At 46.4% G+C, this 71,580-nt stretch overlaps 4 protein-coding genes and 1 long non-coding RNA gene across 5 annotated transcripts; 1 reads left to right on the top strand and 4 right to left on the bottom strand.

Annotated features, from left to right (window-relative positions):
* The first annotated feature begins 25,270 nt into the window (after nt 1-25,270).
* Nucleotides 25,271-26,602, top strand: LOC127335614 (uncharacterized). The gene is made up of 3 exons (XR_007872907.2): nt 25,271-25,660; nt 25,779-26,326; nt 26,429-26,602. It is a non-coding gene; the product is annotated as an uncharacterized lncRNA (long non-coding RNA).
* Nucleotides 26,603-27,812: 1,210 nt separating this feature from the next.
* Nucleotides 27,813-30,438, bottom strand: LOC139829733 (phenylalanine ammonia-lyase-like). Its single transcript, XM_051362319.2, has 2 exons — nt 29,896-30,438; nt 27,813-29,803 (listed from the first exon to the last, which is right to left on the bottom strand). Exons 1-2 carry the CDS (start codon nt 30,288-30,290, stop codon nt 28,057-28,059), a joined length of 2,142 nt encoding a protein of 713 aa, XP_051218279.1. The 5' UTR covers nt 30,291-30,438; the 3' UTR covers nt 27,813-28,056.
* Nucleotides 30,439-32,369: 1,931 nt separating this feature from the next.
* Nucleotides 32,370-34,909, bottom strand: LOC127335611 (phenylalanine ammonia-lyase-like). The gene is made up of 2 exons (XM_051362320.2): nt 34,343-34,909; nt 32,370-34,256 (listed from the first exon to the last, which is right to left on the bottom strand). The coding sequence occupies exons 1-2, from the start codon at nt 34,735-34,737 to the stop codon at nt 32,510-32,512; spliced, it is 2,142 nt and encodes a 713-aa protein (XP_051218280.2). The 5' UTR covers nt 34,738-34,909; the 3' UTR covers nt 32,370-32,509.
* Nucleotides 34,910-36,627: 1,718 nt separating this feature from the next.
* Nucleotides 36,628-39,326, bottom strand: LOC139829915 (phenylalanine ammonia-lyase-like). The gene is made up of 2 exons (XM_071826634.1): nt 38,799-39,326; nt 36,628-38,715 (listed from the first exon to the last, which is right to left on the bottom strand). Exons 1-2 carry the CDS (start codon nt 39,182-39,184, stop codon nt 36,969-36,971), a joined length of 2,133 nt encoding a protein of 710 aa, XP_071682735.1. The 5' UTR covers nt 39,185-39,326; the 3' UTR covers nt 36,628-36,968.
* A 15,704-nt stretch (nt 39,327-55,030) lies between these two features.
* LOC127335616 (phenylalanine ammonia-lyase) lies at nt 55,031-57,627 on the bottom strand. The gene is made up of 2 exons (XM_051362331.2): nt 57,104-57,627; nt 55,031-57,012 (listed from the first exon to the last, which is right to left on the bottom strand). The coding sequence occupies exons 1-2, from the start codon at nt 57,496-57,498 to the stop codon at nt 55,266-55,268; spliced, it is 2,142 nt and encodes a 713-aa protein (XP_051218291.1). The 5' UTR covers nt 57,499-57,627; the 3' UTR covers nt 55,031-55,265.
* Between the last annotated feature and the right edge of the window lie 13,953 nt (nt 57,628-71,580).

Below are 71,580 nucleotides of genomic sequence, written 5' to 3' on the forward strand. Positions count from 1 at the left end.
GCTCAAGTTTCAGCATATGAGAGCACACAGCTCAAGTGTCTTTAGGCGAACAACGACAAGGCCATGCATCAGCTTAGTCACCAAAGCAAGCCAGGCTTGTGTGTCAATGCAAGGATAGAAGCAGGGTTCATATAAAAGGGACACAAACCCTAGAAACCATAACCAGTCAACCAGATAAGATTCACCAGGTAAGGGTGAAGCAAGAACAAGCTCAGTTCATCCAGTTCTTGAGCAAGAACAGAACCAACACACACACCCACTCAACCACCAGAAATCATGGTGACCTGAGAAGATCATCCAAGACACGGAGGTGAAGGGTGTGACACAAACCCAAGTCTGCATCAACAAAACATTTCTTTCTAGGAGCTGGAACAAGGTATACCTAGTTCTGGAAAAGATCCAAGGGATCTAATCCATAATATGCATGAAATAAGCATGGGATGAGCGGATGCTCATATGGGTAGATCATCACTTGGTTTTCACCAAGGATTCTTGCAGTCAAAAGCCACTAAGATAAAGATCATCTAGGTACAGATCTTGTACACAGAAACTAGCAAGATCTCATGCACAGATAGCACCAGTAGATGGCAAATATTAGCAGCTAAGACTACACAGTAAACCCTAAGCATACAACCATCAGAAACCCTAGATTTCTTCACAGGCAAGCATATTGGCATTCATAGTTACTATGATCCCCAAATATGCAAGCAAAGATGAGAAGCCAACAAGATCCAACCAATCATGTGAGCAACCAGTCAGTAGCAAGGCTACTGAGGTCACATCACACTTAGCACCAATTAAAAGAAAGCCAAATAGATCACATCACTATCCAGAAATGGATTCAGACTCTAATTGCTTGTAAAAGAATCATGAACAGGAAATTCATATACAAGCAAGTCATTTAAATCATCACTGCATAAGCAGTTCATCATAATTTAAGTAATACAAGCATGAATTTATCACAGATCCATGCTAAGCATGACAGTAGCATACTGTTAAGCAACACAATTTAATTCATAGCCACTAGAGCAAGTCTAGATATCTAAAAATAAGCAACAGCACAAGTAAGCAACAGCACAGTGATGCTTGAGCATCAGCATCACCAGATAATTGAATCATTTAGCCACAAAGATTAGCCAAGCTATCACTGACAATCAATTGATCAAATGGGTCAATTATAGCAAGCCAAGCTACACAGGGAGGTTAGCCAACAAGCAAGGAATGATCCAATGGATCATTGGCTTGCAGAGGTAGTACTGAAGCATATCACAGGCACCACTGGCACACACACAAGTGTCACAGATGCAACACAAGTACACCTAGACAAGAAAGCATGATAGTCCAGTAAGCATAAGCAAGTCATAACCAATCATAGCATGGCATAGTTAGCTCTTGAGCAAGCACAGTAGAGCATGGCAAGTGTAGAGCATGCTAGGAGCAGCAGAGAAGCAAGCACAGCATGAACAGCAAGCATAGCAGCATGTGCCAGTACCAGTAAATGGTAATTGGGCCATAAACTTGCAATTAACAGAAGCACAGGCAAATTGCGTAGGAATAGCATGGCTCTGTGTGATCACAGGATCACCAGAGAGCAGCAGAGCATGAGGAGGAAGAAGAACAGTAACGAGGGGAGGCGCACAGAAGAGAAGAGGGATGCACACTTACTTGCGCCTGGAAGCAGAGGCTAGGGCATGGCGAGGCAGTGCTCGCGCGGCCCTAACAGCTGCAAGTCCAGGGTAGGCGCCGACGTTACGCCGGCGAACCCAGACACGAAACAGCACCACCGTAGCAGCACCTGAGGCGACGGCACGAGTACTGCAAGCAGCACCCGCGCCAGGTCAACCCCAGGCACGTACCCATCGTCGGCGAGGACGAGATCTCGCCGGAGTTCGTCGAGGCAATTCTCCACGAGATCCAGATCGGAGGCGATTCGCCAGGAGAGGACGAGAAGGGAAAAACTGCGTGGACAGATCGACAGATCTGCTCGCGGCGGTTCAGGATTGGTAGGTGGCTACGGCGGAGGAGCACGGCGATGGCCGGAGCAGGGCGGCGGCCATGGCGGCGACGCCATCGCCACGGGAGTCGCCAGAGGTTAGGGTTAGGTCGAGTGAGTGAGAGGGCCGAGTGAGAGTGAGTGAGGTGGGCCGCTTCGGCGCCACCGAACCCAAAAGGGGGCCAGCCTTATTGGGCCGTCCCTGGGTTTAAGTTATTGGGCTGGGCCCAATATAGGTCCAGGGGGGTATTTTGGTCTTTTTACATTTAATATAAGACCAAAACTTTACCAAATTTTAATAAATCATCAACCACTCTAAAAATCCAATAAAAATTGGATTTATGAATGAAAAATAAATCTTAACAAGAATAAAATATGAAATGGAATTTATGAAACAAATTCAAAATTATGAATTTTCAGAATTTAAATAATAACTTGGAATTTTAAATTATTATTTCCTTGTATTTAAAATTCAAGGAAAAATCTCAAATAAGTTCAAATACTTATTTTCAAACTTTTCAAAATGAAATTCTATTATTCCAAGTCATTTCTTTTGAAAAAGGGTATTTTTCCCAGAAAAATACTATACTCCTTTTTATTCCAAAAACTATAGAGGGCACTCTATAATTTCAAATTATTTTTGGAATGACTAAGGTAATCATCAAGTAAAATCATTTTACTTTGAATTGTTATACTTTGTGTGAATTACAATGATTAATACTTTTAAATCAATTGTAAATTACCGTCAAAGACATAAATCTTAAATACAACCCTAAATTGTAATAACTCATTGGGGTAAAGGGATTGAACATAAAATAATCCATCCATGATTGCATTATTTGGATTTTACAACATTGTCCTTACCGGACAATGATGCTTCTCTGAGTAACCCGAGGTCCAGGTTCCATCAAGCGCATTGAATCGCACTATCTCGCAGTCCACGAGCAAGTTCACCCTTGCACATGTCAACTTGATTATTTTCTACTACTTTAATGCAAAGCTATATACTTATCATTCCTGCATCGCAAATGAAATGTTATTTTCCAACTATGAATATGACTATGTGGCTGGCAATGGAACCATGGTATGTGTTGATATGGTGGAGGTTCCATTGCAATGGGTTATATCACCCTAGGATTAAATTACCAATGCCGTCCAGTGATTCTAGCGCCGTACAAATCGCGTTGACCATGAGATCTATAATGGCTCTGGGGAAGCCAGTCGTATCTTTTCCCTTCTGCACGCCAACGGATTGGTAGAGCCGGCGGGGTGCTGGAGGCACTGCCGTAGGTTGGGATAGCCTTTTAAATCCCCATCCATTAGTGATGATGGCTCTATGATCTATGAAGGATTGCCCAAAGTACACCATGAGTAACGCCGTATTATCGGGGAAGTCTTTGGAGGTGTGCGGGTGGACAAAAGGGTGGGTTTGCGGTCGCGGAGAAGGCGGTGTGGGCTTGGATCTTTATACTGGCCTCACACCAAAGGAAGTGTGAACGGGGGCAAGTCCTGCGGATGGCAAAAAGGGTGAGATCTCTTGTGGGAAAAGTAACGCACCTCTGCAGAGTGTATCAAATTGTGGCTGTCACTCCTTGTTCGGGAAGGGAGCGCAAACGCGAGGAAAGGAACTCCACGAAGTTCTGGTCAACCTGTGAAGACTGACGGGCATAGTTTTCATAATAAAAGCAACCTTTTGAAGAAATGATTTCAAAAACATGCATTGACCTGCGATTTCCTGATCAATGGTCGTAGTTAGTGCATCAAACACCTTTTTACTCTTTTAGAACTTGCTGAGTACCTCTGTACTCACTTTCTTTCGACACCCTTGCTAGATCGTGATCAGGAAGTGGAGGCTATCAACGATGGAGCACGGAAGGAAGCTACGAGCTGGTCTACGAAGAACTGATCTTACCGGCGGAGTGGAAGGCGTAGACTATGGGATAGTCTACGGACCAGATGACACGGAGGTGGAGGAGTAGTGACATACCTTAGCATCATAGAGCCGAGCAACGTAGAACTTACCTAAATAAGTTGTTGAGCTCTTTATATTTGTTATGAGTTGTAATCGTACTTAAGTAGTATCTTAGGGTGTTCTCATAGGACCTGTGAGAATACCAACTTGTTAAGACAATGTTTGTAATAAAGTATGGAGTGTTATGACCTGCAATGTTTGTTGTACCACTGCGAGGGATATGGCAAATTGTGAAGAAGTCCCTTCGCAAAGATCATATCAACGACTTGTATACTACAACATGCGGTGGTATCTTTGGGTCACTGCAGCTGGTATCGAGAGCAAATGTTGCGACCTTAGGTTGGAAAAACCTAGTATAGGGAAGAAACCTGTAGGAGTCTAGTAGAAATAGTAAAGGATTCTCTAGAAGTATGGTGATTATTCACTTGAGAATAGCAAAACCATATATTTTAGTGCGATAATTCTTTATTATAGCTATTATGATGCATTATCACTACTAATATTCTGCTTTTGTATACAGCCATAATGGCGAACACTTTTCCTAAGAGGACTTTGAGGAAGGTTGAGGGTTGGCTCGGTGATTATGAGGGACCAATAACAGCTCTCTGTGTGGGATCTTTGAAGGAACTTCATTGTGATCCACGGATACACATTATCAAGTATACTTACTATGATGGGGAAATCCTAGCCAAGTGCGAGTATCGGTCCAACTACGGAAAAGCTGCTGATGAGTCGTATAATGCCATACGGAGAAGCCAAAACTATCACCACAGCCTACCATATGGGCCTATTCAAGGCAATCCTTGAGATAAGGCAGCACAAGTCAAGAGAACTGCTATGTTGAGTTTTCTCATATACCTCATGCCGAGGAAGATGAGGATCCCACTCTGAATCATTTGGTGTTAGCACACAGAAGTCCTGAAGCTGCAGCACAGCACATGGATAGCTGTAAGTCTTTATTGACCACGATGTACCTTTTACACATGAAGATGAGAGGTGAGATTGACCACATGCTAGCTGAGTTCACGGACCCTGATAAAGTCCAAACTTGGATGCGAGATTTGAGGGCACAACCACAACATACTACACCTTTCTTTAACCCAGACAGCGATGTAGATTTGAGCGACCAGTGGTCCAAGAGAAATCCACTTACAAGAGATCCACTTACACCTAACTTTGTCCCGCACTATCCACACGTGTCAGCATCGTATGATACTGGATATGGGGGAGACCATTCATGGAACATAAACTGCTCGGAGTCACCGATCGAGAACTCGACGGGTTGGCGTTTCGGGGAACCTTTCGGTGATGAGGAGGAGCCAATTCCATGTGATACGGGGAGATGAGAGTGATGCGGTTAACCGAATGTTAACCAAAGCTTTGAGCAGAAAGAGAAAGACACCAACTCCATTTCTTTAGATTTGGAGATGGGATTACCCAAAACATCCAGACGTCGTAGGTGAGAGTTGGAACAAAGAAAAAGAAGAAGAAGAAGATGAGGGGTCAAGTGAATAGGAATCCTCCATGGATGACCGGAGAAGAGGAGCTGTATTCCACTTTGGGATATGTATGAGTCTTTATCTAGTTACTTTGGTATGACAGATCTCTGTCTCGGCACTTCGTCCGATTCAGACTACATACCTACGGGAAGAACCTTCATTCCGGACGGTCTTCGGAGGACAGACCGCTGTACCGGATGGACCCCAGGGATGTACGCGGAGGCGAATGAAGACGATGAGGAGTAGAGCTCCAAGGAAGAATAAAGTAATCTAGGTGGTATTGTAATAGAACGTATTTTAAATTCCCGTTGGCTTGGGCTTTGAGCCAAATAAGTGGTTTATATATACCACATGTAATATAAGTTTGTGAGTGTGTTATGTATTATACGGTGTATATACATAATAAATGTTTGTTTTGGATTTGCTTCTTGATTTTATTGTGTGACTAGTTCTGGGCAATGAGTTGAGCTCAGAAAACATTCGCATGGTGTAATTATGAGTAATCGCTCTTTGTTACAGGACTAGGGGGAAATGGCGTTAGTAGAAACCGAAGAGGCTCGCAGAGAGCGGGAAGCAAGAGAGAAAGAGGAGGCAGATGCAGCAGCTAGAGCAGAAAACGCACCACCACCACCACACCCAATGTTGCACCCAGACTTCCAACAGTATATGAGGTCAATGGAGGAAGATCGGAGGCGTTACTAGGAAAGCCAGAGCAAGAACATGCAAGATTTCTTTACCCACATCATCAATGATAGGGGTAATGAAGGCAAGGGGGTAACTCTATCGGACTTCCAAAATGCAAGACCACTACCATTTACATCAGCTCCAGAACCAATGGACGCTGAAGATTGGTTCATGGATACGGAACGGAAGTTGAAGACCATTGGTTGCAACGATGAGGAGAAGATTAGATACACCACTTATCTGTTGTCAGGACCAGCAGCATCATGGTGGGAGAACCTTGTAGCAGTACACCCTCCAGATAAGGTATTCACCTGGGAGGAGTTCAAGAAGAAGTTTCGGGATGCTCATGTTCCGGACAGCGTGGTGGAGCTGAAGAAGAGGGAGTTTGAAGAACTAAGACAGAATACTGCACCAATCATGCAGTATGTTCGGGATTTCAATAGGTTATCCAGGTATGCACCTGAGGATGTAGATACAGAGGAGAAGCGGAAGAAGCGGTTCATGAAAGGCATGAATCCATACATGAAGATGCATGATACGTCTCCGACGTATCGATAATTTCTTATGTTCCATGCCACATTATTGATGTTATCTACATGTTTTATGCACACTTTATGTCATATTCGTGCATTTTCTGGAACTAACCTATTAACAAGATGCCGAAGTGCCGATTCTTTGTCTGCTATTTTGGTTTCAGAAATCCTAGTAAGGAAATATTCTCGGAATTGGACGAAATCAAAGCCAGGGCCTATTTTCTCACGAAGCTTCAGAAGTCCGAAGGAGAGACGAAGAGGGGCCACGGAGGGGCCACACTATAGGGCGCGCGGCCCCCCCCTTGGCCGCGCCGCCTGTAGTGTGGGGCCCCGTGCCGCCTCTTGACCTGCCCTTCCGCCTATAAAAAGTCTCCGTGACGAAACCCCGGTCACCGAGAACCACGATACGGAAAACCTTCCAGAGACGCCGCCGCCGCCGATCCCATCTCGGGGGATCCAGGAGATCGCCTCCGGCACCCTGCCGGAGAGGGGAATCATCTCCCGGAGGACTCTACGCCGCCATGGTCGCCTCCGGTGTGATGTGTGAGTAGTCTACCCCTGGACTATGGGTCCATAGCAGTAGCTAGATGGTTGTCTTCTCCCCATTGTGCTATCATTGTCGGATCTTGTGAGCTGCCTAACATGATCAAGATCATCTATCTGTAATTCTATATGTTGCGTTTGTTGGGATCCGATAAATAGAGAATACTTGTTATGTTGATTATCAAAGTTATGCTATGTGTTGTTTATGATCTTGCATGCTCTCCGTTACCAGTAGATGCTCTGGCCAAGTAGATGCTTGTAACTCCAAGAGGGAGTACTTATGCTCGATAGTGGGTTCATGCCTGCATTGACACAGGACGATGTGATGAAAGTTCTAAGGTTGTGTTGTGCTGTTGCCACTAGGGATAAAACATTAGTGCTATGTTCAAGGATGTAGTCACTAGTTACATTACGCACCATACTTAATGCAATTGTCTCGTTGTTAGCAACTTAATCTTTGGAAGGGGTTCGGATGATAACTTTGAAGGTGGACTTTTTAGGCATAGATGCAGTTGGATGACGGTCTATGTACTTTGTCGTAATGCCCAATTAAATCTCACTATACTCATCATGATATGTATGTGCATGGTCATGCTCTCTTTATTTGTCAATTGCCCAACTGTAATTTGTTCACCCAACATGTTGTTCGTCTTATGGGAGAGACACCTCTAGTGAACTGTGGACCCCGGTCCAATTCTCTTTCTTGAAATACAATCTCTTGCAATCTGTTTGTTTACTGTTTTTCTGCAAACAATCATCTTCCACACAATACGGTTAACTCTTTGTTACAGCAAGCCGGTGAGATTGACAACCTCACTGTTTCGTTGGGGCAAAGTACTTTGGTTGTGTTGTGCGGGTTCCACGTTGGCGCCGGAATCACCGGTGTTGCGCCGCACTACATCCCGCCGCCATCAACCTTCAACGTGCTTCTTGGCTCCTCCTGGTTCGATAAACCTTGGTTTCTTTACGAGGAAAACTTGCTGCTGTGCGCATCATACCTTCCTCTTGGGGTTGCCCAACGAACGTGTGAAATACACGCCATCAAGCTCTTTTTCTGGCGCCGTTGCCGGAGATCAAGACACGCTGCAAGGGAGTCTCCACTTCTCAATCTCTTTACTTTGTTTTTGTCTTGCTTAGTTTTATTTACTACTTTGTTTGCTGCACTAAATCAAAATACAAAAAAATTAGTTGCTAGTTTTACTTTACTTGCTATCTTGTTTGCTATATCAAAAACACAAAAATTAGTTTACTTGCATTTACTTTATCTAGTTTGCTTTATTTACTACTACTAAAATGAGTAATCCTGAAGTTGAAGTTCGCACGTTTAAGCAACGAGGGGAGAATGTTTGAGAGATGCTTGGTATAGAATTAGTGATGCCCATAATAGATGCACTAAGAAGCACTCCACCATTATTTTACTCAGGAATTTTTATGTTGGTATCTCTAGCTGGAATAGATATGTTCTTGATAGTCTCGCAAAAGGTGACTTCCTAAGTACTCCTGCATTAGAAGCTAGTTGCATTATTGAGAGCTTATTTGGAATACCCCTGTTGATAAAGTTAAAACTGAAATCTCTCTTGAAGATGTTATGAAAAAATTGGAAACCATAGAGAAAAATTTTCCAAGTATTGAAGCTAAATTGGAAATATTACTTGATAAAACTGATGAACTTGATAAATCCTTAGGAGGAATTGATGAAAGAATTAGTGTCCTAGGAACTAATGCTGTCCATGATGATCAAATCAATAGGATTGACGAACTTGAAAAAGCTATGGGAACCTTGGGTTCAACATTTTCTTCTCTTAAATATAAGGAGAAAGCTTATGTGGGTAAGGAGCAAAAGTTTATGTATGTCTCTAAAGTGCCTAGACCAAAGAAGTATTATTATAGGCCTAAAATTGACAAAGCCCTTAGTACCACTATGGATGGGGGAGCTCATGATAACGATGCACCATCTCTTAATAATACTTGATACACACTTTCTGCGCCTAGCTGAAAGGCGTTAAAGAAAAGCGCTTATGGGAGACAACCCATGTTTTTACCTACAGTACTTTGTTTTTATTTTGTGTCTTGGAAGTTGTTTACTACTGTAGCAACCTCTCCTTATCTTAGTTTTGTGTTTTGTTGTGCCAAGTTAAGCCGTTGATAGAAAAGTAAGTACTAGATTTGGATTACTGCACAGTTCCAGATTTCTTTGCTGTCACGAATCTGGGTCCACCTCCCTGTAGGTAGCTCAGAAAATTAAGCCAATTTACGTGCATGATCCTCAGATATGTACGCAACTTTCATTCAATTTGAGCATTTTCATTTGAGCAAGTATGGTGCCATTTTAAAATTCGTCAATACGAACTGTTCTGTTTTGACAGATTCTGCCTTTTATTTCGCATTGCCTCTCTTGCTATGTTGGATGAATTTCTTTGATCCACTAATGTCCAGTAGCATTATGCAATGTCCAGAAGTGTTAAAAATGATTGTGTCACCTCTGAATATGTCAAATTTATATTGTGCACTAACCCTCTAATGAGTTGTTTCGAGTTTGGTGTGGAGGAAGTTTTCAAGGATCAAGAGAGGAGTATGATGCAACATGATCAAGGAGAGTGAAAGCTCTAAGCTTGGGGATGCACCCGGTGGTTCACCCCTGCATATATCAAGAAGACTCAAGCGTCTAAGCTTGGGGATGCCCAAGGCATCCCCTTCTTCATCGACAACATTATCAGGTTCCTCCCCTGAAACTATATTTTTATTCCATCACATCTTATGTGCTTTTTCTTGGAGCGTCGGTTTGTTTTTGTTTTTTGTTTTGTTTGAATAAAATGGATCCTAGCATTCACTTTATGGGAGAGAGACACGCTCCGCTGTAGCATATGGACAAGTATGTCCTTGGTTTCTACTCATAGTATTCATGGCGAAGTTTCTCCTTCGTTAAATTGTTATATGGTTGGAATTGGAAAATGATACATGTAGTAATTGCTATAAATGTTTTGGGTAATGTGATACTTGGCAATTGTTGTGCTCATGTTTAAGCTCTTGCATCATATGCTTTGCACCCATTAATGAAGAAATACATAGAGCATGCTAAAATTTGGTTTGCATATTTGGTTTCTCTAAGGTCTAGATAATTTCTAGTTTTGAGTTTGAACAACAAGGAAGACGGTGTAGAGTCTTATAATGTTTTCAATATGTCTTTTATGTGAGTTTTGCTGTACCGGTTCATCCTTGTGTTTGTTTCAAATAAGCCTTGCTAGCCTAAACCTTGTATCGAGAGGGAATACTTCTCATGCATCCAAAATACTTGAGCCAACCACTATGCCATTTGTGTCCACCATACCTACCTATACTACATGGTATTTTCCGCCATTCCAAAGTAAATTGCTTGAGTGCTACCTTTAAAATTCCATCATTCACCTTTGCAATATATAGCTCATGGGACAAATAGCTTAAAAACTATTGTGGTATTGAATATGTAATTATGCACTTTATCTCTTATTAAGTTGCTTGTTGTGCGATAACCATGTTCACTGGGGACGCCATCAACTTTTCATTGTTGAATTTCATGTGAGTTGCTATGCATGTTCGTCTTGTCTGAAGCAAGAGAGATCTACCACCATATGGTTAAGCATGCATATGTTAGAGAAGAATATCGGGCCGCTAACTAAAGCCATGCTCCATGGTGGAAGTTTCAGTTTTGGACAACAATCCTCAAATCTCAAATGAGAAAATTATTAATTGTTGGTATATGCTTATGCATAAAAGAGGAGTCCATTATCTGTTGTCTATGTTGTCCCGGTATGGATGTCTAAGTTGAAGAATAATCAATAGCGAGAAATCCAATGCGAGCTTTCTCCTTAGACCTTTGTACAAAGCGGCATAGAGGTACCCCTTTGTGACACTTGGTAAAAACAATGCATTGTGATGATCCGGTAGTCCAAGCTAATTAGGACAAGGTGCGGGCACTATTAGTACGCTATGCATGAGGCTTGCAACTTATAAGATATAATTTACATGATGCATATGCTTTATTACTACCGTTGACAAAATTGTTTCATGTTTTCAAAATCAAAGCTCTAGCACAAATATAGCAATCGATGCTTTTCCTCTATGGAGGACCATTCTTTTACTTTCAATGTTGAGTCAGTTCACCTATTTCTCTCCACCTCAAGAAGCAAACACTTGTGTGAACTGTGCATTGATTCCTACATATTTGCTTATTGCACTTATTATATTACTCTATGTTGACAATATCCATGAGATATACATGTTACAAGTTGAAAGCAACCGCTGAAACTTAATCTTCTTTGTGTTGCTTCAATGCCTTTACTTTGAATTATTGCTTTATGAGTTAACTCTTATGCAAGACTTATTGATGCTTGTCTTGAAGTACTATTCATGAAAAGTCTTTGCTTTATGATTCACTTGTTTACTCATGTCATATACATTGTTTTGATCGCTGCATTCACTACATATGCTTTACAAATAGTATGATCAAGATTATGATGGCATGTCACTCCGTAAATTATACGTGTTATCGTTTTACCTCGCTCGGGACGAGCAGAACTAAGCTTGGGGATGCTTGATACGTCTCCGACGTATCGATAATTTCTTATGTTCCATGCCACATTATTGATGTTATCTACATGTTTTATGCACACTTTATGTCATATTCGTGCATTTTACGGAACTAACCTATTAACAAGATGCCGAAGTGCCGGTTCTCGTTTTCTCGCTGTTTTTGGTTTCAGAAATCCTAGTAAGGAAATATTCTCGGAATTGACGAAATCAAAGCCCGGGGGCCTATTTTCTCACGAAGCTTCCAGAAGTCCGAAGGAGAGACGAAGAGGGGCCACGGAGGGCCACACTATAGGGCGGCGCGGCCCCCTTGGCCGCGCCGGCCTGTAGTGTGGGGCCCCGTGCCGCCTCTTGACCTGCCCTTCCGCCTATAAAAAGTCTCCGTGACGAAACCCCGGCATCTGAGAACCACGATACGGAAAACCTTCCAGAGACGCCGCCGCCGCCGATCCCATCTCGGGGGATCCAGGAGATCACCTCCGACACCCTGCCGGAGAGGGGAATCATCTCCCGGAGGACTCTACGCCGCCATGGTCGCCTCCGGTGTGATGTGTGAGTAGTCTACCCCTGGACTATGGGTCCATAGCAGTAGCTAGATGGTTGTCTTCTCCCCATTGTGCTATCATTGTCGGATCTTGTGAGCTGCCTAACATGATCAAGATCATCTATCTGTAATTCTATATGTTGCGTTTGTTGGGATCCGATGAATAGAGAATACTTGTTATGTTGATTATCAAAGTTATGCTATGTGTTGTTTATGATCTTGCATGCTCTCCGTTACCAGTAGATGCTCTGGCCAAGTAGATGCTTGTAACTCCAAGAGGGAGTACTTATGCTCGATAGTGGGTTCATGCCTGCATTGACACAGGGGACAAAGGATGAAAGTTCTAAGGTTGTGTTGTGCTGTTGCCACTAGGGATAAAACATTAGTGCTATGTTCAAGGATGTAGTCACTAGTTACATTACGCACCATACTTAATGCAATTGTCTGTTGTTAGCAACTTAATACTGGAAGGGGTTCGGATGATAACCTGAAGGTGGACTTTTTAGGCATAGATGCAGTTGGATGACGGTCTATGTACTTTGTCGTAATGCCCAATTAAATCTCACTATACTCATCATGATATGTATGTGCATGGTCATGCTCTCTTTATTTGTCAATTGCCCAACTGTAATTTGTTCACCCAACATGCTGTTCGTCTTATGGGAGAGACACCTCTAGTGAACTGTGGACCCCGGTCCAATTCTCTTTACTGAAATACAATCTACTGCAATACTGTTTTCTGCAAACAATCATCTTCCACACAATACGGTTAACTCTTTGTTACAGCAAGCCGGTGAGATTGACAACCTCACTGTTTCGTTGGGGCAAAGTACTTTGGTTGTGTTGTGCAGGTTCCACGTTGGCGCCGGAATCACTGGTGTTGCGCCGCACTACATCCCGCCGCCATCAACCTTCAACGTGCTTCTTGGCTCCTCCTGGTTCGATAAACCTTGGTTTCTTTCTGAGGGAAAACTTGCTGCTGTGCGCATCATACCTTCCTCTTGGGGTTGCCCAACGAACGTGTGAAATACACGCCATCAATGCAACTGAGGTTGGCACGGACTGCCGAATTCCAGGAACTGATTGACTCGGCAATCACTTTCGAGGATGACTACAGGCAAGTCCAGGAGGACAGGAGGAAGAGGGCTCATATAGAGCCAAGGAAGTACCCAATCAGTAAACCAATACCTGATCGGAGTTTCAAACCCCGATACCGACCTACTACTGGTAATCAATACAACCGGGGAGGTCAGAGTCAGAACCCAATTAACCAGATCATCTGCAACAATTGTGGCCTAAAGGGTCATTTGCAGAAGGATTGTCAGAAACCCAGAATCATCTGCTATGGTTGTGGGAAGGAAGGACACATCAAGCCGGAGTGTCCAAACAAGTCATCCTGGAGCGGACAGAGCTCTGGAGGACGAGGTGGAAACAACAACAACAACAACCGCAACAACAACAACAACAACAACAACCGCAACTACAACAACAACAACAATAAGAGGGGAAAGCCTTATGGAAAGCTGAATTGCACATCTTTGGAACAAGCGGAAGAGTCGGATCAAACAGTCTTAGGTACGCTAAGCATTCTTACTCATCCTGGCAAAGTATTATTTGATACTGGAGCAACCACATCATTTCTTGCATTGGAATTTGTGGAAAAATTCGGGCTTAGATGTTCTAAGTTAGAAACCCCTATAACTGTTCTATCCGCGGGGGGAACGATCTTAGTAACCCACGTGAAAGAAGCACAAGTCCTAACCATATGTGACTGTGTGTATTTCGCGGACCTATTCATCATACCCATGAAGGACATATCAGTCATCCTAGGGATGGATTGGTTGACAGAAAATGGAGCGGTGATTAACTGTGGAGACAAAACAGTATCACTTCGCAACTCCATCGGAGGTCGAATAGTGTTCCAAGGAGATAAGTACAGTGAGTTGGAGATCGGATTGGAACTAAATAGCCTGAAGGAAGTGAGAATTGAAGATATTCCTGTAGTGAATGAGTTTAAGGATGTATTTCCTAAGGAACTACCGGGAATGCCACCCGATAGAGAGATAGAATTCACAATCGATCCGATTCCGTGCACAAGACCAATAGCACAACCACCATATAAGATGGGGCCAAAGGAGTTAGTGGAACTGAAAGCTCAGATAGATGAACTGGAACAGAAGGGATTTATTCAAGAAAGTGTGTCACCATGGGGTACACCAGTTATTTTTGTGGATAAAAGAGATGGAGGAAAGAGGATGTTTGGAGATTATAGAAATTTGAACAATGTAACTATCAAGAACAAGTATCCTTTACCTAGAATTCAAGATCTTTTTGATCAAGTCCAAGGAGCGGGAGTCTTCTCGAAGATAGATTTAAGGTCAGGATACCATCAAATCAAGATCAAGAAGGAAGATGTACCAAAAACAGCGTTTGTATCAAGGTATGGACACCATGTATACTTGGTTGTACCATTTGGACTAACAAATGCACCAGCAATTTTCATGAATTTGATGAACAAGATATTCATGAAGTACTTGGACAAGTTTGTGATAGTGTTCATAGATGATATTCTAATCTATTCCAAAGATAAAGAAGAACATGCCAAGCATTTGAAGATAGTTTTGCAAACTTTGAGGGAACATCAGCTATATGCGAAGTTCAGCAAGTGCAAATTTTGGTTAGAAAGTGTTGAATTTCTTGGACATGTCATAACCAAAGAAGGCATAGCGGTGAATCCAAGCAAGGTTCAGTCCGTATTGGAATGGAAATCACCTAAAAATGCTAAGGAGATACGAGGATTTCTTGGTATGGCAGGCTACTATCGGAGATTCATAGAGGGATTTTCGAAGATTGCAGGACCAATGACCAAGTTACTCAAGAAAAATACTCCATTTGTGTGGACAGATGAGTGTGAAGCCAGCTTCCAAACACTCAAAGATAAGTTAACCACAGCACCGGTATTAGCAGTTCCTGAACCTGGAAAGGATTACACGGTGTATTGTGATGCTTCCAAGAATGGACTTGGATGTGTTCTTATGCAAGATCGGAAGGTAATAGCTTATGGATCAAGACAGTTGAAACCACATGAACACAACTACCCAGTACATGATCTCGAGTTAGCGGCAGTTGTGTATGCTTTGAAGAGTTGGAGACAATTTCTATATGGATCCAAGTGTGAGTTATACACCGATCACAAAAGTTTGAAATACTTCTTCACTCAGAAAGAATTAAACATGAGACAGAAGAGATGGTTAGAGTTGATTAAGGATTACGATCTTAAGATCAACTATACACCAGGCAAAGCTAATGTAGTAGCAGATGCCCTAAGTAGGAAGAGTACGGAGAATCAACCTACGGAATGGGAAATTCCAAAGGAACTTCGGAAAGAGTTAGAGGATGCTCAGATTTTGTTTATTCAAGGTGATGAGAAGGGAAGTATAGCAACCATGAGGATTATGGATGAGATGTACTCAGACTTGAAATATGAGATTATCCGAAAGCAAGCGGATGATTTGTTCATCCAAGAGGAAATCAAAAGGATTGGCGAAGGAAGACCATCGGAATTCCATCTAGGGGATTTTGATTCATTATACTTCCAGAAAAGGATCTGTGTACCAGATGATCCAGAAGTGAAATCAATCATATTAAAGGAAGCACATGAAACCCCTTATTCAATACATCCGGGAAGTACTAAGATGTATATGGATTTGAAGGAGATGTTCTGGTGGAACAACATGAAAAGAGAAATAGCACAATATGTCTCGGAATGTCATACATGTCAACGAGTAAAGGCAGAGCATCAGAGTCCTGCGGGATTACTCAAACCACTAGAGATACCGGAATGGAAATGGGATGAAATAGAAATGGATTTTGTTACTGGTTTACCAATGACTAGTAAGAGGAAGGATATGATATGGGTAATAGTGGACAGACTTACCAAGAGTGCTCATTTCATAGCTGTAAACACAAAAGATACTGCAGAAAAGCTTGCGGATATATATGTGAAGGAGATTGTTAGCAAGCATGGAGTACCAAAGAAGATAGTCTCAGATAGAGGTTCAATTTTCACATCCGCATTCTGGAAACAACTACAAGAATCTTTGGGATCCAAGTTGGATTTCGATCTGACATATCATCCACAAACCGGAGGACAAACCGAAAGAACTAATCAGATACTTGAGGACATGCTTAGAGCTTGTGCTCTGAACTTTGGAGGCTCATGGGAGGACCATTTACCTTTAGCCGAGTTCTCATATAACAATAGTTATCAGAGTAGCATCCAGATGGCACCTTATGAAGCATTGTACGGAAGGAAGTGTAGATCACCAATTTGTTGGTTTGAAACCGGAGAGAACAAGGAATTTACACCGGACTACATCAAGGAGAGACAAGAAGTCATCGAGGTGATCCGGGATAGACTCAAGATAGCTCAGAGTCATCAAAAGAGTTATGCCGACTTGAAGAGGAGAGATTGGGAACCGAAAGTGGGAGACATGGTATATTTAAAGGTTAGCCCAATGAAAGGACTTAAGAGGTTCGGAGTAAAAGGAAAGTTAAGTCCTCGATATATCGGACCATTTAAGATAATCGATCGAATCGAGGAACAGCTTTTGAGTTGGAGTTACCGGCACAACTAAGTCAAGTTCATAATGTATTTCATGTATCACAACTCAGAAAGTGTTTGAAGGCACCGGATGATCCTATCACATATGAGGAAATAGAATTGCAATCTGACCTAACTTATGTGGAAAGACCGGAAAAGATTTTAGAAGTACAGTGGAAGAAGTTAAGGAACAGGGCAATCAAATACTGTAAAGTGCAATGGCAACATCATCCTGAGCGAGAAGCAACTTGGGAGACGGAAGAAGAATTAAGGAAGTCTTACCCCGAGATGTTCAGGTACCAATCTTAACCGGACGAAGTTTACATTAGAGGGGAGAGGCTGTAATAACACAGAACATAGGAACAACGAAGGGTAGATTTAGAAATGGGATGTGCATTTCATCGCAAAACGGGGGAAATTTTCGCGCCTTATTGCAACTAAACCTAAGAGGGATCGAGGTTCTCTCTCATTTTGCACTTAGGGTTAGGCAATGTGAGTTAGGGAAATTTCGACATGATCTCTTTTGTATCTTGTTGATTTGGGGAATTGATTTCATTTGACAAGTGTTAAAACATTTAACAATAAACATTGAACAATATAAAATGGAATTCATAATTTAAACACAACTTAGGAATTCAAACCACTTTGAATTTCAAAGTGAATCATAAATACAATGTTTATTCCAGAATATAAATATTACATAAATCAAAAGCTCATAAACAAAAACTTGGGCTTTATTGATATCACAACACAGATTACAAAGTCTTTACAATATTCTTGATACAAAAATTGATGAATAATAAATAGAAATGAAAATGAAGATTACAATATTATTCCTAAACTAAAACCTAGACTATATGACTTGAAGTATATCTTCTGGCCATGTCCATCTTCACAAACCTGCAATAATAAAACACCAACACTAGCCAGAATATAAGTGTTAACACAAGGTTCAGTTTGGACAGTTAGCAAATAACACAATATTCAGTTTGGACAGTGCAAACTGTCACAACACACTTGTGCTTGTCCAAAACCATGGACAACACAAGATAAGGGCAGCAGCAGACCAAACCTGAGCACCACCAGGGGGCTCAAGTTTCGGCATATGAGAGCACACAGCTCAAGTGTGCTGGGCAGCAACAGCAAGGCCATGCATCAGCTTAGTCACCAAAGCAAGCCAGGCTTGTGTGTCAATGCAAGGATAGAAGCAGGGTTCATATAAAAGGGACACAAACCCTAGAAACCATAACCAGTCGACCAGATAAGATTCACCAGGTAAGGGTGAAGCAAGAACAAGCTCAGTTCATCCAGTTCTTGAGCAAGAACAGAACCAACACACACACCCACTCAACCACCAGAAATCATGGTGACCTGAGAAGATCATCCAAGACCTGGAGGTGAAGGGCTGTGACACAAACCCAAGTCTGCATCAACAAAACATTTCTTTCTAGGAGCTGGAACAAGGTATACCTAGTTCCTGGAAAAGATCCAAGGGATCTAATCCATAATATGCATGAAATAAGCATGGGATGAGCAGATGCTCATATGGGTAGATCATCACTTGGTTTTCACCAAGGATTACTGCCAGTCAAAAAGCCACTAAGATAAAGATCATCCAGGTACAGATCTTGTACACAGAAACTAGCAAGATCTCATGCACAGATAGCACCAGTAGATGGCAAAGATTAGCAGCTAAGACTACACAGTAAACCCTAAGCATACAACCATCAGAAACCCTAGATTTCTTCACAGGCAAGCATATTGGCATTCATAGTTACTATGATCCCCAAATATGCAAGCAAAGATGAGAAGCCAACAAGATCCAACCAATCATGTGAGCAACTTGATCGGTAGCAAGGCCACGAGGTCACATCACACTTAGCACCAATTAAAAGAAAGCCAAATAGATCACATCACTATCCAGAAATGGATTCAGACTCTAATTGCTTGTAAAAGAATCATGAACATCAAATTCATATACAAGCAAGTCATTTAAATCATCACTGCATAAGCAGTTCATCATAATTTAAGTAATACAAGCATGAATTTATCACAGATCCATGCTAAGCATGATGATAGCATCTTTGTTAAGCAACACACCTTAATTCATAGCCACGAGAGCAAGTCTAGATAGCGAAAAATAAGCACCAGCACAAGTAAGCAACAGCACAGTGATGCGTGAGCATCAGCATCACCAGATAATTGAATCATTTAGCCACGTATGTGCTTGATAAGCTATCACTGACAATCAATTGATCAAATGGGTCAATTATAGCAAGCCAAGCTACACAGGGAGGTTAGCCAACAAGCAAGGAATGATCCAATGGATCATTGGCTTGCAGAGGTAGTACTGAAGCATATCACAGGCACCACTGGCACACACACAAGTGTCACAGATGCAACACAAGTACACCTAGACAAGCAAGCATGATAGTCCAGTAAGCATAAGCAAGTCATAACCAATCATAGCATGGCATAGTTAGCTCTTGAGCAAGCACAGTAGAGCATGGCAAGTGTAGAGCATGCTAGGAGCAGCAGAGAAGCAAGCACAGCATGAACAACAAGCATAGCAGCATGTGCCAGTACCAGTAAATGGTAATTGGGCCATAAACTTGCAATTAACAGAAGCACAGGCAAATTGCGTAGGAATAGCATGGCTCTGTGTGATCACAGGATCACCAGAGAGCAGCAGAGCATGAGGAGGAAGAAGAACAGTAACGAGGGGAGGCACACAGAAGAGAAGAGGGATGCACACTTACTTGCGCCTGGAAGCAGAGGCTAGGGCATGGCGAGGTAGTGCTCGCGCGGCCCTAACAGCTGCAAGTCCAGGGTAGGCGCCGACGTTACGCCGGCGAACCCAGACACGAACCAGCACCACCGTAGCAGCACCTGAGGCGACGACATGAGTACTGCAAGCAGCACCCGCGCCAGGTCAACCCCAGGCACGTACCCATCATCGGCGAGGACGAGATCTCGCCGGAGTTCGTCGAGGCGATTCTCCACGAGATCCAGATCGGAGGCGATTCGCCAGGAGAGGACGAGAAGGGAAAAACTGCGCGGACAGATCGATAGATCTGCTCGCGGCGGTTCAGGATCGGTAGGTGGCTACGGCGGAGGAGCACGGCGATGGCCGGAGCAGGGCGGCGGCCATGGCGGCGACGCCATCGCCACGGGAGTCGCCAGAGGTTAGGGTTAGGTCGAGTGAGTGAGAGGGCCGAGTGAGAGTGAGTGAGGTGGGCCGCTTCGGCGCCACCGAACCCAAAAGGGGGCCAGCCTTATTGGGCCGTCCCTGGGTTTAAGTTATTGGGCTGGGCCCAATATAGGTCCAGGGGGGTATTTTGGTCTTTTTACATTTAATATAAGACCAAAACTTTACCAAATTTTAATAAATCATCAACCACTCTAAAAATCCAATAAAAATTGGATTTATGAATGAAAAATAAATCTTAACAAGAATAAAATATGAAATGGAATTTATGAAACAAATTCAAAATTATGAATTTTCAGAATTTAAATAATAACTTGGAATTTTAAATTATTATTTCCTTGTATTTAAAATTCAAGGAAAAATCTCAAATAAGTTCAAATACTTATTTTCAAACTTTTCAAAATGAAATTCTATTATTCCAAGTCATTTCTTTTGAAAAAGGGTATTTTTCCCAGAAAAATACTATACTCCTTTTTATTCCAAAAACTATAGAGGGCACTCTATAATTTCAAATTATTTTTGGAATGACTAAGGTAATCATCAAGTAAAATCATTTTACTTTGAATTGTTATACTTTGTGTGAATTACAATGATTAATACTTTTAAATCAATTGTAAATTACCGTCAAAGACATAAATCTTAAATACAACCCTAAATTGTAATAACTCATTGGGGTAAAGGGATTGAACATAAAATAATCCATCCATGATTGCATTATTTGGATTTTACAACATTGTCCTTACAGGACAATGATGCTTCTTACAGAACCCGAGGTCCAGGTTCCATTAACTGCATTGAACTGCACTATCTCGCAGTCCACAGGCAAGTTCACCCTTGCTCATGTCAACTTGATTATTTTCTACTACTTTAATGCAAAGCTATATACTTATCATTCCTGCATCGCAAATGAAATGTTATTTTCCAACTATGAATATGACTATGTGGCTGGCAATGGAACCATGGTATGTGTTGATATGGTGGAGGTTCCATTGCAATGGGTTATATCACCCTAGGATTAAATTACCAATGCCGTCCAGTGATTCTAGCGCCGTACAAATCGCGTTGACCATGAGATCTATAATGGCTCTGGGGAAGCCAGTCATATCTTTTCCCTTCTGCACGCCAACGGATTGGTAGAGCCGGCGGGGTGCTGGAGGCACTGCCGTAGGTTGGGATAGCCTTTTAAATCCCCATCCATTAGTGATGATGGCTCTATGATCTATGAAGGATTGTCCAAAGTACACCATGAGTAAAGCCGTATTATCGGGGGAAGTCTACTGGAGGTGTGCGGGTGGACAAAAGGGTGGGTTTGCAGTCGCGGAGAAGGCGGTGTGGGCTTGGATCTTTATACCTGGCCTCACACCAAAGGAAGTGTGAACGGGGGCAAGTCCCTGCGGATGGCAAAAAGGGTGAGATCTCTTGTGGGAAAAGTAACGCACCTCTGCAGAGTGTATCAAATTGTGGCTGTCACTCCTTGTTCCGGGAAGGGAACTGCTAACGCGGCAAGAAAGGAACTCCACGAAGTTCTGGTCAACCTGTGAAGACTGACGGGCATAGTTTTCATAATAAAAGCAACCTTTTGAAGAAATGATTTCAAAAACATGCATTGACCTGCGATTTCCTGATCAATGGTCGTAGTTAGTGCATCAAACACCTTTTTACTCTTTTAGAACTTGCTGAGTACCTCTGTACTCACTTTCTTTCGACACCCTTGCTAGACTGTGATCCGGAAGTGGAGGCTATCAACGATGGAGCACCAGAAGGAAGCTACGAGCTGGTCTACGAAGAACCTGATCTTACCGGCGGAGTGGAAGGCGTAGACTATGGGATAGTCTACGGACCAGATGACACGGAGGTGGAGGAGTAGTGACATACCTTAGCATCATAGAGCCGAGCAACGTAGAACTTACCTAAATAAGTTGTTGAGCTCTTTATATTTGTTATGAGTTGTAATCGTACTTAAGTAGTATCTTAGGGTGTTCTCATAGGACCTGTGAGAATACCAACTTGTTAAGACAATGTTTGTAATAAAGTATGGAGTGTTATGACCTGCAATGTTTCTGTTGTACCACTCTGAGGGATATGGCAAATTGTGAAGAAGTCCCTTCGCAAAGATCATATCAACGACTTGTATACTACAACATGCAGTGGTATGCTGGGTCACCGCACTCAGCGCCTTCATGAGATCCTCTTTGGTGAAGCCAATCATGTCCATGACCGTCTGGTACATGTTAGGGTTCATGTATGTGGGCTTGTTGTCCTGGATGGCCTATGCGACGCCCTTCACAGAAACAATCATGTTGGTAAAGGCCGCCAGCTCATCGTCAGCGAAGGCACCTCTCTTCCTCCTGCCAAGGTTCACCTATTCAAGCGCGTCAGCAGCCCTCTCAGGTGGCCCATCGAGGATGACCATGTCAGACTCATGATTGTCAGCATCCTGAGCTGAAGGTGCAACTAGAGGCGTGCCCAGGGGCTCACTTGATCCCATGGAGAACTTGCCGGCGAAAGAAAATATGGCATGCATCTCATCGTAGTTTGCAATGGGTGAGTTTAGGAACTCCGCGTTTCTTGGGTGATCCTACCATATGAAGGGACGACAATGATGTTAGTTATGTACGTTTGTGATGAAAAGAGTTAGGGTGTGTTTGTTTGAGCATGAGCTCCATGGCTGCAGCTGCCACAACTGCTTGGGGGCGGGGGAATCTGAGCTGGGGCGGCAACAGATCAGGGAGCTCTAGTGTGACCGGCCGCGGACAGCGACGATTTGAGGTCGAGGACATGGTTTTAGGGGGAAGGGATTCCCGTTCCTACCCCCGTAGGAGTGCAGGGACGGCGGTCTCCGTAGATCATCTGATCTGCTTTGCTCGCTCGCTCAGGGAGATGAAAGAGATAGAGCCGAATAGGTACGAGGGCATTCCTGATGTTGTATGTGATTTGGTGGGAGGATATTCCGGTAAAAAGTAGAGATTGGAGCCGCTGCCGCTGGAAAAAGCACTGGAAAAATCACCGAAATCGTAGCTTCTCATATGTAGTGTAATTTTTGGAAGTGCTCCATAGAAGCCGCTGCGTGGAGCTGGACAAAAAAGTGGTGTTTGTTTTAGGCTTCGGCTTCCACAACTCAGAAGCTGTTGGAGTGGCTGGGAGGAGCCCAAACAAACACATACTTAGTGCGGTGGGAAGAGCGTGGTCACCGCTATATGCTCGTGGTAGTGCTCAACCTAAAAAATGATGCATTTGCTTTCGTCACACCACTGGGCTCCGCTTAGATCGCGGAACCTGCTAATGATGAACCACCTTTGCCGCCACTTCCTCAGGTGGTTATACACCTTAGTGGAGCTAACGTCCACACCACAATGTTCAAATAGGGCCTTCGCCATATCAGTCAAATGGATTTCCTTGAATCCTGGTCTTGATCAATGCGCACATCTTCTCCAAGACGAAGCTGGACATGAAGGGGAGCCATTTCATGGTCCCGTTCCCCTTCTTCGAGTCCTTCACGACCTTCTTCGTGTCAATGTGGTTCTTGGCATTGCCCCTCTTTGTGACGGTCATCCTCGCCGCCATCTCTGCCGCCACCTCAGCCATGAGATTAGCCACATGCGCATTACCAGCCGGCAAAGGGGTGGGTGGCTGACACCTTGGCCTTATAGATGGGTTGTGAATCGACAATTTGCGACGGGATCTGGGAGTCCCCAACGTAGACAAGGGCATGACTAAAATCATCACAAAAGGAGTCCTACACAGATCGTAGTACAAAGAACGTGAATATACTTGGGAACAAAGATATGGCTAACGTGGACAATACAAACCATAGCAATATCACGCTAAATCAGACAAGCAATACATGACAAATGTGGACAACACAAACCTAGCAATATCATGATAACTCAACCCATTTGAGACAAAGAAGGAATGACAAATGTGGCAAACACAAACCCTAGCAAGATCATGATAAATCGCCCATATTTAGGACTAACCTTACCAACAAGATTAAACCCTAGGCAGATCTGACAATTTCTAACCAAGATCTAACCATAACCGAGCAACCGGGGTGAGGGATTCCTTACAGTCATCACCAGAGGTGAAGAAATGCTTCAGGGGGAAGAAGATGAAACCGAGATGCAGTCGCCGCTGCCACTGACCGGAGATCTTTGTGCCGCTTACCTACTTATGAAGGGGAGGTGGAGCTCGAAATTTGGGGGAAGAGTGTCGGAGGGAGTAGAAACAGAGGAGGAGGCGCGGCAGGAGTTGACAGCATCCTTCCGGCCCCCCATTTTGATTTTCGCCACTGCGCGCCGCAGCTCGCGCCATCTCATTTTTTTTTTGACAATCAATACCACATATATTCATAGTAACAAATAGTATATGGTAGAGATACACGAGCTGACTCCAACGATTACAAAATAAAGTCTAAAAGATACTAACAATTCTTCAAGGTCTTCAAATTTTTCCTTCTTCCAGAATATAATCTTGTACTCTTCTGAAGGCAGCGAAGATAGAAAACGAACCATAGACCTGTAAATACCGACGAAGGTTCTCCCATAATTTTAATTTAAGCCGCAATGCCAAGGCTGCGTGCACGCACGCAACCATTAAAGCAGTCATTCAACATCGGCAAGAGTACCAACACCAGTATGTCAGGGAATAACAACCGACTAGCCTTGTCGATGTCGATGGAGAGCCGGGACAAAAACTGGGAGGATAATTCTCCTCGCGGCAACAACGATAGAAGATCCAAAATCGTTCTGGCAAAGCAAGATCTGAAGGACCATACCTAGAGGATTGTAATCTTTCAACACCACCATTGACGTCGGGACGGAGATCTCATCGTCGAACGAAAACCTGAAGATCATTTATTGCAGACGATGCCATCTCCATTAAAGGGATACCAACAAGAAGACGACTACCAAAATCCTAACATAATCAACTGAAAACACTACTTTTATTGGAAACTCCACGCATAGATCGGGTTCCCCATTCCTCCCGAGGTGAGCTCGCGCCATCTCCCTGCAATAAAAAAATCGTCTTTGCATCAGTTGGTGCGAGATCAACTAGGTCCAAGGGTGCTTTAAGAACCGGTTATGCAGAAATAAGCGTGAGCCGGTTCCTCCCGGCCAGGCCCAAGCTTCTCTCCCCATTGCCGCCGCACGCCCCCGCGCAGGCTGACACCCCGTTCCCCCCGCGCCGACACCCATTGCCGCCGCACGCCCCGCGCACGCCGACACCCCGCGCTGACCTGCATGTCGCCGCGCTTCCATCGCCCTGGCCTGCCCGACGCGATTTGGGCCGCCCCAATGGCTTAGGACGGTACGCCTGGACTCTGCCCAAGCGACCGCGCCGCCGCACTGCCCGACATGATTTGGGCAGCCCCACGCCGCCGCATTACACAGCGCTGACGCCGCAGCGCTGCACTAGCCGCCGAGTGCGCCGCGAGCGATACACTGTCGACGCTGCACTTGTTGTCCGTCTGCACCCAGCCCGACCGCGTCCTGATCACCCAAGACCAAATATGTAGGTACTCATTCTCTCTTAACCCCATGGTTGGGCTGATGTTTCCTATTTATTACATTTTGTCCATTTTCCAATTTTATGAACACATGTGTCTAGCCTGACGGCAGTACTATTTGTTTCAGGTCTGGCAAAGGATTTTGGCGGAGGCATTTTAGAGTTAGCCTCAAATCTTTGAGGAAGCCGATGCAAGATGAAATGGAGCATGATGGTGCTTTTTCTTATCAGAATATGTTCGTCCTTTCGATGCTATGTATATGCTTTTATCTAATCAATTGCTCCTGCAGCTCTGTAGGCTATGTAAACTGCTCTTTCTTAGTAGGATGTCAGATAGGTACACTTCCAGGCGCTTAAGCTGGAACACGTATGTAGTTTATGCACAATGAGTGTACATAATATCTCTATATGTATTTCCATAACAATAAAGCATATTGATTAATCTGAACCCTGCACTTTTTTGTTATCACCATTCTGGCTATTCTTGCTTGGTCTAAACATTGCTGCATAGAATCTGTTTACATTCTCAGTTATGACAAAATGGTTCGTTGTCTACCTGAGCAACAGGTTTGATGACACAAATGCAGATGCTGAAAAGAACTAATTATGTACATAGATCACATTTAGGACATAGTACAGCGCATGGGGTGGTAGCTCTTCAAAGATACATATACAGGTGATTATTTCCAAGCTTTATATGATCATGCAGTTGAGTTAATACAGAAAGGGTTGCCTATTTGGATCACTATCAGCTATTTCCTTTTTATCTCATATGCAGGCATTGAGGCAACTATAGCAGATGTGGAGTTCTAGGTTCGTTCTATATTTTTGGAGCACACATGTCCATGGAAGACCTATGATTATCTGATGTGAGCACATCTCTGAAGGTAATCTTCAACATGAATCGCATAGCCTCATTGGCTGTGATGTTTTGATATTCACATCCTGTGCTGAATCTGCAATAACAGTAGCGCTAGATTCTCTTTTCTGAAGACGCTACAACTTTGCTTAGACTCTTTATTTAATGATATTTGCATCCTTTTGTACTTCTGATTATTATGTTTGTTCCGTCAAAAAAAAATTATGGTTGAGATTTCCAGTAATGCACAGCTGAAACCTCTACCAGATATTATGAAACGTTCTCGTTTATCATGTTCTTAGTGATGAGATTTAAAAGAATTTCCTATTGTGATATACACATCTCAGCGAATTAGTGCCGAGAAGAAGAAATAAGGTATCGCAAGTTCATTAAGTCAGCTTCTGTGACAGTTTCCTGATGATCTATTTGCTTTGGTTAATTAAATGATATGCACGTATGAACTGTTGCTGGTAGTGGGTTATGTTTGACTGGGCAATAGCAGAAGCTTAGAATTTGTATGCTTTGGTCTAGGTTTTTCAAATTTATTTTCGATGTTCGTTTGGATCATAGTAAGCTTACATATTTGTATAACTTTCTGGCTCGGATCATCGCTGAGAATCCTCACCTGCCAACGCTGACCTTTTGACCCTTGCCTGACATTTTCCTCAATATTCCTTAACATCTCCATTCTGCAACATATTATTTAGCAAGTCTGTTTACCCGGACAATTTGTAATAGGATCATAGGCCCCCCAAGATCCACGTTTACAAATAAAGAAAAATAGTGAGCACACAGAAAAAACAAGAAGAGCCATGCACAGAGTGATTGATTGATGTTATAACAATGTATTCAAAATTTTGAAATTTACCTTAATGTTGTTGCAGTAATTTGTAGAATTTTTCTTAATGATTATGTATATACATCAATATTTATTAAATCGGACTAATTTTGGTGTATGTATTAGTCGACACGTGCATTGCGCGTGCAATATTACTAGTTCCAGACAGAAATGAGTAAGCATTGGACTACCGCTGTCCCTAATTATAAGACGTTTTGGTGATACTATAGAATTAGGGAATTAGATGCAAGATTGAGAATCGAGCGAAGCCCTTCCAGCTTGTACCATGTCGATAAAGCTACAGCGCCGAAGATTCCGCTCACTGCACAAGCACAACTTTCCCATTCTGAACTTTTGGCATGTCATGCCCATGCACTAACGCACCAAGTGTCATACCAATACTAGATTCTTTGAATCCTTCAAAGTTGCCTTAGGAGACAGAACATTGATATAAAAACAAAGGACTAGTGCAATAATTATGTATATTTATCGCTAAGTGTACCCTTTTACTAACTAACATCATAGAAAGTTTCTAGGCTAAACACCAGTACACCACTACCAAGTCATGCAATTATCTTTTCCAACTGGCACTGCAGCTCTGGAAGAATGTTGCAAACATCGATATCCGGAAATAAAATTAACAAACAGTACACGCTGGATGCCATCTGAATTCTCAAGCACTCTATTCTTGAGTTCCTTGAGCCATTCTTCAGCAGATAGGCAGGGGCTCACCGTTCCATTCCTTGAGGCACTCAAGGAGCGCGTCGATGTGCTTACCCTGGTTCATAGCAACAAACACCTTGTCCACCTCTTCACCAGGAGACCGCGTCTTCTCTCCGGTTAAGTACTCCGTGCCGAGCTCCTTGCGCACGAAGCGGTAGAGCGGGTACGACCGGCATTCAGTGATGCGGTTCTGCTGTGCGGCGGTGCCGTTCTCCACAGAACACCGGGCAGACTCGACCTCCTTGGGAAGAACCGCACGGAGCTCCTGCTCAAATGTGGCAAGCTTGGCGAACACTGACGTCTGCACGTCCTGCTCGGCTTCACCGTTGGCCAAGGCATGCTCCACGAGAACTGCACGCATCTTCTGCATCAGCGGGTAGTTGGCGCTGCAAGGGTCATCTGCGTAGGCGAACACCGCCTCACGGTCGATCGTCAGGAGCAGGTCCTTCTCGCAGAAGCGTGCATTGTGGAGATGCCCACTGTCATTGGTGCTCAGGGTCTTCCTAGCCACCGTCTTCACACAGTTCTTGACGGCATTCTTGACATTCTCCTCGATGTGGCGGAGGTCGATAGCTTGGCACAAGGCGACCATGAATGTCGAGGACATGAGCTTCAAAATGTCAATCGCCTCAGCAGTCTTCCTGGAAGAGATGAGGCCGAGAGAGTTGACGTCTTGGTTGTGCTGCTCGGCGCTCTGAACATGGTTAGTCACAGGGTTGCCCAAGAACTGGAGCTCGGAGCAATACGAGGCCATAGCAATCTCAGCACCCTTGAAGCCATAGTCCAAGCTCGGGTTGCGTCCACCAGAGAGATTGGAAGGCAAACCGTTGTTGTAGAAATCGTTCACCAGCTCCGAGAACTGGGCAAACATGAGCTTGCCGATGGCAGAAATGGCAAGCCTGGTGTTGTCCATTGACACACCGATGGGCGTGCCCTGGAAGTTGCCACCATGGATAGCTTTGCCGCGGGAGACGTCGATGAGTGGGTTGTCGTTGACGGAGTTGATCTCGCGCTCGATCGACTTGGTAGCAGCTCGGATGACCTCAATCTGAGGGCCAAGCCATTGCGGTGATGTGCGGAGTGCATACCTATCTTGCTTCGGCTTCATCAGCGGGTCAAGCTCGCCGAGCTTCTTTGCGAGCATCATGTAGGAGCTACCTTCAAGGATGTGCTCCATGATGGCCGCTGCCTCGATCTGGCCTGGGTGGTGCTTCAGCTTGTGTGTGAGGTGGTCGGTGTATTCCGGCTTGCCATTCATCACCTCGCAGAACACGGCTGACAGAACCTCAGCAAGGACACCAAGGATGTTAGCTTCGAAGAGCACCATGGATGCGAGACCGGAACCCACGGCGGTGCCATTGACCATGGCAAGTCCTTCCTTGGGCTGCAGCTCGAAGAAGCCATGTTGGATGCCGGCAATCTTGAACGCCTCTGCTGCGTTAACCTTGCTACCATCTGGAGCTGTCGCTACAGAGTTTGGGCGGCCAGTAACAAGACCCGCGATGTAGGATAGCGGGACGAGGTCACCAGACGCGGTGATGGTCCCCCGGAGCGGCAGGCACGGTGTCACGTTTGCGTTGAGAAGGGTGGCGATTGTCTCAAGTATTTCAAAGCGGATGCCGGAGTACCCTTGGAGCAGAGTGTTGACACGGACAAGCATGGCCGCCCTGGTTGTCGCAGCAGGCAGAACGTGGCCATCGCTGCCGGTGCCGAAGGCTCCCGCGTTAAGGAATCTGTCCAGACAAGAAGAAACAAATAAGGCTTCATGTACTCATAGTCATAGACAAATATGCTTAACCAGAATTTTGAATGGTTTAACTCATACCTGATGAGCTCTCTCTGCAGAGCGCCTCCCTCCTTGGTCCTGCGGTGGGAGGTGGCGCCGAAGCCGGTGGTGACACCGTAGCTGTCGGTACCGTTTGCCATGCTGTTCATGACCCAGTCGCTGCTCTCCTTGACGCGTCCGCGGGCGGACTCGTCGAGCTCCACCCTGGTGTCGGCGCCGGCGGCCACCGCGGCGACCATGGCAATGGTCAGGCTGGCGCCCTCCATGGTCACCACGGGTCTGCGGTACTCCTCCACCATCCGCTTCACGGCATCCAAATGGCTCCCGGACAGCTCCTCAGCTGCCTTCCCCCAGTTCAGAGGATCGGCCCGGGCCGGCTGCGCCACACACAGGCCATTGCCGTTGGCAGCATCGTGACCGTTCTTGCACTCCATGGAGATATGCAGGAAACTAGTAAAGCAAGGAAGCTAGTTAGATTCTGGATGTGCTACTGGATTGATCGGTGTCTTGCACTCTGGTGGACGTACTTGTGTTGAAGAGGAGCTCAAATTGGAGAGGAAGGTGAGGCTCTTCTTGGAGGGGAATGGAGGCTGGGAGAGGTTAAATAGGCAGAGAAGCTGAGCAGGGTTGGTGTGGGGTGTGGGTTGGTGTGGACCTGGAAGGCAAGGTTGACCACTGGATTGGTGGGTGCGTAGATGAGAGCGCTGACGGCTTCGTGGCACTGGAAGTAGAGCACGCAGTACTGACTTCGTCGTGTCCTAAAATGTTCATCATTAGTCCATATATTATTCATTACGCACAGCAGTTCATCTTCCCTGCTTATGACGATGAGCATCTTCAGTGTCATGCATAATATGTTCAACAACTCATGGTAGTAATAATGGATGATCCCATGACAAGGTTGTTCACCACAGCAATTGCATGAAATGCACTTAGTGTAATGCACTTAACTGCTACCACTTGTTGCTGAAAGCGGCTTTACCAAATTGATTCAGAAACGCTGCACTTCGAGGTATGAATGTGCAAATTATACTAATGTAACCATATTCTTTAATTAACATCGGAGCCTTCTAAACATGGGGGTGGCTGCTTGCACATTGGATACATAACTACAAGGAAAAAAATCTTAATAAAACGAAAAGGAGCTTAGGTTTTTTGTTTAGCCAAAGCAGTGCGGGGTTCTGCTATGGACAAGTCGTTATCTGCTAGCTAGTGCTCCATAGGCTCTCACTGGTATTCTTTTTGGGGTCTGAAGAACCCCACATCTTCTTGAGCTAGCACAAATGGCCATGTGGGGCTTGAACTTGATCGAGACCTTGAGTATTTCCTATTGCAGTATGACGCTTTCCTAGTGGCTCTATTTTTCATGTTTCACGTGCAGTTCTGTTTAAAACGATGGCAGACCAGCAATCAGTCCTAACAAGGTCAGTCCAGTCGTGAGTCTCAGGACAGAAGCTGCGTGGTGATCGGAAATTCGGAATCACGTGTAGGAGTACTTTATTTTTTTCAGTAAGCTCTACTGATCTACTGAACCTTCATCTAGGGAAAAAAAAGGGGACTCGCTTTTGTTGGTGAGTTGGTCGTCTAGTTGTTGTCCCATTGAATTTGTTTCATTAACAGGCTCACGGTTCGACTTTGACCCCCTCTGCATAATTCAGATACTCTGATATACTAGTTTCCTTTTCATGTATTTTCTTCCTTCAGTATAGCTCGATCCACTGAAACTGGGTGGTTATCGGAATCACATGTATTTTCTTTCTTCCGTAAAGCTCATTCCACTGATCTACTGAAGCTTCGTCTCACGAAATAAAAACCTGCTTTGTTCGTGTCTTGGTCGTTTATACCATCCCCTCTTCAAATCAACAAATTACAAGTCAAATTCCTTCCTGAATGTAAACTTCCTCCGGTGTGAAGTCCCGTTCTCGGTGGCTCAGTGCACACTTGACCTGACAGACTTTGACTGTGTTGAGCAGACAGGTTAACATAGTAACTGCAAATAGTTTTTTTTTTCATCGGCTGGAATTTCTGATATTTCGGCGGAAACCGATTGTACCGGTTACCACCGAGAAAAAATAATACAGAACGAAATTTTCCAATTATCAAATAATTTGCCTAAATTTAATTTTTTTGATAAATTTTGGATGAAATAGTGAATTGGTTTGGCAAATCTCTGCCGGTATTTCCAAAATACCGAAAATATCGTTACCCACCAGCATTTTTTGTTTACCGAGAAAAAAACCTTGGTCCAGTCAGTGATCACGCTATCATGAATTATAATTTTGAGTAGCGGTCTATTTTGGTACACCATATGGCATACCAATAATATATTCTTTTCATATTGTTCTAATTAAGTTCGTCCAAGAACCAGAACATTGAGCTCAGAAATTGGGACTTGTACATTCTTCATGAAAGATATCACAATACAGTTTTAACTTGCATCATAGAATATCAAATATTCAAATGGCAACCTACCACAACCACGTAATGCAATTGGCAATTTTGGCAACGGCATAGCAGCTCTGGAAGAACATTGTAGGCATCAACTTTAGGAAATACAATGAAAAAACAATAATGATACTTGTCAGCTAAACACATCTGAAACCTTATGTACTCTGAAGCACATAATCTTCTCTTCAATTCCTTGATCCTCTGTTCAGCAGATTGGAAGGGGCTCCCCGTTCCACTCCTTGAGGCACTCAAGCAGAGCGTCAATGTGCTTGCCCTGGTTCATGGCAACGAACACCTTGTCCACCTCTTCACCGGGAGACCTCGTCTTCTCTCCGGTTAAGTACTCTGTGCCGAGCTCCTTGCGCACAAAGCGGTAGAGCGGGTACGACCGGCATTCAGTGATGCGGTTCTCCTGTGCGGCGGTGCCGTTCTCCACAGAACACCGGGCAGCCTCGACCTCCTTAGGAAGGACCGCACGAAGCTCCTGCTCGAATGTGGCGAGCTTGGCGAACACTGACGTCTGCGCGTCCCGCTCGGCCTCACCATTGGCCAAGGCATGCTCCACGAGAACCGCACGCATCTTCTGCATCAGTGGGTAGTTGGCACTGCAAGGGTCGTCTGCATATGCAAAGACTGCTTCGCGGTCGATGGTCAAGAGCAGGTCCTTCTCACAAAAGCGTGCACTGTGGAGATGGCCGCTGTCGTTGGTGCTTAGGGTCTTCCTGGCCACTGTCTTCACACAGTTCTTGACGGCATTCTTGACATTCTCCTCGATGTGGCGGAGGTCGATAGCTTGGCACAAGGCGACCAAGAATGTCGATGACATGAGCTTCAAAATATCAATGGCCTCAGCGGTCTTCCTAGAAGAGATGAGACCGAGAGAGTTGACATCTTGGTTGTGCTGCTCTGCGCTCTGCACATGGTTAGTCACGGGATTTCCCAAGAATTGGAGCTCAGAGCAGTACGAGGCCATGGCAATCTCAGCACCCTTGAAGCCATAGTCCAAGCTGGGGTTGCGCCCACCAGAGAGGTTGGAAGGCAAACCATTGTTGTAGAAGTCGTTAACCAGCTCGGAGAACTGGGCAAACATGAGCTTGCCGATCGCAGCAATGGCAAGCCTGCTGTTATCCATGGACACACCGATAGGTGTGCCCTGGAAGTTTCCACCATGGATAGCCTTGCCACGGGAGACGTCGATGAGTGGGTTGTCGTTGACGGAGTTGATCTCCCGCTCGATCGACTTGGTGGCGGCACGGATGACCTCAATCTGAGGGCCGAGCCACTGAGGCGACGTGCGGAGTGCATACCTATCTTGCTTTGGCTTCATTAATGGGTCGAGCTCACCGAGCTTCTTTGCGAGCGCCATGTAGGAGCTGCCTTCAAGGATGTGCTCCATGATGGCCGCTGCCTCGATCTGGCCCGGGTGGTGCTTCAGCTTGTGTGTGAGGTGGTCGGTGTATTCCGGCTTGCCATTCATCACCTCGCAGAACACGGCTGATAGAACCTCAGCAAGGACACCAAGGATGTTAGCTTCGAAGAGCACTATGGATGCGAGGCCGGAACCCACGGCGGTGCCGTTGACCATGGCAAGTCCTTCCTTGGGCTGCAGCTCGAAGAAGCCATGCTGGATGCCGGCAATCTTGAATGCCTCTGCTGCGTTAACCTTGCTACCATCTGGAGCTGTCGCTACAGAGTTTGGGCGGCCGGTAACAAGACCCGCGATGTAGGATAGTGGGACGAGGTCACCGGATGCGGTGATGGTCCCCCGGAGCGGCAGGCACGGTGTCACGTTTGCGTTGAGAAGGGTAGCGATTGTCTCAAGAATCTCAAAGCGGATGCCGGAGTACCCTTGGAGCAGAGTGTTGACGCGGACAAGCATGGCCGCCCTGGTTGTCGCAGCAGGCAGAACGTGGCCATCGCTGCCGGTGCCAAAGGCTCCCGCGTTAAGGAATCTGTCGAGACAAACAAGAAACAAATAAGGCTTCCTGTACTCGTAGACAAATATGCTTAACCAGAAGTAGAATGGTTTAATTCGTACCTGATGAGCTCTCTCTGCAGAGCACCACCCTCCTTGGTCCTCCGGTGGGAGGTGGCGCCGAAGCCGGTGGTGACACCGTAGCTGTCGGTGCCATTAGCCATGCTGTTCATGACCCAATCGCTGCTCTCCTTGACGCGTCCACGGGCGGACTCGTCGAGCTCCACCCTGGTGTCGGCGCCGGCAGCCACCGCAGCGACCATGGCAATGGTCAGGCTGGCGCCCTCCATTGTCACCACTGGCCTGCGGTACTCCTCTACCATCTGCTTCACGGCATCCAAATGGCTCCCGGAAAGCTCCTCCGCCGCCTTCCCCCAGTTCAGAGGATCGGCCCGGGCCGGCTGTGCCACGCACAAGCCATCGCTGGTGGCAGCAACGTGTCCGTTCTGGCACTCCATGGAGATATGCAGCAAAGTAGTAAGCAAGGAAGCTAGCTAGACACCGGTAGTTGGTGTATGTGTATCTGGATTCTGAAAGTGCTACTGTATTGATCGGTGTCTCACACTCTGGTGTTGAAGAGGAGCTCAAATTGGAGAGGAAGGTGAGGCTCTTGTTGGAGGGGAATGGAGGTCGGGGAGAGATTAAATAGGCAGAGAAGCTGAGCAGGGTTGGTGCGGGTGTGGGTGTGGGTTGGTGTGGACCTGTAAGGCGAGGTTGACCACTGGATTGGTGGTGGGTGCGTAGATGAGAGCGCTGCGGGAAGAAGTAGAGCACGCCGTGCTGACTTCGTCAGTCCATAGTAGCAGGTTAGATTATTCATTACGCACAGGAGTTCACCTCCCTGCACCCTGCTTATGACCACGAGCGTCTTCAGTGTCATGCATAATATGTTCAACAACTTATGTTAGTAATAATGGATCCTTAGTGTATGCTGCGTTTAACTGCTACCACCTGTTGCTGAAAGCGGCTTTTACCAAATTGATGCCACAAACGCTGCACTTCGAGGTATGTACGTGCAAATCATACTAATGTAACCATAGGATTTAATCGACATTGGAACATTTTAAACAAGGGGGGCCGGCTGCTTGCAGCCTTGAACCATGGATACAAATCTACAAGAAAAGAAATCTTAATAAAACGAAGATGAGCTTAGTTTTTGTTTTGTTTAGCGAAAGCAGTGCGGGGTTCTGCTATGACAAGTCGTTATCTACTAGCTAGTGCTCCATAGGCTCTCACTGGTATTCATTTGGGGGTCTGAAGAACCCCACATCTTCTATTTTAGACTAAGCTAGCACAAATGGCCATGTGGGGCACTTGATCGATCGAGACCTTGAGTATTTCCTATTGCAGTATGATGCTTTCCTACTGGCTCTCCTTTTTCCTGTTTCACATGCAGTTCTGTTTAAAACGAGGCAGACCAGCGGTCAGTCCTAACAAGGTCAGTCCAGTCGCGAGGTTCGGGACAGAAGCTGCGTGGTGATCGGAAATTCGGAACCACATGTAGGAGTACTTTATTTTTCAGTAAGCTCTACTGTTCTACCGAATCTTTATTTTTCCAGTTGTTGTTTCATTGAATTTGTTTCATTATCAGGCTCACGATTCGACTTTCATCCCCTCTGCATAATTCAGATACTCTGAGATAACTCAGAGCATAGGAGGGAAAGTCGATTTATGGATGGAATCAAATACGCAGTATTTACAGAAAAAAGTCTTCGTTTATTGGGAAAGAATCAATATACTTTTAATGTCGAATCGGGATTCCTTTTCATGTATTTTCTTCCTTTAGTGTAGCTCGATCCACTGAAACTGGGTGGTTATCGGAATCACATGTATTTTCTTCCTTCAGTAAAGCTCAATCCCCTGAAGTTCGTCTCAGGAAATAAAAACCCTCGTGTCTTGGTCGTCTATACCACCCCCTCTTCAAATCAACAAATGACAAGTCAAATTCCTTCCTGAATGTAAACTTCCTCCGGTGTGAAGTCCCGTTCTTTGGTGGTTCAGTGCACAATTGACCTGACAGACTTTGACTGTGTAGAGCAGACAGAGGTCAACATGGTAACTGCAAATATTCTGGAATTTTCGATATTTCGGCGGAAACCGGTTTTACCGGTTACCACCTAGAAAAAATAATACAGAACAAATTTTTTCAATATTCAAATAATGTGCCTAAATTTATTTATTTTTTGATAAATTTTGGATGAAATAGTGAATTGGTTTGGCAAATCTCGGCCGGAATTTCCGAAATACCGAAAATATCGTTACCCACCAGATTCTTTTTGTTTACCGAGAAAAAACCTTGGTCCAATCAGTGATCAGGGTGTCATGAATTATAATTTTGAGTCGCGGTCTATTTCAGTACACCATATGGCATACCAACAATATATTCTTTTCATATTGTTCTAAGTTCGTCCAAGAACCAGAACATTGAACTCAGAAATTGGGACTTGTACATTCTTCACGAAAGATATCACACTACAGTTTTAACTTGCATCATGGAATATCTAATGGCAACCTACCAGAACCACGTAATGCAATTGGCAATTTTGGCAACGGCATAGCAGCTCTGGAAGAACATTGTAGGCATCAACTTTAGGAAATACAATGAAAAAACAGTAATGATACTTGTCAGCTAAACACATCTGAAACCTTATGTACTCTGAAGCACATAATCTTCTCTTCAATTCCTTGTTCAGCAGATTGGAAGGGGCTCCCCGTTCCACTCTTTGAGGCACTCAAGCAGAGCGTCAATGTGCTTGCCCTGGTTCATGGCAACGAACACCTTGTCCACCTCTTCACCGGGAGACCGTGTCTTCTCTCCAGTTAAGTACTCTGTGCCGAGCTCCTTGCGCACAAAGCGGTAGAGCGGGTAAGACCGGCATTCAGTGATGCGGTTCTGTTGTGCTGCGGTGCCGTTCTCCACGGAACACCGGGCAGCCTCGACCTCTTTGGGAAGGACCGCACGAAGCTCCTGCTCGAATGTGGCGAGCTTGGCGAACACGGACGTCTGTGCGTCCCGCTCGGCCTCACCATTGGCCAAGGCATGCTCCACGAGAACCGCACGCATCTTCTGCATCAGTGGGTAGTTGGCACTGCAAGGGTCGTCTGCATACGCAAAGACTGCTTCGCGGTCGATGGTCAAGAGCAGGTCCTTCTCGCAAAAGCGTGCACTGTGGAGATGGCCGCTGTCGTTGGTGCTTAGGGTCTTCCTGGCCACCGTCTTCACACAGTTCTTGACGGCATTCTTGACATTCTCCTCGATGTGGCGGAGGTCGATAGCTTGGCACAAGGCGACCAAGAATGTCGATGACATGAGCTTCAAAATATCAATGGCCTCAGCGGTCTTCCTGGAAGAGATGAGACCGAGAGAGTTGACATCTTGGTTGTGCTGCTCTGCGCTCTGCACATGGTTAGTCACGGGATTTCCCAAGAATTGGAGCTCAGAGCAGTACGAGGCCATGGCAATCTCGGCACCCTTGAAGCCATAGTCCAAGCTCGGGTTGCGCCCACCAGAGAGGTTGGAAGGCAGACCATTGTTGTAGAAGTCGTTAACCAGCTCGGAGAACTGGGCAAACATGAGCTTGCCAATCGCAGCAATGGCAAGCCTGGTGTTATCCATGGACACACCGATAGGTGTGCCCTGGAAGTTCCCGCCATGGATAGCCTTGCCACGGGAGACGTCGATGAGTGGGTTGTCGTTGACGGAGTTGATCTCGCGCTCGATCGACTTGGTGGCGGCACGGATGACCTCAATCTGAGGGCCGAGCCACTGAGGTGACGTGCGGAGTGCATACCTATCTTGCTTTGGCTTCATTAATGGGTCGAGCTCGCCGAGCTTCTTCGCGAGCGCCATGTAGGAGCTGCCTTCAAGGATGTGCTCCATGATGGCCGCGGCCTCGATTTGGCCAGGGTGATGCTTGAGCTTGTGTGTGAGGTGGTCGGTGAACTCTGGCTTGCCGTTCATGACCTCGCAGAACACAGCTGATATAACCTCGGCAAGGACGCCAAGGATGTTAGCCTCGAAGAGCACCATGGACGCGAGCCCTGAGCCTACGGCTGTACCGTTGACCATGGCAAGGCCTTCCTTAGGCTGCAGCTCGAAGAAGCCGTGCTGAATACCGGCGATCTTGAATGCCTCGGCCGCGTTAACCTTGGTGCCGTCTGGTGCGGTAGCCACGGAGTTTGGGCGGCCGGTCACAAGACCCGCTATGTATGACAGCGGGACGAGATCACCGGACGCGGTGATTGTGCCACGGAGTGGTAGGCACGGTGTGACATTGGCGTTGAGAAGCGTGGCGATGGTCTCGAGGATCTCGAAGCGGATGCCAGAGTACCCCTGGAGCAAGGTGTTGACGCGGACGAGCATGGCCGCCCTGGTTGTTGCTGCAGGCAGGACGTGGCCATCGCTGCCGGTGCCGAAGGCTCCCGCGTTAAGGAATCTGTCCAGACAAAGAACAAATGAGCCTTTTTGTACTTATAACACGAAGATACTTAAGCAGAGGTAGAGTGGTTTAATTCGTACCTGATGAGTTCCCTTTGCAGAGCGCCTCCCTCCTTGGTCCTGCGGTGGGAGGTGGCGCCGAAGCCGGTGGTGACACCGTAGCTGTCGGTGCCGTTGGCCATGCTGTTCATGACCCAGTCGCTGCTCTCCTTGACGCGTCCGCGGGCGGACTCGTCGAGCTCCACCCTGGTGTCAGCACCAGCGGCAACCGCGGCGACCATGGCGATTGTCAGGCTGGCGCCCTCCATGGTCACGACCGGCTTGCGGTACTCTTCCACCATCCGCTTCACTGCATCGAGATGGCTCCCCGACAGCTCCTCGGCAGCCTTTCCCCAGTTCAGAGGGTCGGCCAGCGCTGGCTGCGCTACGCACAAGCCATCGCCGTTAGCTGCACTGCCCATCGACATATTATGCAAATAAGTGCTGAAACAAGTAAGCTAGATACGAGCAGCGGCAGGTGTATGTGTGACTGAAAGTGGCGCTGTATCGATATGTGTCTGGTGGACGAACTTGTGGATGGTGAAGAGGAGGAGCTCTAGTTGCAGAGAAGGATGGAGCTCTTCTTGGAGGGGAATGGAGGGGAGGGAGGGTTTAAATAGGTGGCGCGCGTGAGCAAAGTGGGTGTTGTGGGGTGGGTTGGTGTGGACCTGGAAGGCGAAGTTGACCGCTTCTGCTAGTGGCCGTGGGAGCACGTAGAGTTGGTGGATTCGTGGCAGCTGGACTCGCAAGTTGGAACTGGTTGGTGCGCTCCGCACGGAGCAATGGCCAAGGGGTAGGTGCGGGAGGAGAGGGGGACGCGGCACTCCCTGCTCCTCCATTTCGAGTTGCAGGCCAGGTGCTCGACGATATGCCCAGGTAGCCACACAGGCACATGTCTGATGTCTCTGTCTCTTCTCTCTCTTTTCACCCTTTTTCAGATCAGGTATGCCTCTTTACGCTGTTCTGCCAGGGGCTGATGATGAAAACAGCATTCATATGGCGCCTACCACATTTTCCTAGCTTGCTCGCATGCTCAAGTGCTTAGTGTTTACCATGCATCCTGTGCTTTGGGCGGTAATTATCTGCATTCTTATGTTACTAATCACGCAAGAGAATAGCGGTCCTGCACTGATGCATTCACCATGGCATTCTTATTGCTTAGTTGTTCACTACCGATCCGCACGAGGTACGCTGGAGTCTGCTGCTTGCTAGCTGCTACCCGCTACTAACACGGTCATTTCTCTGACGAAGTAGCTTTGATTATTTCTCCAAGGCCAGTTGAGCTCTTCTATGGACAACGGGAGTTGTTACCCACATGTTTTAAAATCAAGCTAGCACGTGAGGCTTGCGCTAGTGACGCTGAGCGTTTCCTGGTGCAAATATGCAATAGGGCTCTTTCCTGATATTTTCCTGTGAATCAGCATGTTGTAGGGAAGCTCTCATGTTTCACTGATTTTTTTTTTTTAAATTGTACAGTCCACCGATCAGCCCTCGAGTGTCAGTCAAGTGTTCACTGTTAATGATGCATCATGTGCTTGGGCGTTAATTATCTGCATTCTTATGTTACTAATCAACACAAGAGAACAGCGGTCCTGTACTGATGCATTCACCATGACATGCTTAGTCGTTCACCAGCCAGTCAGTCAGCTGGTTGCTGCCACTACACGGTCGTTTCTCTGACGAAATAGCTTTGATTATTTCTCCAAAGCCAGTTGAGCTCTTCTATGGACAACGGGAGTTGTTACCCACATATTTTAAAATCAAGATAGCACGTGAGGCTTGAGCTAGTGGTTTCCTGATGCAAATATGCAATGGGACTATTTCCTGCTATTTTCGCTTGTCGTGGGGAAGCTATCGTGTTTCACTGACTTTTTTTTGTTTTAAAATGGCACAGTCCAGCGATCAGCCATGGGATTGTCAGTCAGTCAGTCAGTCATGGTCTCACTAGATTGTGATCGGAATCAGATGCATTTTCTTCCTTCAGTAAGTACCACGGCTATATTGGAAACTTCATGCTAAGACCGAAAAGGAAACCGGCATTTATTTGTGGCGTCTGTGCTACTCCAGCTGCAAGTGAGTGAATGACGAGGGATATTCCAGTTTGGATGTAAAGCCATTCTGAATTTCTGATGCGAACTTTCGGTCCAGCGCGTTCCTCTGGTGTGAAGCTTCATTCCGACTGCATACTTGACTACTTAGAAGGCTAAGTTTTGCTGCTCTACTTTCTAAAGTTGCGGTGATCTGCACCAGCAAGGCTGGGGAGATTACATGGTAAGTGCAGTAGGTTTCAGCTGTGCCTGCACACAAGTCATGAGACGCTGTGCTTGTGAATCAGTCACTCGCCTATTCTTCAACTACCGTTTCACCATTAGGCTTTAAGTTCTTCATAAAAGAGTGGGTTGAAAAAACGTCTGAGATTTATTTAAATCTAGATGTATCTAGATTTATATATATAGACTTCACCTGCAACCTAACCTAACCTCTCCCCCGAGGCGGCGGCGCCGCCCGCCGTCCCCGGGGAGTTCCCCTCCACTCCGCCCTCTTCCCCTCCCCTACAGGCCCCCTCCTCCGCCGCCGTCGCCGAGGACGCCGCGGGGCAAAGCCCCTGTGGTGAGGCGGCGGTGGCGGCTCGGTCCTCCGTCGGCAGAGTGCAGCGCGGCCTGCGGGAGCGTGTGGGGGCGGCGGCCTACACCCTCCTCCTCCGTCGACTGAACGCAGCGGGATGGCGGTGGCCGGCGGATCTCCGGCGGCCGGCGGCGGATGTTGGCTGCGGTGTGGTTGGATCTGGGCCGGAGGTTCGGATCGCGATCCATCGCGGCTGCGTCTCGTCAATGGCACGAGGAGGCTTCGCTGGGTCTTCTTCGCGGCTTGAGGACGTCCGGGTCTTCGGCCCGGGCATGGTGGTGGTGGCTGACTTCATCCACCGAAGGCAGTCGGCCAGGCTGGCTGTGTTGGATTTCATCCCACTTTCAGCGCCGGTAGCGAGACGGGGAGGCATAGTAGCCGGTGAAAACCGAGCCGACTCCGGTCATGGCGGGCGATGGCGGCGTCTGCGCCGTTATCTTGTTGAAGGCATCGTCAAGCAACTATCGCTAACCTACTCGTTCCGGCGGCGAGATGGAGGTGCTTGGAAGCCGGCGATGGTGTCGCCGGTGGGGGGTTGGAGTGGCCAGCCCAGGATGGTCGCCGACGTGGGGGTCCGACCTGAATAAAGGCGGCGGTCCTAGGGCCTGTCTTGCGTGAAGAGGAGGACCTACCGGAGGCCTGGACTCGTGATCTCGGCCGGAGTGTTGAGTTCGGAAGGCTCCGCCGATGAATGTGGTTGCTTTTGCCTGGAGTTTGTTGGATCGGAGGTATTCGGTCGTGCGCACCCATGTTTTTATTCCGACCGATTGGTTCTGGAGGGAGCGGCGCGAAGCTCTTTTTCTTTGATTGACATCAAGTGACTATGGATCCATGATGAAAGTCGGAAGAAGAGAATTTCATGAAGGCCGGAGGGGAGGACTAGCTAAGGGAGGTTCAAGTCTTTGCGATGTTGAGGGACTTGCTTGGTGTTCCGGGCTTCACAGCAGCGGTATGAAAGTGGGGGCGACAACATAGGTGATGTGCAGAGTTCTACCTTTCAGGGTGAAAACCCAAGGTCTGGCCTTAATTGGTTGTGCCTGACAATGTCCTTGCTGGAGGCATTTGTTTTGAGAGCGGGGACTAGTCTGTAATTCAGGTGTTGTCTTGGCGGTGGATGTATTGCTGTTGTTAGGCCCGAGATACTGTAGCGGGACTTTTGTTTCTTAGTTTTCTTTTCTTGTTTTTGGCTGTGTGCATCCGTAGTGCCATTAGGGTGGTGCGTTGTTGCAGAGGCTGGGTGTAATTGGTATCTTCTTGATATTAATATATTCCCTTTGTCGAAAAAAGTAAAAGAGTGGGTCGGCCTATAATGCTCTCGTCCTTCATAGAGGACCTAACCATAGTATGAAGACTTGGTGGTACAAGACATAGGATGGCTCGACTCAAAACCGCAAGGCCACCACTTGAGAGATTTGGAATGAACCCAATGCTTTTGTCTTTCAGAACAAGCATGTTAGGGGTGCTTATATAGAAAAATAAACTGGATTTTTCTAAGCACCGGTGCTTATTTGTACTAGACAGATGCCTAACTAGGCACCACTCATGTATAAATAAGTACCGTGCTTAGTAAAATGCTTGGTTTATTTTCCTATGCACCACTCTAAGCATCTTCTATTGTACATGGCCTTAGAAATTATAAATAAGATTAAAAAACATATGTGCGTAACCGCCAGGGCAAGCAGTTGGGCGAAATCATACCGAGAGAGAAGGGTTTTGTAATTTTCCTTTTATTTTTCTTGTAAAATTCCTTAATTAGTTTGGGGCAAAGATTTTGTCCCGTTTAGAAAAAAACTGACGAGTTTGCGAGAAACAACATCATGTTGTTTTCTAGTCAGTACTTCAGTCAGATCCAGAACGAGCCAAGTTGTGAGCGGCCCGTTTGTGGCCGTGGCAGGCACTGCTCTTGCGTCGAGGTAATGGTTGGTGAACCACTAAGCATGTGATGATCCATGGATCCACGGGAGGATCCAAAGAGAACTTAGTGGGTTCACAGTCCCTGTTCAATTTTGTCTAAATGTGTGAAGAATCCCACTATATTTCTAAACCGGGCTCGCACATGTTGCTTGAGCTAGTTGGCCTCGGGTAATTCCAAATGCATTAGGACTCATTGCCCAATGAATAGCTTGTTGCAGGGAAGCTCTCATGCTTGGCTGGCTTTTCCGTTATTCAAATGTGACAGTCCACCGAACCGATCAGTCCTGCAACTGTCAGTCAGTTGGAGTCTAACTAGGGGGCGATCGGAATCACATGCATTTCCTTCCTTTAGTAAGCACCACTTGATGTTGGAACCTTCGCACGCTAAGATCGGTGTAAGGAGACCAGCTTTTGCTTTTGGCTTCATTCTTGGTCGAGTGTGACTCCATTGGAAATGAGTTTATGACGACAGATATTCCGGTTTGGGGTGTAAAGCCATTCTGATGTGAATTTCCGGTCTGTTTCTCTTGCATTGCAGGGCCGTGTGAAGTTCAGTTCTGAGTCCATACTTGACTTGGAAGACCTGACTGCGTTGAGCAGGAGAAATTCCGGAATATTTTCCTAGAAGGTTATGCTGCACTTTTTCTCCTTGCTAGAGATTGCAGTAATTTGCGTTGGCAATGCTCGGGAGATTACATGGTAAATGCATAGAGCTTCAGCTGTGACTTCACTGAAGTGTCGTCAGGCTGTGCGACTTCAGTAGTGAGGTTTTGGCCAGGAAGTGCAGCTCGGGGCGATTTGCACAAAAATAACCCAAAACTGAAAGAAAAGCACAGACTGACCCTCCGGCGAAACTATTTCACCAATCTAACCCTTTTGTGTGGCGCCCCTCCCACGGGCGCCACATATGCCCATGTGGCTCCCCTCCTGCCGGCGCCACTGACCCAGCCGACGTGGCCCCCTCGCCGCTGAGCTGGTGCGCCCATCCGACGTGGCAGCATGTGTGGCGCCCCTCCCAACGGCGCCACACGTGCCAACTTATATCATGTTTTCGGTCCAAAACATCCAGGGGCTCCGGAACGTCTGGGACTTAGCCGTTTTGCGAGGCTCGATGTGTGGCGCCGATGCCACGGGCGCCACACTAGCATGTGTGGCGCCGATGCCACGGGCGCCACACATCCACTTAAGTGTGGCGCCCGCGCCCGCGCCCAGCCCGACCATCTTCTTCTCTGTTTCTTGGACGACCTCCCTCTCTCCCCCAAGGCGGCCGGCGGTTCCTCCTCCTCCCTCCCTCTCTCCCCCAACAAATCGGCCACAAATTCGTCAGATCTGACCGGCCAATCTCTTCCCCATCCATTCCTCAAGGTAATCCCCTTCGAATCCCTCACATTCATCCACTAATTTCATAGATCTTGCTAGATTTGCACATGAACCCTAGACATGGAAACTAGATTTGAAATGGCTATGTATGTGTTGAATGTGTATGTGTAGGAACCCTAGATATGTAGGAACCCTAGATATGTAGGAACCCTAGATGTGTTGAATGAAATTTTACATGTATGTGTTGAAATCCTATGTATGCATGTGTTGAAATGTCTAATATTTGCCTAGCAAATGCATTCAAATTTGTTACATATGCCTATTATTTGTGATGGAATAACTCATGTATTCTTGATCCAAATATTTGTATGTGTGTATGTATGGAACCTTATGTATGTATGTGGTGAAAGGCAAAATTGGAGCATGTATTTGGATATGAACTCTCATGTATGTGTGATGTATAGGTGATTCGAAAGTTAGATATATTCTCATGTATTCTTGATGGAATAACTCATATTTGTTAGGAATGTATGTGTGATGGCTTATTTGGATATATTCTCATGTATGTGTTGCTCATACATGTAGGATGGTGTGGCTTCTGGATGAAGAGTACGACAGGTTGCACCGGGCTGTTCATATGACGGAGAAGGGAACGGATCTTCAACCTTTGAAGATTCGTTACCATGGCACATCGGATATACCGTATGACGAGAGGTACACGGAGTTCATCCGGCCTACCGGTCTTCTCCCGTTCATATCCCTTGTAAGCCGTGGGGGGCCACTCATGAACCCCTCGGCACTCACCGCCCTTGTCGACCGGTGGAGGCCGGAGACTCACACCTTCCACTTGAGGGCCGGCGAGATGGCCCCTACTCTCCAGGATGTTTCCATGATCCTTGGACTACCTATTCAGGGCGAGCCACTGTGTATGAACACAGCTTCTGATGGGTGGCGCCAGCAGATGGAGGTGCTTATTGGCGGGGGCTCCTCCGCCGCCAGCGAGATCCAAAGAAGAGAGCTCCGCCGGCGCGTCTTTCGAATGGATCAGGACTAACTTTGGAGAATGCCCGGAAGAGGCCGACGAGGACACTCGGAGGACGTACGCCCGCGTGTACTTATGGTACATGATTTCGAGGACTCTCTTTCCTGACAGTGGGGGGAAGCTGGCCCATTGGTGTTGGCTGAAGGCGCTAACGGTGTTGGATAACCGTTGGAGTTGGGGAACAGCGGCACTTGCCTACCTCTACCGGCAGGTGATGATTTGCTCTATGTACTATTTTCCTATAGTAGTGTGCTAGACAAAGTACTAACCAAATGTCTTACATGCGCAGTTGGACGAAGCTTGTCGCAGAACGGGAGCGGTGGACTGGGAGCGGCGGTATTGGTGGATGCATGCTCCTACTTTCCGTATGGAGCTGGGACCGCCTATCAGTTGGGCGGCCTAGGGTACTCAACGAGAGGCCATGGCCTCATTACCCTCACTCTCCTGATCGGGAGCCCACTTGGGCATACCTTTGGGACAATGTCTCGGAGATGTCGGGCGATCCAAAGATCATGTACATGCAGTACACTGCGGAGTTGGACACTCTTACCGCTGAGCAGGTAACCGATCACTCTTTTGCAATCCTAGTTTTCATTGATTCTACTGGCATGTTCTAAATTCTGAGATGTTTGTATGCTGCAGGTGGAATGGGAGCCATATGGTAGCTACTACCGTATTGGCGCGTCGATGACTGACCTCAACCACAAGTGCACGGAGGAGGCGCGGTTCTGGCGTATGCGCTGCCCACTCATATGCATGTGGCTTGTTGAACACCACCAGCCGCAAAGAGTGATGAGACAGTTTGGGCTGTATCAGGAGTGCCCACCAGTGTGGCAAGACACGGACAAGGCGCTTCATAGGTAAACTTCTGGAATCATGCGATGGAAGATTCTTGATAGAAGATGTACAAACTAACTTGTTGATTCTTGCAGGCTTGATAGGCAGCGGCAGAGGAAGATCACAAATTGGCCAGTCCATCATAGCGGCCACATCGCAGCGTTCCAACAGTGTTTGGAAGCGGCACGGAATGCTGGCCCTGAGCAGATTGTGCCTCACAACTTCGCCGCTTTCAACAACTACCTCGAGTGGTTCCATGAGAACACGCGTATCGAGTTAGTTAAGCACGCGTATCTGAGGAGATCTTGACGACCCCATCCGATTCGATGAGGTTGGGCAAAGCCAAGACGACAGATTTGCTCGCAGAGGGAGATCGACTTCTATTGCTTCCGAGCTGAACTTCGTGGTATTCTATTCTCTCAGTAACTAGTACATCATCTACATTGCCATGTGAACGCTTCAATTGTGTATGCTGTATTTGTCACAGCGGAAGGAGATCGAAAAACAGCAGTGAGGAGTGCGAGGTTATGTGGGAGCGAGAGCGGGAGAGATGACAAGCCTGTCCGACCGTTGCGGTATTTCATTAAGGTATGATCACCAACTTTGAATGTACGATACTATGATGTGGTGGATTTGTAACCATGAACGGGATGACGCGAGAACAACGCACGAAAGATGCGGCGGTTAGCTTGACTTGCTAGGTTGCCGGGAAGCCGAAATCGCTACATCTTCCTCTTCGAGAAGAGCGGGAGGTATGGACTATTTTGTTCTTTGTCAAACATGTTCTTACTAATTTCAACTTTGTAATCTCAAGTGTTCGTGCCTGTGAAGATTCACGAGGACGAGCTAATTACGAGTCAAGCCATACTTCCAAAGCGTACCTCCAAGCAAGCCGCACGGTCAGCTTACCGGTTGAAGCCAAGGGGCAAGGGTCCAAACCGGTACACTCAGGAAGATTATGTCGGCCGAGGAAAGAAGGTTGTCACCGAGGAGGATGAGGGGCCGCGGCGGAGATCAGATATGTCGAGGATGAGGAACGACGAGCCGTTCTCTTGAGAGGAGGAGGAGGATGAGGAGGAGGAGGAGGAGGAGCGAGCAGGAGCAGCAGGAAGCAGCAGAGCAGCAGGAAGCAGCAGCAGGAGCAGCCACGGCGGCGGACGAAGAGGATGGCCGTCCGGAAGCAGCCCGCGAGGACGGCACGTCGAGGACGCTACTAGGATGTGCCCACGAGTTGTTGTGAACTCTATATTCATAAGTATCGATTTGTGAACCCTATGTCATGTCGAACCATGGTCTGTAATGCTACTTGTTGTTTGAATCTACGTGCTCCAATGTGACCTATGAAGTGTTATATGTGTATGTCATGAAATTGCTACTTGTTGTGTCCAATGTTGTACTCGTAACTGTTGGAGTTTGATAGGATTTTTCATGTTTTTAACAAAAGTCAATGTGTGGCGCCCTTCCAACTGGCGCCACAAGTGCTTGTGTGGCGCCCGTGGCATCGGCGCCACACATGCCAACTTATATCAACATTGGGTCGAAAACATCCAGGGGGCTCCGGACGATAAGTCCTTAGCCGTTTTCGCGAGCCTCTATGTGTGGCGCCCGTGGCATCGGCGCCACATATGCTAGTGTGGCGCCAGTGGAGTCGGCGCCACACATCGAGCCTCGCAAAATGGCTAAGTCCCAGAGGAATTGTCTCACAGTATGCTCGGGGGGATTACAAGTGCATGTGTGGCGCCGTTGGGAGGGGCGCCACACATGCTGCCACGTCGGATGGGCGCACCAGCTCAGCGGCGAGGGGGCCACGTCGGCTGGGTCAGTGGCGCCGGCAGGTGGGGAGCCACATGGGCATGTGTGGCGCCCGTGGAAGGGGCGCCACACAAAAGGGTTAGATTGGTGAAATAGTTTCGCCGGAGGGTTAGTCTGTGCTTTTCTTTCAGTTTTGGGTTATTTTTGTGCAAATCGCCGCAGCTCGGGGAAATTCAATTCGGCACATGGGAGCATATGCTCCTGCTACCGGAAAAATATTTTGAAATGTTCAAAAAAATCAAACAAAAAATTTCTCACTTACGTATCAACATTTTACGTGCGCACATCAAGTCTTGCGAAAAACCTACATTTTTTGTGACTTGTGTAAAAAAGACAAATAAAACGTCTCCTACACAACCTTTTTTTACACAAACATTTGTCTTTTTTACAGATGACACTCAAAATGTCGATTTTCTGCGAAACTACTTTTTGAACGTTTAGAATTTTAAGATGTATCCACTAAATTTTATGTTCAAATTTTTCAACATTTTAAAAGTGCATTTAAAATGAAGTTTAAAAACCGGGAGCATATGCTCCCGGGTTCCAAAACGCCACTCCCGTGCAGCTCGTGGTTTTTCTGTTCGTCAGATCCAGACAGCGCGTTTATGGTCGTGGCACGCGTTGCACGCGGCATGTTCCTTGTCGCCTTACAAGTTACACGTGGAGGGAAAGATACGGCCTTCAGAGGCTTCCCGGTCATCCCCAGCTTGGCGTTTGGTTGTCCCTTCGTCATTCGACTCTCATAGTTCCACTTCCACCACGACCTTCAGAGGCTTCCCGGTCGTGTTCTGGTCCTGCGTCTCGTCGGTCATCCGCGTGCACACTGTGACAAGCGGCATGGGTACGACAGAAAATGCTTCACTGAGATTGCTGAAGGTGATGTTGAGATCGCTTTGGACGCGTTTGGTTGCCTGGCCTCGACTTGGCTCGCATCGCCCTAGCAATTTTTGGTCCGTTTGGTTGCCTGGGCTGAGTCGTGTTGTTGCACGAACCGGTTCTCAAAGCACCTTCGGGCAAGACCCTGAAGGAACGCCTAGTTCGACAGTTTTCAGCGGTGCAGACAAATCTCGTACGCAGTTGATGCAAAAGCGAATCTTCGGCGCACGCGCGGAGATGGGATGGACATGTCGGGAGTTGCGACGAGCATCGGCGAAAAGCGAAAAGATGAGCGGGAAGGATTCCGTCACCTCCCGCCGCGCCCCATCGCCTATTTCTACCCTCTCCTCCACTCCCCCCCCCCCCCCCAAATTTCGAGCTCCTCCTCTCGTCGGCAAGTAGGTTAGAGCCGCACGCATCTCCGGTCGGTGACGGTGGTAGCGGCGGCAGCGACTGCATCTGGGCGGCTTCATCTTCTTCCTGGTGCAGCACTTCTTCACCTCCGGCGATGACTGTAAGGATTCCCTTACCCCGGTACCTCAGTTATGTTTAGATCTAGGCTAGGAGTTGTCAGATCTTGGTTAGGGTTTGATCTTGTAGCAGGAGTTAGTCCGGATTGTGCTGAGCTATCATGATCTTGCTAGGATTTCACATTTCCGGTTGTTTGTTTGTCCCAAATGTGCTGACCTACCATGATCTTGCTAGGTTTTGTGTTGTTCACAGTTGCAATGAAATAGTTGTCTGATTTAGGATGATGTTGGTATGGTTTGTGTTGTCCACTTTAGGCATGTCTTTGTTTTCAAGTAGATTCACGTTATATGTACTACGATGTGTGTAGGACTCCTTCTGTGATAATTTTAGCCAGACGCTTGTCTGTGTTGGGGAGTCTCAGATCTCTTCGCAAGTTCTCGATTCACAACCCTTGTTTGAGTCCAAGGTGGCGGTCACCCCTCTGCCGTCAATGGGCATGTGGCTGACCTGGTGGCTCAGGTAGCGGCAGAGGTCGCGGCGAGGTTGGCCGCCACAAAGAAGAGCAAGAACCGCAGGGAAGCGGACAAGGCCTTGAAAGCCTCAGAGAAAGGGACCGCCGCCATGAAATGGCTTCCATTCATGTCCAACTTCGTGTTGGAGAAGATGTGCAGCTTGATAAAGACCGGAGTGAGAACTGATAAAAGATTCAAGGAAGTCCATCTGACTGATGTGGCGAAGGCCCTGTTTGAACACTATGGTGTCCCCGCGTGCTCCACTCAGGTGTACAACAGCTACCGAGGGTATGAAACATTGGAGGAGGTACAACAAGAGTACCTCACCTTCCTGGAAGATGAGTTCCTGGCAGATCAGGCTATCGATGAGCCAGTGCCATTAGCACAGCTATCGTCGGAGGAAGTACATGCTCTACAAGGAGCACCACCGGAGGTACGTCAGAGTCGGGTCAAAGATTACATCATCGTCTTCCTCATCGTGGTGATTGTGAGGATTTTGTTCTTCTAAATGGTGTGCGGCCGTATGTAACATGTTATGGCATGGTATTCGCACCCTATTTAATTTTGGTAAGGATATGGAACTGTGATTTGTGCAACCAAATAGCCGATTCATGTTTTCCTGCGTGCAAGTTGGGCTGGAAACATGCAACCAAACAATGGAGTCTGGCTTCCCTCTTCGGTGCAGAAAAGGCCGCCCAGGCGACCAAACGACCCGCGTTTCATGGCACATGGCCCGTTCGTGACACACATGTGAGACCAACACTAGCCCAGATTTGTGTGAGGGCATCTCCAACGGATCGGCATAAATCAAACGGCCCTGCCTACGGCCGTTTGTGTCGGGCCGAATGATCGAAATCGAACGCGTATTCGTTTGCGTCTAGGGATGACCAAGCGATCCGATGCATAATAATATTTTCCGTTGAAAACCCATAATTTACATAATTGTGAAAATACATAAAAAGCTTAGAAATTAAAAAGCCCCGGCAAGGCACACTAAAACCTAGCTATGGACTACTGCTCATTGTCGCTGATGAGGTCGATGAACTTCGGCATTCGCCGCGGGAGTTGGTACGCCGACGGTGGAGGAGGAAGGGGAGCCTGCGGTGACTGCTGCCAGGCCGTCGATGAAGAAGGAGGCTATGGTGAAGGTTGCCACGGATCCTAGGCCGTCGAAGGAGCGGCAGACGGCGCGCACACATGGGTACATGTCGGCGTGGCCGGAGGAGTCGTCGGCCTCCCCTGCGCCAGCGATGACTCGCGAAGCTGGATGGCGAGGCCGTCCCATATAGCGAGTTGGTCGAGGTCGCTATTGGCCAATGCGATGGCAATGGCCTCCTCCTTGCTGATGTCCGATGGTAGGGTCTCGGATCACACGTCGAACCGCAGTTGTCGTGGTTGTTGTCTCCGCATTGGACATGGCCGTCAGAATCATCCTTACGCCGTTGTCTTACTCGTACTCACCCTCGTCGTCGTCGTCATTGTCCTCATCCACGGCGAGCTTGTTGTTGGAGAAGTCGACATCGCCGAGGTATCCCGCTCGGCGGCGCGGGTTGAACTCCCGCGTCAATGAGATCCAGTTGTACGAGTTTAGCGCGTACGCCAGATTGTCTTGCAGGTCGGCCGACAAGATGGCTCGGCGACGACGCACCTTGTCGCGGCGCTCTCTCCCCTCGCGTGCCACGGGAGGGACCGACACACACCTAGAGTTGATACCATCCTCCTCCTGGCAGGCTCGCATCCGGCCACTACGCGCCTCAATGAGACATATCGAACACTACGCGCTGCCCGTCAGGTATGCCGCGCTGAAGACGAAGCATCTGTGTCGCTGCCAGATGCGAGAAGGGCGCGGATGCCGGTGCTGACCGTGTAGCGTCCGTCCAGACGCATTCGCGGAGCATATTTGAATCGCTTCGCGTCTCAGTGAGACATATCGGACACTATGCGTCGGGACATTTTTTTCGAAAAAGGAGCAGCAGCCCCGGCCTCTGCATCAATCGATTCACACGGCCTTTTATTGAACGTATAAAGTATCAAGTATCAAGTGACAATTACAAAAGGCATAGGGAAAAAACAAAAATGGGTCCGACTTGGTTGCCACATAAAACAACCATCGGAACAGCAAAACATCTAAATAGGCTAGCCATACTCTATCCTATTAATGTGTCGCCACCCAGTAGCCCGGTAGTAGAAATCCTGAGTAAGCACCAGCAGTCGGTTGCATCCAATATCCATATCCTTCCGCTGATCCTCCGGTAGCAGGAAAGCCCATAACCGTATCCAGTGCACAGCTCGAAGAATAACCTGCAAAAAGTTAGTACCCTTTTGATTATTAAAAATCATATCATTTCTAGTGTTCCATATTGTCGAGCATATAGCACATATACCAATCCTAATTTTCAGTTTATCTTTTTTCGGAACTCCATACAACCAGTTCCCAAACATATTATTAATGCTCGTAGGTGGCGGGATATTATATGCAAACTAAATCATCCGCCAAATGATAGTAGCAAAGGGACATGCAAGGAACAAGTGATGCACAGTTTCATTTGTATTACAGAAACAACACTTTTGAGATCCTGTCCATCTACGTTTCGCCAAATTGTCTTTAGTAAGTAAGACCTTATTGTTAAGAAACCACATGAAAATTTTTATTTTTAAGGGGATCTTGAGTTTCCACAAATATTTGCGCAGGAATCTAGTATGGCCATTCATATAATCATGATACATAGACTTAACGGTGAACAGTCCCGAATCTGTAAGCTTCCATACAAACTTATCAGGTTCATTAGTGAGATTAATGGTTATAAGTCGTTGACACAAATGCAACCATTCATTATATTTATGATCATTAAGACCTCTCCTGAAAGTAATATTTAACGGATTTTGAGCCAAAACTGTGGAAATCAGAACATCTCTATGTTGTGCAATATTGTAAAGAGAGGGATATTGTTGTGATAGAGGAACATCCCCTAACCGGACATCTTCCCAAAATCGTACCGAAGTACCATCTCCAACTTTGAAAAAACCTTTACTAAAAAAGTCAGATTTGATTTAACTCTCATAACACCTTTTCAAAAAGGCGAATCAGTAGGCTTTGCCTCAACTTGCGATAGAGTCTTAGAGTGTAGGTACTTGTTGTGCAAAATTTGTTGCCACATACCCTCTTCAGTAAGAAGTTTGTATAGCCATTTACTCAGTAGGCAGTTGTTTTTTAATTCCAGAACTTCAATACCCAAACCCCCTGGTCTTTCGGTCTACAGATTATGTTCCATTTAGAGAGCCTATATCTTTTCTTTTTTTCATCCGATTGCCAAAAGAAGTTAGATCTATAATAATCTAGTCTTTTTCTAACCCCCACAGGTATCTCCATGAATGATAACATAAACATCGATAGACTGGTTAACACCGAATTAATGAGAACCAACCTATCGTCATAAGAAAGCATTTTACTACGCCAGCACCCTAATTTTGAAGCAAAACGGTTTTCAACCGAATTTCATTCAGCATTTCTCAAGATTCGGTGATGGATCGGTATACCCAAATATTTAAAAGGTAAAGCACCCGCTTCACAACCAAAAATCTGCATATATTGTTGTTCATTATCCTTTGCTTTACCAAAACAAAATATCTTATTTTTATGAAAATTAATCTTCAGAGCAGAGAGCTGCTCAAATATACATAGAATTAATTTCATACACAATTTTATGCGTCGGGACATACACACCCAATTTTCTACCACGCGGTAGCAACCCGCTGGAGAAGCCCTGATTGGACACTGAGGCTCGTCAAAAACGATTTCTGTCGAAGATATGTGGTGGTGATTGTGTACGTGTTGACTGAAGATGCAACCTTCGTCCTTCAACACAGTTCTCAGATTGATAGTCAGCATTTTTAGCACAGGAAAAAAATCATTGATTTCGTGCATGAAAAAAGTTGAGGAAAAATACACAAATGTTTGCCGATTATCACATATGGGACACTCGCAAAGTAGAGGATAATATACCGAAAAGTCCTTTTAGATCATGGGCACCTGGGCTCTTATTGTTTTATAAAAAATTCGAAAATTATATTTATATATTTTATAAAATATGTAACAAAATTTTAAAAGTAGCTAATGATGTATTCCTCTAACGTATAAATCTCAATTACAAATGTTTTATTTTCTGAGCTACACAAAAATGACAAAATCTGATTTTTTTTATAGATTTGAATCACAATACTTAGATCCACATATTTGTTATTTTTGTGCAGCTCAAAATACACATTATTTTCAGTTGAAAATTTACATGCTGACTACATCATGATTTATTTTCAGATTTTTCTGAAACTTAGAAATATGACTTTCAATTATTTTTTTCTGAAAAGGGATCACTGGTGCTCATGTGCACCAAATCTCTGTCCATACACAATTGTTTGTCGAGTATTTTGCCGAGTATGATAAGTTTGCTGAGTGTCTTTTCCTTAGTTGCCTAGTGTTACCTGTTTGTGGAGTGCCATTTAGAAAGTACTTACGCCTTATCCATGTTGCCGAGTATTTTTGTTTTGCTCAGTCTTTTTCTGGCAAGAGTCAGCAATGTCTTATATGCCACATATCCGTGGTTTTACACTTGGAAAACAGTGGAAGACACAGCAATGAAGTTTCTCTCGAGTGGTGTATCATATTCTTCAATCAAATTCCAGTTTGAAAATAGTATAGAAGAACACCGAGAAGTGACCACGCGATCAACCAATCCACTTACTGAGTAACGGTCTATTTTGGTACATCATGTCCACGCACCATATGTCACAAGACAAAATAGATCCTTTTGCCCGCTCGAAATTGTCTCAAGAAACATAATATTCATATCAAAAAAATGGAACAAATATTTATGAACAATTCTCACTCATTATACTGTACCTTATTAAATAATTCATTGAATACCTCACAAAAAGAACCCTACCGCACCAAGTAATGCAGTTGCAATATTTCACAATCGATCGCATGGCAGCTTTGGAAGAACGTTGCAAACATCAGGAAATACAATGAAAAAACAGTACTATGCATATCAGCTAAACACAAGTGGAGCACACTATCTTCTCACAAATTCCTTGAACCTCTGTTCAGCAGATTGGCAGGGGCTCACCATTCCACTCCTTGAGGCACTCAAGAAGAGCGTCGATGTGCTTGCCCTGGTTCATGGCAACAAACACCTTGTCCACCTCTTCACCTGGAGACCGCGTCTTCTCTCCTGTCAAGTACTCCGTCCCGAGCTCCTTGCGCACAAAGCGATAGAGCGGGTATGATCGGCATTCGGTGATGCGGTTCTCCTGTGCGGCAGTGCCATTCTCCACGGCGCTCCGGGCAGATTCAACCTCCTTTGGAAGCACCGAACGGAGCTCCTGCTCAAATGTGGCGAGCTTGGCGAACACCGAAGTCTGCACATCCCGCTCGGCCTCACCGTTGGCCAAGGCGTGCTCCACAAGAACCGCACGCATCTTCTGCATCAGTGGGTAATTGGCGCTGCAAGGGTCGTCCGCATATGCGAACACTGCCTCGCGGTCGATGGTCAAGAGCAGGTCCTTCTCGCAAAAGCGTGCATTGTGGAGATGGCCGCTATCGTTGGTGCTCAAGGTCTTCCTGGCCACCGTCTTCACACAGTTCTTGACGGCATTCTTGACATTCTCCTCGATGTGGCGGAGGTCGATAGCTTGGCACAACGCGACCAAGAATGTCGATGACATGAGCTTCAAAATATCGATAGCCTCGGCGGTCTTCCTCGAAGAGATGAGACCTAGAGAATTGACGTCTTGGTTGTGCTGCTCTGCGCTCTGGACATGGTTAGTCACGGGGTTGCCCAAGAATTGGAGCTCAGAGCAGTAGGAGGCCATGGCAATCTCAGCACCCTTGAAGCCATAGTCCAAACTCGGGTTGCGCCCACCAGAGAGATTGGAAGGCAAACCGTTGTTGTAGAAGTCGTTAACCAGCTCCGAGAACTGGGCAAACATGAGCTTGCCGATCGCAGCAATGGCAAGCCTCGTGTTGTCCATGGACACGCCGATTGGGGTGCCCTGGAAGTTGCCGCCATGGATAGCCTTGCCCCGGGAGACGTCGATGAGTGGGTTGTCGTTGACAGAGTTGATCTCGCGCTCGATCGACTTGGTGGCGGCACGGATAACCTCAATCTGAGGGCCCAACCACTGAGGCGATGTCCGGAGAGCATACCTATCTTGCTTCGGCTTCATGAGTGGGTCCAGCTCACCGAGCTTCTTTGCAAGCTTCATATAGGAACTTCCTTCAAGGATGTGCTCCATGATGGCTGCGGCCTCGATCTGTCCGGGATGATGCTTCAGCTTGTGTGTGAGGTGGTCGGTAAACTCCGGCTTGCCATTCATGACCTCGCAGAACACGGCCGACAGAACCTCGGCAAGGAGGCTAAGGATGTTGGCCTCGAATAGCACCATGGACGCCAGTCCGGAGCCGACCGCCGTGCCATTTACCATGGCAAGACCTTCTTTGGGCTGCAGCTCGAAGAAGCCATGCTGAATGCCGGCTATCTTGAATGCCTCCGCTGCGTTCACCTTGCTACCGTCTGGAGCCGTGGCCACTGAGTTTGAGCGACCAGTGACGAGCCCCGCGATGTAGGAAAGCGGGACAAGGTCGCCGGATGCAGTGATGGTGCCCCGGAGCGGTAGGCAGGGTGTCACGTTGGCGTTGAGAAGTGTGGCGAGCGTCTCCAGGATCTCGAAACGGATGCCAGAGTACCCCTGGAGCAGGGTGTTGACGCGGACGAGCATTGCCGCCCTCGTCGCCGCGGCGGGCAAGACATGTCCATCGCTGCCGGTCCCGAAGGCTCCAGCGTTGAGGAATCTGAACAGGGAAGCAATACAAGACACAGATAAGGCTTCCATAACTCGTACAGAAAGATGATCAGCGAATAAATCAGTGGTTTGCTTCGTACCTGATGAGCTCTCTCTGGAGAGCACCGCCCTCCTTAGTCCTCCGGTGCGAGGTGGCGCCAAAGCCGGTGGTAACACCATAGCTGTCGGTGCCGTTCGCCATGCTGTTCATGACCCAGTCGCTGCTCTCCTTGACGCGTCCGCGGGCGGACTCGTCCAGCTCCACCCTGGTGTCGGCGCCGGCGGCCACCGCGGCGACCATGGCGATGGTCAGGCTGGCGCCCTCCATGGTCACCACCGGCTTGCGGTACTCCTCCACCATCCGCTTGACAGCGTCCAAATGGCTCCCCGACAGCTCGTCTGCTGCCTTCCCCCAGTTCAGAGGATCGGACCGCGCCGGCTGCGCCACGCACAGGCCATTGCCGTTGGCGGCGATGTGCCCGTTCTCGCACTCCATCGTGATGGGAAGAGAACTGCTGAGGATGGACTTGTGGTGAAGAGAACTGATGAGGACGGACTTGTGGTGAAGAAGAGGAGCTCGAATAGCTGAGGAAGCTGAGCTCTTCTTGGAGAGGAACTGAGGGGGGAGGAGGGATTTAAATAGGTAGCTCAGCTCAGCTGCGAATGGCGGGTGGTGGGATGGGTTGGTGTGGACCTGGAGGCTTGAAGTCGGAATTGACCGCCGGAGGCGGAGGAAGAAGGTAGCAGCTAGACTCGGCCGGCACAAGATGGTTGGTGCGTCGCGTGCCGCGCCGGCGGGAGTTGGTGCGGGGGAAGCTAGACAGTCTGCTTCTTCTGTTTCTGGTTCGAATGCCCACGTGCTTGACACTTTACACTGGAACAGGTGTATGCGTTGCGTGTATCCTTCCGTATGGTGTTTCATGATCACCGGGGGTTTTTTTTTTCTTTGAAGTTGATCGCTAGTTGCTTATCTTTTTTTTAGATGATAGTTGCTTATCCTTAATATACCTCGTTGTGACTTCTGAGCAAACATAAACTCTTCAGAAATTGTAACGAGCTACCGTTTGAAATTAAGTTTTTTTTGGAACGACCGCATTCTCAATCGTCGGATCTCCACACGTAGATGACAATTCTGGTTTATTAGTTGCCACATGGTGACTCACCATTGGGTCGCGTAAATATATTTATTCCTAGCACCAACTTTTAAGTTATAAAGCTAGTTGTATTATCCCTCCGTTCCAAATTAAGTGACTTGGATTTGTCCAGACTCTCCGAGTCATGTAATTTGGGCGAAGGGGGTAAAAATAATGAATGCCGGTTTGAGCTGACGGTAACAATATTCTTCAGTCATCCCTTTCCCCCCTTATGTACTCGCATACCAAGTAGTCAAGTGTTCAATATTAATCATGCATCATGTGCTTAAGCTAGCTAGGTTTGCAAGTGTTTGGCTTTGAGTAGTACTATGCAGTTAAGTTTAAGGGATCGGTTAGAAACCACTTTTTTTTAATATACAATACTCGTCCGGGTAGAGGCATAAATTGTAACGGATCGGTTAGAGATGTTCTCAATAGGTATGGTGGTTCATGATCACCGTTTTGTTTTTCAAGTTGGTCACTGGTTGCTTAACCTTATTATTCCTAATGCCTCGCTGTGACTTTTGAGCAAATATACATTGTAACGCATTCTCAACTGTCGGATCTCCAAGTAAGAGGTGGATAGCAATTCTGGTTATTTAGTTACCACGTGTTGACTCATCATTGGATAGCATCAGAAACTGGCTTTTTATTGGAAAATATTTGTTCCTAGTGCGAACATTTAAGTTATAAAGCTCATTATATTATTCCTCCGTCCCAAATTAAGCGATTCGGATTAACTTGGTTTGAGCCAAGTGTTCAATATTAATCATACATCATGTGCTTAAGCTAGCTAGGTGTATTCTTCTGTCAATTATGTGGACCCAGTTGCTCTGGGGAAACAAGCCTACTTCATCGATCGATTATTGGTATTTTTCTATTGATCATCTAAGTTTTCATAAGCTTTCTTAAAGTAGATCGTGCATCTCTTAAATTAACCTAGAAACCCATCTAAGTTTTCATAAGCTTTCTTCAAGCAGACCGTGCATCTCTTAATTAAACTAGATACCTGAGTAGATATACGGGGAAACTCCAACTCGAATGTGACCTCGAGTATTTCCTAAGAGCAAATTTCACAAAACCACAACTATTAGGGCAAAAATTTAATAGACCCACAACTAAAAGGATCTTTTTTTCACGAAACAACAACTTCTGAGTTGTGTAGAAATTGTAGAACCCTAATATTCGTTTCGTGTTTATTGTGCTGACCCTTGGTGGGGCATATATAGGGAGCAGACTTGGAGTACAAGTAGATGAGTGCTAGTCTACCTAGAGTCCGCATATTATTCTATCAAGTTGTTCATATAAACTAAAAAAAATCATACGATTTAGCCCATTTGACAGTGTTACCGATAGCTAGGTGCCACTAGTCGAGTACATGTGGCAAACCAGCCGATTTTTTTGGTTTATACAAACCAAAAATATTGACCGAACCATCCGAATCAGATCCAAATTTGACCAAAAAAATCTTACAATTTATAGAAAATTCCAGTAGTTTTAATATGTATTTACTAATATGGGAAAATAGAAATGATTTTGACTAGTAGTTTTGAAGTTTTTTTTGTAAGATTAAGCCATTTTTTACCACAAAATCAAACTTTTAAATGATCCAAAAAGTCCAGAAATTCTAATACATGTATTTACTAATGTGTGAAAAATATGAGATGATTTTGAATACTAGTTTTGAAGTTTGGACAGTTTTTGTTAGTTTAGCCAGATATTGAAAAAAAATCAAACTTTTTTAAAATTCCTAAAAACATCCAGTTATTCTAATTACATATATTGGCTAGTCTAGGAAAATTAGTTCTGGAACTTTGAGAACTTCGATATTTTTTCTGTAAATTTTGGATCTGGTTAGGCTGGTTCTTTCAGTAGTTTTAGTTTGCAGAAAAACCCTGAAACAAACCAACTGGTTTGCTAGGTGTACCTGACTAGTGGGACTGGGTTGTTGGAAGCACCATCAAATGGGTTGAATCGTACGATTTAGATTATTTGAGAAAACTTAGCGTGAATTTTCAGTTGTTGTCCGTATAACCTTTGGCCCAATAATAGTTGTGGTGATGAATTTTGTTTTATGAATTTCCCTCATTTGCTTATGCAATACGAATATAAGAGCACCGGCACCCCTCGTAGCAACCCCAATAGCTTTATTGAGTTCGACGCTATTTCTGGCACACACCAATGTGGCTGGAAAGTTGCCTGCCAGTTTTGGAGTACAATAGATGTGTCGACAACCCCTTCCCGGCCCCTACGGATAGGGCGCCAAACGGGCGTTGGCACCCCGCGCCACGTCGGATTTTAGGGGCGGGGCCATCATGGCAGCGAGTCCATAGGCGACTCCCTCTTTAATGCAATGCATACGATGCTCGGCGATGGGTTATCGTCTTTAATGAACCTGCCGGTTCCCCATGTGGAGACACCTCGGATACCGGCGTCGTAAATGCACACACCGTTCATGTCCTCTTATTTAGTGTGCCCTCCCCGCTCACCTTCGCCATAGTCGCCTCCCGCACCACCATCGCACTCTCCTCCGGAAGATCCACAATGTTTCGCCATCTTCCCACCACCTACTCGATGCTAGGCCAGAACGGTCGCATGCCGGCGGCGCGGCAGCTACCACCTCAGCCAGAGCCCATGGCCCCACCATAGCCCGACGACAAGCTCGAGCTGCCGGACTTCAACTTGGATGATTTCTCTAACGACTTCGAGTTCGACGAGTGGAATGCAACACTCATAGCAGACGCGGCGGACGAGGCAGAGGAGGAGGCGTAGTGGGACGCCGAGGAGCAGGTGGTGATCTTGGCCTCCTTCAACGCGCAACGCGACCAGAGAATCTAGGAGCAAGTCCTCGAGGAGACCAACACCGCAATGCTCGAGCGCGTCACCAAGAACTCGCGCAAGCGGGTACACACGGAGGAGGGGGCTGGCCGCCTCCTCATGGCAGCTAAGCAGAAGAGACCACTTAAGCTCAACGCTCAAGCTCAAAGCTCAGCGACAGACCGAGGCGGCCGCCCATGAGGAAGCTTTGCTCGTCTAGAACGAGGAGTCCCACCAGTGATAGACGACACTGAATGTTGTAGTCACACTCCAGGAACACTCGAGGGGATTGGATTTTTCTGGAAGCACCTCCTTCATTCCTTCACATACAGAGATATACAAGTGAGTTTGTTTCTTTTACATTTTTGACCTCTCTTTCTTTCCTATCCTCAACTAAGCCCCTACAACACTCCCCCTCAAGATGGGGCGAAAATATCCACAAGCCCCATCTTGCTACATAATTTCATAAAGGTTACATTACAAACACCTTTTGTTAATACATCAGCTAGTTGTTCCCCAGATCTAACATAACAAACCTGAATTACCCCTTCATCTAATTTCTCTCTGATAAAGTGCCGATCTATTTCAATGTGTTTTGTCCTGTCATGGTATACATGATTGTTCACAATTCTAATTGTAGCTTGGTTATCACAATACACACGAAGAGGTGTATTGTCAAACAATTTAAGCTCCTTTAGCAACAACTTCAACCATATTAATTCACAGAATCCTGAGGCCATAGACCTAAATTCCGCTTCCGCTGTTGACCTTGCAACAACACTTTGCTTTTTACTCCTCCAGCTCACTAAATTACCACCGATGAACATACAGTACCCAGAGGTGGATTTTCTATTATCCAAACACCCAGCCCAATCTGCATCTGTGTACCCTTCTATTTTTAGATGCTCGTTCTTGGAAAACAGAATTCCCTTCCCAGGTCAGCTTTTCAGATATCTCAAGATTCGTTTTACAATATCCATATGACTGGTTCTGGGATCATGCATATATCGACTAACAATACTAACAGCATATGCAATGTCTGGTCTAGTATGTGATAAATAAATCAAGCGCCCCACAAGTCTCTGGTAATTTTGTTTATCTAGTGTGTCACCCAGGTCAGCACGAGTACGATGGTTCAACTCTACAGGTGTAGAAGCTCGTTTACACCCTAGCATCCCAGTCTCAGCAAGTAAATCAAGCACATATTTTCACTGGGATAGATAAATACCTTTTGGTCCATATACAACCTCAATGCCTAGGAAATAGTGAAGAAAACCCAGATCCTTGACTTCAAATGATTTTGCCAACATCTTCTTCAAGCATGCTATCCCATCATCATCATTACCTGTGATCACAATATCATCAACATACACAATAAGAATAACAATCTTGCCACCTCGGTGTTTAAAAAAGAGGGTGTGATCTGCATTGCTTTGTCGATAGCCCATAGAGCATATTTCCTTCCTAAACCTCCCAAACCAAGCTCTAGGAGATTGTTTCAGCCCATAAAGAGATTTTCTTAACCTGCATACTTTACCGACAGTTTCTCTGCTATTAAAACCTGGAGGAATCTCCATGTAAACTTCTTCATGTAGATCTCCATGAAGGAAGGCATTCTTTACATCCATTTGAAACAATTTCCAATCATTGTTTACTGCAATAGATATAACGGCCCTAATAGTGTTCATTTTTGCCACTGGTGCGAAAGTCTCACCATAATCCACTCCATAAGTTTGGCTATAGCCCTTTGCCACCAATCTAGCTTTATATCTTTCCACTTTACCATCTGGATTTTGTTTTACAGTAAATACCCATTTACAACCAACAATCTTTTTATTAGGAGGAAGAGTAGTAAGTACCCAAGTATTGTTTCTGTCAAGTGCCTCCATCTCCTCCATCATAGCTTTCCTCCATTCTGGGTATTGTTTTGCTTCCTGCCAGTTACGTGGTATAGGTAAAGTAGAGTCCAGTGCTGCTATGAATGCTTTGTATTGGGGGCCCATAGATGAATATGAAACATAATTAGAGACATCATATTGGGACAGGTTTGATGGTAATTTACCAGCAGTAGTGCGAGATTGTTTTCTTAGAGCTATAGGGAGATCTAAATCATCATGTGGAGGAGAGATTATACCATCACTTGCAGAAGGACTCGAGTTCGGCTCCTGTATGTCTGAGTAGCCTTGAGTTTCAGAACTCTGTCTCATTAAAATATCTTCCTCTCCCTGCACCTGATCCTTCTCTACTCGGTGTCTTCGGGAATAAACCTGAAGGTTTTTCCGCCATCTTGACCCTTCAGGTTGATATACTTGCTGCTCCCCCTGAGTGTGATCTTGTTCAGCATTTGATGTATCTTCATCTCTACCATTAGGCTCATCTCCAGTTGGAATTACTCCAACAATCATCTTCTGCGAAGTTGCATCATTGTCTTCTCTTCTCTCATCTCCCCCTATCCTCAAGACTCCATCTGAGCTATCATCGTTGAACAAATCAGGGAACACATCAGTCAAGTCAGTTGGTTCCCCATAAAAGGGTGCATTCTCTCTAAAAGTAACATCCATGCTGATAAACATTCTCCTCTCGGACGGACACCAGCATTTATACCCCTTTTGCTTACCAGAATACCCAACAAATACACATTTTAAAGCCCTTGGGTCCAACTTACCCATAGACGGCCTATGATCTCTTACAAAGCATACACACCCAAACACCTTTGGTGGGACCACATAAGTTGTTTTACCAGTTAAACATTCTATAGGTGTTTTATCACCAAGTACCCTTGTTGGCATCCTATTGATCAAATATGCAGTAGTCATCACAGCTTCACCCCATAGGAATTTGGGAACATTCATTTCTATCATTAAACAACGAGTAACTTCTAATAAATGTCTGTTCTTTCGTTCAGCTAGACCATTCTGTTCAGAAGCACCTGGATAAGTAGTTTGATGAATAATGCCAAAGCTTGACAAATACTCATCAAAGAGCTTGTTCACATATTCTGTGCCATTATCAGTGTGAAAGATCTGCAGTTGAGCATTGTACTGATTCATAACCATATTATGAAAGTCTCTAAAGCATTCAAAAACATCATTTTTGTTCCTTAAGACATATAACCAGGTTGTTCTGGTGCAGCAATCAATGAAAGTCACAAAATAACGATACCCATTGATCGACACAACTCCACTAGGACCCCAAACATCAGAATGTATAGTTTGGAATGGTTTTGCACTTCTATTATCAGACAACAAGTAGGAGCTTCTAATATGTTTGCCAAATTCACAGGCATCACATACTAACTTCCCCTTATCAACCTTGCCATAAAGGCTAGGATACAGCTGACCCAACTTCATAAAAGGTATATGCCCTAATCGACGATGAAGTATGAGAAACTCATCTGTAGGGGACATTGACAAGGTAGCAGCCACTGCAGTTGACATGCAACCATTTAAGTAATATAAACCTTCACATATAGTGCCTGTCCCCAATATCTTTCCAGTTCCAAGTTCCTGAAATATACATCCATAAGGGAGAAATATGACTGCACAATTTAGCTCATTAGTTATACAACCAACGGACATGAGATTAATAGGGAATGAAGGAACATGCATCACTGATGAAAGAGTCATGTGTGGAGTACACTTAACATCTCCTGACCCCTTAACACTTTGGATGGAACCATCAGCAAGTTTGACATGTTGATTTGCACAGTCAAGAATATAATTGTAGAAGTCTTTATAAGAGCCAGCCATGTGCCGAGATGCCCCTGAATCAATCAACCATTGTTTATCACTGCAATTACCTTCACCAAAAGCTGAATTATTACCAAAAAGATCAGCCGAGACAGTAGCTGCTTCCCGAGATCTCTTATCACTTTGTTTCATTCCCTTGAACTGGTACCATTTTCTTAACTCATCAGCAGTCATCTGAACAGTGATAGTTGAAGATTCTCCACCATTTTCATCTGTCAGCGTTCTACTAGCACGGATAGGGCGTGCAACTCTACACCAATTACAGAATTTACGAAACCCAAAATTCACATTTCTGCAGCCTGAGTTTGGACATAGCCAATCCCCATCTCGTCGCCAAGACTTCTCAGTACCAACAACACGTCTTCTGCTATACCAATTCTGCCACTGCTCAGGTTGATTGCATCCAAAGTAACTGTCATTTCTTAGGTTCATTCCAAACCTTGAATTCTCCCCCTGCTTGAGATTTGCACCAAGCAACATATCGTTCCTCTCAATCTACTCTTCACCTAAGACTCCCCAGCAGCTTTATCTCCCAAATTACCTCCTTCCTTGATGCTGCCACCACTTCTTCTCTTCTTGCTGCAGCCACAAGCAGCCTTCCTCTTCCCTTTCTCCCTTGGGCACCTTTCCTCTGCCCACGCACACACAGGCACACAACAAGCAGTATTTCTCTGTACGCACAGCTGCAGCTCACTTATTCACTGCAAGTTACGCACACAGTTGCAGCTCACCCACCTGTTTCTCTTCACCACTGCGGCCCAGTGCCCACAGGTTGCTGTGCTCGCGTCCGCTGCCGGCGGCTGCCTCTGCACCTTCACAACCCTAGCGCCTCTCTTCACCAGCAGTTCCTGAATCGGGAAAATCCCCCAAATCGGCGCATGACCAAGCGCCACGAAATCAGCACCAACCAGCTTTCCTCTTCTGCACAGCAAAACGCTGCACCACCTGCAGTTCTGAGCTCCGGCCGGCCGGACTTGTCCCTGCTGCAGCGCTCCAGCAAGAGCAACTCTCCTCTGTTTTCCCCTCCGCCTCACTGCAGCCAGCAACAAGCCTCAGCTGCAGATCATGCACTTGCGTCGCTGGCCGTCGATTCACCGGCAGCCTCCCACCGTCGCCTCCTGCTCTGATACCATGTTGTAGTCACACTCCAGGAACACTCGAGGGGATTGGATTTTTCTGGAAGCACCTCCTTCATTCCTTCACATACAGAGATATACAAGTGAGTTTGTTTCTTTTACATTTTTGACCTCTCTTTCTTTCCTATCCTCAACTAAGCCCCTACAACACTGAAGGCCTAGCGTACCGGCAAGCTCCAGTGACGCCTACGATGATGCTGCAAAGCGAGATACTCGAAGCAAGGGCGAAGAGTTGAGCACGTGAGCAGACAGCAGCCAAGGGGAAGAACAACGATGAGGCAGGCTCGTCACGCACCCTAACCGACTGCCAGTAGACTATGGTTTAGTTAGTTTAGTTTAAATTTCATTCGAACTTTGGTAAATGAACCTACATTTAAATACAATTTCTAAATTTGTTAAATTTCACTTATTCAATCTATTTTATGTTTTTTTTATAAGGATCGCTGATGTGGACAGCCTCTCTTCTTAAATAGAGAACAGGTACTGGTCCTCCAATAAAATACTGCTTACGTTTATTTATGAGTTCGTCGGGGAAGATGCTTTAAGTTGATTTTTAGGGAAGAACTACGAGTACGGGACCTCTCGTGTTCCACGAGCAGTCTAGTCTAGTTTGTCGTGATTTAGGATACAGCCCAGCGAATCAGTACTCCCACACGTTCCCACGGTGGGCCAGTCGCGAGTATCTTGGCAGAATCTGAGTGGCCATGAGAATCATATCTTTTTTATTCATTCAGTAGTACAGTAGCTAGAACTCCACTGATCTATTGGAAGCTGCATGCCATGCCATGCCAATGCCATGCAAGTTGCAAGAAAAGAACACCAGCTTCTGTTACCACCAGTGGCGGAGCCAGGAAAAGATAGGAGCCTGGGCGAACCATAAGCTAAGAAAAATCGAGAATCACAACCGGATATTCGGATACTCTTTTTGTAGTTCCGTTCTAAATTAAGTGACTCAAATTTATCTAGATTCACACGTCCCTATACATGTTTAGATAGATGCAAATCTAGATATTTTTTAGTCACTTAATTTGAAGTGGAGGAATTTATATATAAGTACTCTCTCAACTAAAGTATTTGACACATGTTCATTCAACCTAGAAAAATTTTAGGCAACAATTTGTTGAAATCTGCGTCACTTAATTTGGATTGGTATGTCACTAGACAATATGAGTCACAAATAAAAATTCTACTAGTAGATATTTAAAGTGGTAACCTTTGCTAGTTTAAGATTTCATGTAGGTAAGTGGTCAAGTATAGAGAAACAAACATTTTTTTCTCAGCTTGTAGATTAAATTCAGACCATATCTCATGAGGATCACAACAACAGTTGCGATACATCGACGGTGTCTCAGAGAGGAAGCGAGCCTGATCTACAAGCTGCAGGTCGTAGCAGAATCTTCAAGAGCCGTGGCGCCGTCGTCTATCACCTATATGCACGCATCCTGGACGAGCACTCGAGGAGACGAACAGACTAACGACTGAATCAGGGAACGATCGATCTGGCCTCTGATTTGCTCGTAACTTCTGTTCGGACGTGCCCTACGCCTGTTGGCGGACAGGTTGGGCTTATCTCATGCTATTTATTTTATTGGGCTGGACAAAAAAAATAGGAGATGATCATATCGTTGGACTTGTTGCCCGGGCATGCAGCCTGCATCTCACTAATTAACGCCTAATTATTCGCTGTTTGCGCGCTTGCCGGACGAAGCAGAGCCCGGGCAGCTGCCCGGCCGGGCACGCCGGGCTGAAGCTCCGCCCATGGTTACCACTTGCTCCGGTTTGGACGTGAGAACATTCCGACGGAGAATTTCAGCTGGTTCCGGTCCAGTCTCGTCTCTCCTGTGGAGTTTCACTGCCAGTGCACACAGTGGCGAAGCTAGAACTTAAAGCTACGCCACTGATCGAGTGCACACACTTGAGCGCTTGACAGTGTGGAAGAAGTCGTGGAATACTTACTTAATTTCTTACAAGGAGCTCGAGAGATCGCAAGGTAACATGCTCGATGAGTCTCAGTATCGCTGCGGATGCGACCACTGGGCCACTCCTCTTGAGTGAGATCCAGATCGAGCCAATCCGTGACCACGAGGCCGTACGTACATATGGCACGCGTTGCACGCGGCATGTGCATTGTCGCGGTATTCAGATCCGCCGCCACGATTTGGTGGTTGTCTCGACAGTTCAACCACGAGGAACGAAGAAAACGGAAGGAATTCATGGACGGGGTTGTCTGGTCCGGTCTCGCGTCTCGTTGGTCATCCACGTGCACACCGCTACCGCAGGGGATCGGCGTCAGTCGAATGCACACAAACATGCAAGGATTCTTGTTCGAGGTCCAGTTTTTGTCCATGGCCTCCTTTGTTTATAGTATTTGTATAGAAATTGTGTAGAATTTAGTTTCTATGAGAGGTTTCATGTATTAGTTGTGTGATTCGTAGGATCATATTACATGTAAACTATTTTTATAGGAATTTTGTAGTGCAAATTTTGTAGGAAAAATATTAGGTCATATATCATGAAAAAAATGCTTTGATGTAATAAAAAAGAACTCATCCTCCCATAGAATTCACAGGAGCCCTATATGTTTTTCTTATTTTGGAAGTATAGTGTGCGTTAAGGAAGAGATATATTTTTTGTTGAGGACCTTCGGGGCACTATAACCCGTATAGGCGAAATTTATATTGAGCGAACGTGCTAATTTTGGTCTCTTGTAGCGAACACATCCACGGTCTGTTGAATTTTACCGTGTTGGTGAATGGTAACTTTCCTTTTTGTTCCTCCGCTATGTGGCAAGTTGCTAGGGTCCACAACCTAAATATCTCTCGCAACTATTGTGTGAGTGGTGCCCTCGCGCAATGTGCACCCCCGATTTTTGCCCCCTCAATAATGCTAGTCTTCATCGGTTAGGTGCACTAATGTTCAAGTCTTTTAGCGACAAAGCGTGTATGCGTTGATAAGGAGAGAACATCGACTTGGCTCATGAATAATAAGCAATCCGTATGGCTGGTCACTACGGGAACCAGCCGAGGGGCCGACGGCCGGCGGCCGTCGGCACAGCATCACCTGCCGTCGGCCCACGTCTGTGCCGACGGCCGCCGTCGGACACTGCGCCGTCGGCACAACATCGCCTCGGCATGAGCGGCTCGCCGTCGGCCCAGCCTTTGCCGTCGGCACAGACGCCAGCCCGACGGTTAAACGACACCGTCGGCACAGTAGCCGTCGGCACAGTCAACGTGGGGCCCGCGGAGCGTCTAACGGCCGTTAGGTCAAGGGAGGTACTGTGCCGACGGCCAAGCCGTCGGCCTAGACACTGCCATTGCTAGGGACATATGCAAGTTTTTAAGCGGTTCCGACGCTCCGCTGATCTGTATCTTCGGAAACCCTAGGGCGGGGACCCCGCAGATCTACCCCTATAGCTTTCTCCGTGTGACGGTGTAACAATGGATTTTTTTATTTGCTTTGGTTTGTTTAGGACATATATGTACATGGGAAACCATAGGTTGGGCTTACTTTACCATAAAATAGGCTCCATTTTAGCCGTACCAGGAGTTTGCACATACAGATCCTGGATTTTCACCAAGTGCTGGCCCATGTCTGCGAAAATCGTCAACGCCGGGTACATGCAAGGTTAGCCAAACCCTACATCACACTTGTGCACATATGCTAGGGACATATGCAAGTTTTTAAGCGGTTCCGACGCTTCGCTGATCTGTATCTTCGGAAACCCTAGGGCGGGGACCCCGCAGATCTACCCCTATAGCTTTCTCCGTGTGACGGTGTAACAATGGATTTTTTTATTTGCTTTGGTTTGTTTAGGACATATGTACATGGGAAACCATAGGTTGGGCTTACCAGGAGTTTCCACATACAGATCCTGGATTTTACCCCTATAGTCTATAATCTGCCTGAGTTTTGGGACCATTCCCACCCTCCGATGCTCGATTTCTGACGACACACAATAATGATACACTTAAGAACTTGAGACCCACACACGTTACAAAGCACTTAAATAACTAGACCCACACACAAACCAAAACACTTAAAGAACTAGACCACACACAAACCAAAGCACTTAAAGAACTACACCCACACACGAAGCAAAGCACTTAAAAACTACACTACTAACACACAAACCAAAACACTTAAAAAACTAAACCCACACACGAACAAAGCACTTAACACTGGGTCGACACATGACCCGTTAGACACATGGACTCGACACACACACATACTAATCAGTTCTCGAAATCTTCGTCCTCGCTAGGGGTGTCCTCTGAAGCGGTACTTGAGAGGTACGAAAACCACCGTTCATCATTTTCCCCCATGTCGACGCCTCTCCTTTGGCGTACTCCGCGTCATATTCGGCCCTCCTCTGCCGCTTTCCCGCCCTCCTCTCTCTCCCCGTACGCCCGCTTCTCCTTCGAGAATGCGCGCGTGGCCGCGACGTCTCGGGATGGTCTCTCGCGCCACCGTGCCATGAACTGCTCGTCCGCCTCGGTGGTATCAATCCGCCGCTGGCCATCTACGAACCGCTGCGCTTCACCCTACGAGCGAAGTAGCGGCTCGCAGAGAGACTCTCGGCTTCCGTCGAGACGACCTCCGGGAAGTTCAATTCGTGGCGCGACCGGCCAAACCTCCAAGCCGCAACGTCGTATGCGCGGGCAGCAGCCTCCTTCGTGTAGAAGGTGCCGAGCCACACACGCACACCACCGGCGGAGATTTCGGACGCGAAATGGCCCGCAGCCCGCTGGCGAACGCCGATGAAGCCCGTGTTGCTACGGCGACGAGGAGCCATCTCGACGGCAGCTGAGCTCAGAGGATTCTGTGGTGTTTTTTGGATGAGAGAGTTGATGAGGAGAGAAATGTTGTTGGTGATGTTAGTGTTGAGAAGACATGGCTATATATAGGACGACGAGGGCTGAAACGGCGGGAATAATTGGCGGGAGAGAATGGGCGCGAGAAGAATGGCGGGAGGGAAGGAGGGGGGAAAAATGGCGGGAACCTGTGCCGACGGCCTGGCCGTCGGCCTACATAGGAAGTGGCGCGAAAAAATGGCGCGAATAAGGGCGGGAAGAAGGAAAATTTGGCGGGGAAGCTGTGCCGACGGCCTGGCCGTCGGCCCACATCACGCCGTTTGCCACCTGCTGACGCCGTTGTCGGTGGCTGTCTGTGGCCCCACCATATGACCATGTGCCGACGGCTAGGCTACGTGCCGTCGGCACAGACAGTGTTTGTGCCGACGGCCAAAGTGTGCCGACGGCGGCCGTCGGCACAGATTCTGGCCGTCGGCACGTCGGCGGGTTCCCGTAGTGGGTTGTTCAAATTTGTAGTCATTCCGATTATAGGGTTCTACACGACTTCTGCTTGAACAAGCGGTTTGTGACATCTCTCTTAGAAGAGCGGATTTTCTACCATGAAAAATATTAGGAAACATTGTCGGGCGCATGCAAAAAAACTGAAAGATGAAAGATGAAAGAGGGAAGGTGTCGGTGCAATGTGATGTAATTGGGGAATACCACTTGGAGAAAATGGATTATGTTTAGTCTAGGATCCGAATCTCAAACATGATCGGCTGGTGGAAAATGCACGGCATCTACTGTGCATGGTGGATAAACATTTCCCGTGCCTTTAGGGCTTCTGTTTGTTTGTCAAACCATCGTGAATTACAATTCATGTATTGGTAAGATTCTTTTGTTCCATTTTGTCAAATCTTCTCATGCGAGATGAAAATAGTTATAACTCCAAC

The sequence above is a fragment of the Lolium perenne genome, chromosome 2 (genome assembly GCF_019359855.2).
Source record: "Lolium perenne isolate Kyuss_39 chromosome 2, Kyuss_2.0, whole genome shotgun sequence".
In the NCBI taxonomy this organism is placed as follows: Eukaryota; Viridiplantae; Streptophyta; class Magnoliopsida; order Poales; family Poaceae; genus Lolium; species Lolium perenne.

Bases quoted from the DNA above. Each gene is read 5' to 3' on its own strand.
- LOC139829915 (XM_071826634.1), bottom strand. From the start codon at position 39,184: ATGTCGATGGGCAGTGCAGCTAACGGCGATGGCTTGTGCGTAGCGCAG. The intron at 38,716-38,798 runs GTACGAATTAAA...TTGTCTGGACAG, and splicing joins CTGCAAAGGGAACTCATCAG to ATTCCTTAACGCGGGAGCCT.
- LOC127335616 (XM_051362331.2), bottom strand. From the start codon at position 57,498: ATGGAGTGCGAGAACGGGCACATCGCCGCCAACGGCAATGGCCTGTGC. The intron at 57,013-57,103 runs GTACGAAGCAAA...TTCCCTGTTCAG, and splicing joins CTCCAGAGAGAGCTCATCAG to ATTCCTCAACGCTGGAGCCT.
- LOC139829733 (XM_051362319.2), bottom strand. From the start codon at position 30,290: ATGGAGTGCAAGAACGGTCACGATGCTGCCAACGGCAATGGCCTGTGT. The intron at 29,804-29,895 runs GTATGAGTTAAA...TTGTCTGGACAG, and splicing joins CTGCAGAGAGAGCTCATCAG to ATTCCTTAACGCGGGAGCCT.
- LOC127335611 (XM_051362320.2), bottom strand. From the start codon at position 34,737: ATGGAGTGCCAGAACGGACACGTTGCTGCCACCAGCGATGGCTTGTGC. The intron at 34,257-34,342 runs GTACGAATTAAA...TTGTCTCGACAG, and splicing joins CTGCAGAGAGAGCTCATCAG to ATTCCTTAACGCGGGAGCCT.